Below are 72,089 nucleotides of genomic sequence, written 5' to 3' on the forward strand. Positions count from 1 at the left end.
CACCTAACCTGCACACTTTGGACTGTGGGAGGAAACTGGAGCACCTGGAGGAAACCCACGCAGACACGGGGAGAATGGGTAAACTCCACACTGACAGTTGCCTGAGGCAGGAATTGAACCCGGGTCTCTGGTGCTGTGAGGTACCAGTGCTAACCACTGTGCCACTGTGTCACCCACGGATGTTAGCACCCAACCACTGTGAGCCCCAGTTAAGAGTCTAGAACAAATAAAGTGGCACCCGTCACTGACAATAACTTTCCTGATGTACTTTTAGATATTTTCTAACCAATCTGTTCAGAGATGTTCTTGCTCACCTCTGGAGCAGCGAGGACTTACACTTGGGTCTCCTGCCTTAGAGATAGGGATGTGCCATCAGAGTCTGCTTCTGATGTACTTTTACACTCAGGCATATTTGAGACCATTGAGTTCATCTTCGTGCGAGGTATAATTTTAGAAAAAATATTTCGTCCCTCAGGAGACAAAGAACTAGAGACTGAACTACATAAGGAGTTTTTCAAAAACTTGTTCGAGGAGGTAAAGTTTAATGAGTATCTTAAAAGGAGGAGAGAGTCTGAGAGAGAAGGGGGGGGGAGGGAGAGAGGGGGGTGGTAAGAGTTACGGAAGGATTTTCAAGGCCTAGTGTTCAGGCAGCTGGAAGCATGGCCGCTAATGGTGGAATGATTCAAGTCAGAGAGAGTAGAATTAGAGGAATATGGATATCTCACAGGGGGTATGCTGCTGGAGGAGGTTACAGAGGTCTGGGCTGGAGAAAGGGGTGTGGTAATGTGGCCATGGAGGGATTAGAAAACATGGATGAGAATTTTTAAATCCAACTGCACCAAGAACTAACCTTTCGCTCTCTTTTTGCCCTAATGCAGGGTTATTCCAACAGAATGTCTGACCTGGAGAACGCAATGGTCACAATTATTGAGACTTTTCACAAATACAGCGGGAGAGAAGGGGATAAGCTGAAGTTGAAGAAGGTGGAACTGAAGGAGCTCATTAACAATGAGCTCTCCAACTTCATTGGTGTAAGTACAGTTCATTTTGAGCCACTTCGGGGAGAAAAGGCTCTTGGGTGGGTTCCAGTCTCCGTGCTTCTGATTTTAGCAGGCACCCTTCCAATACTGGTGTCAGGTCTGAGACTGCAAAGTGGGTTTTGTTCTCACAACAAACAGTCTCCATGTGGAGACACCATTTCACACAATCACAGCGATTAATAAGGCAGAAGGAGGACATTCAGCCCATCATGTTCGCACCAGCTCCTGTCAGAACAATTTATTTCATTTTGTCAGCTATATTCATCATAGTGCTGCAACCACCCCGACCCCACCACACAAATTGGTTTGATTTGATTGTTGGCATGTTTAGGTGTCATAAAATTTACCGAATGGGCTGTTTCCTTGTTCTTGTTTGTGGTCCTGAGTCTTAGGTTCCTGAAACCAAGAGACCAACATTGCAGTGTGATCATGAGGCAACTCTCAAGTAGATCAGAGGAGCAGCTCGGGAATGACTGTCCCTCCCATTCCTCTGCTCCCGACCCACCAAACCTTGTGTGAATACCCGGTCTAAATTACCAACATCCCTGCAAGCAACATAGCTGAGTCAGTCATAGAATTTGGGTGGTACATTTATTGCCCATTCCTAGATCACTTTGAAAAGGTTGTGGGGAATCACTCTCTTGAATACAGCTCAGTGGACTGCTTGGCCATTTTAGAGGGCTGTTAAAAGTCAATCACATTGCTGTGGGTCTGGAGTCACATTTAGGCTGGATCAACCAGCAACTGCAGATTTTCTCACCTAAATGCCATTAATGGATCAGATGGGTTTTCACAACAGTCAAACAGTTACATGACCATCACTGGTGATCCTAGGCTTTTATTCCAATTCATTTAATCCATTACATTTAGATTTCAGAATTTCCCATGATGGGATTTGAACTCTGCTCTCTGGTTCACTTGCCCAGTAAGGTAACCTAATGAGAGGGAAGGCTAATTCCTAAATGGCAACCCTCCATGATCAGATGAATATAGCAAGGTGAAGTATTTAGCAAGGTTTTCATTATTCTAGAGCATCAATTATTCTGTTGTCAGCCTGTTTTTAACTGTTTCAGTGCCTCGATTGGCAAATAGAGATTGTTTAGAAAGATATAATTCCATAACGGCCGGTATCCCATCACCAAGTCACTCTTTATTTACATGCGGAGTGTCCAGTTTCCTCAGAGCCAGCTCTCAGAATGAACAGAACCTCTGACACTCCTGTTTATTGTCTGTCAGCCAGGGCCCCCGACTGGACCTGATTAACAGCCCCAATCAGGGAACTCACACTGTATGAAGTCCATTTGGCTGACCACATCACAATCACTCCACTAAAATCCTAGAATGTTCTTTCAAACCAATTTATAATCACAAAAATTAGTAGTATCATCGAAATCATTAATGTGACTAAGTTTCTGAGGGATTTATTGTTCCTTGTTCATTGCTCCTGGTTGAACTTTCAGACATTATAAAACCAGATGTTGATGTTGATGTCAAACCTACAACCTTTTGACTGATATCACAGATTGTTCATGTGTGCTGACTGATAATGGACACTTAAGGGACAAGACTGCAAGACAATATAAACAGAGAGTGTTGGAAGAAGTCTGCAGGTCTGGCAGCATCTGTGGAGAGAGAAGCAGAGTTAATGTTTCAGGTTGACGCCCTTTCTTCAGAACAGATAATCCAGTTGGACAATTCTTTATCCAAAATCCAAAACGCTCCAAAGTCTGAGGGATTTTTGTGACTTTTTTCTCATTAACAAGGTTGTTTGGCATGCAAACAATTGACCCAAGTCGACACCCACTCGATGCGTGTCACTCAGATGTGACGTTGGAGACGTGGCCCAGCAAGGCAGGCCTTGATTCTGTCTCAAGGCTCATTTTACTCAGTGAGTGTGTTCCTCTGGTAAGTTTTTTAAATTCACCATCAAACTGTCACAGCAATACAGGGAGAACTAGCCATTTGGATACAGAACTGGCTTAAAGGTAGAAGACAGAGGGTGGAGGGTTGTTTTTCAGACTGGAGGCCTGTGACCAGCTGAGTGCCACAAGGATCAGTGTTGGGTCCTCTACTTTTTGTCATTTATATAAATGATTTGCATGTGAGCATAAGAGGTACAGTTAGTAAGTTTGCAGATGACACCAAAATTGGAGGTGTAGTGGACAGCGAAGAGGGTTACCTCAGATTACAACAGGATCTGGACCAAATGGGCCAATGGGCTGAGAAGTGGCAGAGGGAGTTTAACTTAGATAAATGCGAGGTGCTGCATTTTGGGAAAGCAAATCTTAGCAGGACTTATATACTTTATGATAAGGTCCTAGGGAGTGTTGCTGAACAAAGTGACCTTGGAGTGCAGGTTCATAGCTCCTTGAAAGTGGAGTGACAGGTAGATAGGATAGTGAAGAAGGCGTTTAGTATGCTTTCTTTTATTGGTCAGAGTGTTGAGTACAGGAGTTGGAAAGTCATGTTGCGGCTGTAGAAGACATTGGTTAGGCCACTTTTGGAATTTTGCGTGCAATTCTGGTCTCCTTCCTATCGGAAAGATGTTGTGAAACTTGAAAGAATTCAGATAGGATTTACAAGGATGTTACCAGGGTTGGAGGATTTGAGCTATAGGGAGATACTGAACAGGCTGGGGCTGTTTTTCCTGGAGCGTCGGAAGCTGAGGGGTGACCTTTTAGAGGGTACAAAATTATGAGGGGCATGGATAGGGTAAGTAGGCATAGTCTTTTCCTTGGCATGGGGGAGTCCAGAACTAGAGGGCATAGGTTTAGGGTGAGAGGGGAAAGATATAAAAGAGACCTGAGGGGCAGCGTTTTCACACAGAGGGTGGTACGTGTATGGAGTGAGCTGCCAGCGGAAGTGGTGGAGGTTGGTACAATTGCAACATTTAAGAGGCATTTGGATGGGTATATGAGTAGGAAGGGTTTGGAGGGATATGGGCCAGGTGCTGGTAGGTGGGACTAGATTGGGTTGGGATATCTGGTCGGCGTGGATGGGTTGGACGGAAGGATCTGTTTCCATGCTGTACATCTCTATGACTCTATGACTTATTCTGAAATTCAAAGAATTCTGAAACCCAGCTGGTCCCGAGTATTTCGGATAAAGGATTGTGCACCTATATTGCTTTTATTAAAACTTCCTCTCTTCCTTCACACTGACAGACTTCTGTTGTAAGGGCAAAACAGTCCAACAGTCTGAGGTCTTGCGTCGGAAGCAAACCATTTGTGTGTTTGTAATGGTAATGAGTGCACCACCTACATTTACCCACAAATCAGTACAGACATAAGGGTAGTAGGATCCAATATTCACTTTTATTGAGATCCAACAGATAGTTTTAAAATAATCAGGAATAGTAAAGCTAGTTGAATTTCACAGGCCTAACTCGGAAGTAGACTCTCTTAGAAAGCTCAGTGGCTATCAACCAAATCAGCACAGGTTGAGACTTAAATCTTCCTTGTCTTAGCTACGCAATAAATAAACTTAGGGAGGAAATTGGGACAGCATGTTGTTTCCATTGACTGGTTTATAAATACATAAATAACACCAACAACAACTTTTGCTTATTTGGCAGCAATAACCTCATAAGGCATCCCAGTGTGTTTCACAACAGTGTCACCCAACTGGAAACCGAACCACATAAGGTGACATGAGGTCAAATGACCAATACCTTGGTCAAAGGGGTAGGCCTTAAAGAGGAAAGGTGAGGTAGAGAGTCAGAGAGGATCAAAGAAGGAAATCCCAACCATGGGCACCAGCAAGTGAAGGCAGGACCATTGAAACCCCAAAACCTAACATTTATCTGCAAAACCTTAGAAATCTTGGCATTTCCTATAAGTGTCATAGCTACTTTCTGTACCATTTACCCTATTCGTGTATTAATGATTTATTCTCAGATCTGTCATGGCCATTGTCTTGTGGATCATGTTACTTATATCAGAAAATGCTGGAGCCTTGCATACATTGAGGGCATTCCATCGATCAAGTATCCGTTAATCTGTCCATGCAATATTAAAAAGAACTGCAGTTACTGGAAATCAGAAACAAAATCAGAAATTGCTGGAGAAACTCAGCAGGATTTTATTAATGCACATTTTCATCCACTCTCCTCCCAGGTCCGACTCATGTAGATATATAGTTCATAAGCGAGAGAACTCTTAAACCTGGCCCAGTTAACTGCATTTTTTTTTGTGTGAAATTTAGCCCTGTGTGTTCGCCAGTGTGAATTCAGGGATTCAAACCCAACTTATGCAATATGCAACATCCACACTGCAGAAGTCATTGGCCAGGGATCAAAGATGCTGATTTGCTTGGATGTTGATTTGCTTTGTCCCGTTCAGAGCTTAGAAATAATAGAATGAAGAAAAGCACTTGTGAAAATGAGCTTCACAAATGCAGGTATTGTGTGAAAAGGCAGAGAAGCCTTTTCTAGAGCTCTGATTAGAATCCCTACAGCGTGGGAAGAGGCCCTTCAGCCCAACAAGTCCAACCCTCTGAAGCATAACCCACCCAGACTCATTTCCCCCCATTCTATATTTACTCCTGCCTAACCTACACATCCCTAAAAACTATGGGCAACTGAGCAGTCAATTCACCTTACCTGCACAACTTTGGACTGTGGGAGGAAATCAGAGTACCCTGGGAAGCCCACACAGACACAGGGAGAATGTGCAAACTCCACACAGACAGTCACCCAAAGCTGGGATTGAACCCAGATCCTTAGTACTGCTGAGGCTACAATGTTAACCACTGAGCCATCTAATCCACAAGAAGAGTATTCCATTCCATTCTGGTTGCTACACAATAGGAAAGATGTGAAGATCCTTGAGAGGGTGCAGGAAGCTTTAGCAGAATGGGGCCAGAGATGAATAAATTTTGTTAAAAGGTTACACTGGAGAAGCAGGGACTATTCTCCTGAGGCGAAGCTTGATTGAATCACTGATGAAGGGCTTATGCCCGAAACGTCGAATTTCCTATTCCTTGGATGCTGCCTAACCTGCTGTGCTTTAACCAGCAACACATTTTCAACTCACACAAAATTATGACAGGTTCAGACAAAATAGACAAAGAAAACTTATTTCCATTAGCTGGGGGATGCAGATTTAAGGTTTTGGGCAAGACCTGCCAAGGGATGTGAGGAAGAACTATTTGTTGTAGTGAGTGGTGGTTATGTGGAACTTACAGTTCACAATGGGAGTGGATCTGGACATGGTCAACGAAATCAAAAGGAAATTGAACAGGCAATTGAGGGAAATAAGCTTATCGGTTGCAGGAATAAAATGGGGGAAATATAAGATTAACTGTATTTTTAAATACTTTCACAGGATGTGAGCATCACTGGCTAGGCTAGCGTTTATTAACCATGTTCTTGAGAAGATGGTGTTGAGGAGCCTTCTCACAGCACTGCTCCCCATGTGGACTAGGTGCATCCATAATGCTGTTCAGGGATTTGAAACAACTGGGATGTAGTTCTGAATGAGGATGATGTGCAGCTTGAGCGTCAGAATGGGCTTCATTGGCCAAATGTCCTTCCTCTGTGCCATGACCTCTCTATCATGCGAACAATAGTCTTTAAACTATCCTCCAAATGTGAAAAGCTAACAGAGTAGGGATCAGAGATGGAGTATGGTCTCTATAGCTCGGCTTCTGGATGTGTTGCGTAATATGCTTTGGAAAGTATTACGGACCTTAATAGCTTAGGGTTTCAGATAGTGATCACAAATATCTCATGTTATCTGCAATGCTATGTCAACTCAGATGATTGTTTTACAAGCCCCTAGCATAGCCCAGCTCAGCCCAATGAAAATGCATTGATTACATTTTTTGGGGAGTTTTTCTCTTCAGTAATTTATTTCATTAACAGTTCTGATCCATTCCAGAATTACTAAATAACAGTGGAGCTGCTCAGAGGTTAAATAAAGAGCACATTGCACTCTGTTCCGCTGAGTGCCCTGTACGCGTGCCTTGATGTAATTGTCTTGAAGGTGGAAACCGGCAGAAAAAAACACTTCACTGAAACCTGGCGTAGGTTTAATTGTCAACCAAATTTATCAAACCAGAATTATTAAGCCATCGGGGTATTGTAGGGTTGTAAATCTTACACAGCATTTAAGACTATTTCACATAAGTGGGAAAGAACAAGTGATTGCACTGAATTTGACAGTAGTAAATATCCTAACGTTTCTTTTTTCTGAATGTCTGTGAAAGTTGTTGGGCTGGGCAATGCTTTCTAAGGCTTTAGACAGCCTCTATGGATTGGACAGGGCAGGATTAGAAATAAGTTTGAAAGAACAGTTATGATGAAGCAAACTTGAATAAGTGTCTGTTTAGAGGGAGGATTCTGCCTATGGAGGGAGTGCAACAAAGGATTACCAGAGTAATTCCTGGGATGGAGAAAGTGACAATTGCAGATACTGGAGATCAGAGTCAAAAGGTGTGGTTTTGGAAAAGCGCAGCCAGTCAGGCAACATCCGAGGAGCAAGAGTCAACGTTTCAAGCATGAACCCTTCATCATTCCTGAATAAGAGCTTATGCTCGAAGTGCCAACTCTCCTGCTCCTCAGATGCTGCTTGGGTGGCTGTGCTTTTCCAGCACCACACTTTTTAACTAATCCCTGGGATGGTGGGACTAGTGTGAAGAGAGACTGGATTGATGAGGACTATATTCACTGGAGTTTAGAGGAATGAGGGGGGCAGTCTCATGAAAAACATAAACAGTTCTAACAGAACCAAATAGGATAAATGCAAGAAGGATATTCCCATTGAACAGGGAATCCAGAATCAAGGGGCCCAGTCTAAGGATTACAGGGATAGCCAATCAGGACTGAAATGAGGAGACAATATTTCACCCAGAGAGTGGTGAGTCAGTGGAAATCTCTGCCACAGATCATGAGTAAGACCAAAGCGTGAAATATTTTGAAGATGCCATTAGATATAGTTATTAGCTCTAAAGAGATCAAAGACTATGTGGAGAAAGCAGGAAAAATGTAGTGCATTGGTCTGAAGAAACAAACAGCCTACTCCTGTCTCTATTTGCTATATTTCTAACCCTAGGAAATGTTAGTATTTGACTTAAAAACCTTGACTTTTCTTTCAATCAACTGGCGAAAGGACATTAAAGGTACATTTTGCAAGTGAATTATTTTTTAACAGCTTATGTCTCATTAAAACAATTAGAAGAAGTGGATGCCACATTGAAATAAGTTCTGCAAGGGAATCAAATGTTGCATTCTGATACTTAGGGTTTGAACTGCTTCACTTTAAATGACCATGCACATATATTTTAAAGAGAAAAGTGTTAGATTAAGGTAAACCTACACAGAACACTGTATCATAAATATCTGTTTTGCTGTTTGAAGTTTGAGTTCTGTTTTTATTTTGAAAAAACCTTTTAGGACATTAAAGACCAAGAGACCCTGGACAAGTTGATGGAAAGCCTCGATAGTGACGGTGATGCTGAGTGTGATTTTCAGGAGTTTGTTGCTTTCGTTGCTATGACCACCGCAGCTTGTCATGAGTTCTTTTTCCCAGAGGATGAGTAAATGGACTATATGACTGCACAATGTAAGATATTGCTTAATTGATCATTTTCTATTTGTAATGGCCTGTGAGGAGCCAGTGATGGGGCTATCAAATTTAACTTGTAAAGTTGCAAATAAGAGTCACTAATGATTATCATCTGCCAAAATTATTGACGCTCAACCTGATCTACAGCAATCCAGGGATCCATGGTTAAGCCACGTTTGAGCTCAGACCGAAAAGCAGTATTTTATCTATTAAAGTTTGCACTGCTGTAGTTAGAGATGGCTTTTCAAAGATAGATGTAGGGTAAGATATAATGGAACAACATTGAGAAATCTTCCTTTTGCTTCTAAAAGTGACTAGGCATGATAAGAGAACATAAAAAATAACAGCTGGAATATAGCATACTCTCAACAAGCTTGATCCACCTAAGAACATGATGGTGGCTGATTTCGACCATCAACTCCAATTTCCTGCCTATTCCACCAATTCCCTGGCAGACCAAAATCTGTGTATTTCAGCCTGAAATGGTGCATGCACAGCTGTCTGTTGTGGAGAATTCCAAGGACTCACATCTTTGAGTTAAGGAATTTCTCCTAACCTCAGTCTGAAAGGAGCAGCCTCTTCTCCTGAAATGATGCTCTGTATTGTAGATTCCCCAACAAGAAAACATCGCATCTTCATAATCTTGAATGTTTTAATGAGATCTCTTCTCATTCTTCTAAATAGACCTACTTTGCTCAGTTTTACATCATGGGATGACCTCCCAAGATAGGGACAAGTTAACGAACCTTTGCTGTACTGCCTTCAATACAAGTTTATTCTTCCTTAAATATGGGGACCAAAACTGCACTTTGTAATCTTGTGATCTCACCAAAGTCCCATATATGTGTTGAGACGGAAACCGAATGGTCTCGTCTCTACGTGTTCGTTGGAAGGAGAGATCAAACCGGCTAGAGTTTGGAGCAAAAACACCGTTTATTACAGAATCAAAACTGGTACACTATACAACGAATTCAAAAGCATGCAAATTCGTTGGAGAAGGCGTTCTGTCTCTCCCTTCAGATCTGGTGCAGTTATACTTCGCGCTTCTTCGAGTTCCCGGTCAGGTTCCCCTTGTTCAGCTCTTTCATTGGTCGGTTCACCTGTCTGTGAAGGGATTAGTGTCTCTATTGGCTGCCCCGAGATACCTGTCCCACTCCTGCTGTGCCGAACAATGGGTAGACATCCTGGGTTCGGCAGTTTCCGATCTTGTAAATTAAAAGTTTATTGTTGGAAGGGATTCCTCATTGCCATGCGTCTGGCTGTCTGGGCGTTCACAATAGTTCTCCATAGTTGAATATACAGATATTATCATTTAACATAGGACCCGAATGAGTTTGACGTCAGCGGAGGCATTAGCAAGTACTTTATCAATCAAGTGTGGTATCGGTGCGATTTACACTATCCGATAGTTACCGGTTTCCTTTATTAACAATGAGAGTGTAATAGGATGATCTGAAACTGGCGGACATGTTCTAATCCCCCAGGAATGTGGCCCCAGGCAGACAGTCCTGCAGTGGCTGGGTTTACTTTACATGGCTGTGTTTTAGCTGGTATCTGACAGTGTCTGCTTTAATAATGGTGCTCCCCTCTCTAGCCCCAATGTAGGTACCCCGATAGCAGATTCTCCCCAACATTCCCTCCCTTGGCCTCGAAAGAGGCCACACCCCCTTATGGTATAGGGGTACATCATGCCCTCCCTTAGTTGTACAGTGAAACGTCAGCTTGGAGATAGTAATCCTGCAAGGGTTGCAAAGAAAGACAATTAGGTCAGCCACGGAGAAGGGGTGTGATGGGGTTGAGGTGACAAGGGGTTGGGGTCGGGAGGGAGAGGTAGAGATGTGTCGGTGCGGGAGTTAGGTCTGCAGTCCACGGAACATCCAAAGGTAAATTCAGGTGGCTAGCAGCTGTCTCAGGCTCGGCAGTGATCAGAGCGCAGTGTACTGTGGCCTGGTTGTGGTGTAGAGTAGCGAAGTTCATCGGTACCTCAGAGGGCACAGACATGGACTGAGAGCGGTGTAGAGCAGGGCCATGAGCTGAGACTGAGCCTGGTTTAGGTGCGCCCTCATCCGTGTGGGGCCACCCGCCATTGGCTAACCAGTCGTCACCCTACCGGGTGCTGGCCTGCTGTCGGTCAGTGTCGATGCGAGGCGAATTCGTTCAGCGATGCCGGGTGATGTGACCATTGTAGGCGAGTCGTCGGGGCACACAGTAGTATCTGATGTAGGCTGCCAGTAGACAGTGCTAGCGTAGAGACTGCCAATGAGTGAAGGCGTTCGTAGACTGTCGACCTAAACATCCTCGGGGTATGAGGTTAGGATAGGGTAGGAGCGGGAGAGAGACGTAACGTTGCTGGCTGACCGGGTGAGAGGAGCATAGAGAATAAGCCCCAAAAACGCGTGTACGCTGCTCAAGGCAAGCGCAGCAGGCATCACTGCACCACAGCAGGGGTGTCCTGCTGGTAGTGAGAGACAGTGGCTGGTGAGGGAAGTCATTGGGACTTCTGGAATGGCAGGGCCTTGAGAAGTGTACACAGAAATAACCGCGAGCGATCGAAGTATCCCATCCCAGGTTAATGGAGGTTTTAACGTGTAGGAGATGCAGTGAGGCAAAGTGTAGCAGTAGGTTAGAGTGAAGGGGTCTCGGGAGATGGGGTAGTCAAATTCGTGACAGCCATAATAGTTCAGGATGTAGAGGGGAAATTGTAAACCGTAGTACGGGTCGCACAGGAAGATGCTGTGCGTTCCGGCCAAGAAGTTTGGGAAGTGGACGTATCAGGTGAATGGTGTAGCACTACGGCCTGGTAGATGGGTGTAGGGGAGGCACTGCCAGATGGAGTACGGTCAATCGTGCGCGAAACAAGCGCTTTCAGGCACGGAACTCCACAGCATGCACAAATAATGATAATGGCGAATGCGATGCACAATCCTAGAGCTGCTTGGGCTAGTACAGAACCCCATTTGCCAAAGGTGGAGCTAAACCAGTTGAGAACGGGGTTCGACACGCCGGACTGATGTTTTAGTTCCGTGGCCAGGGCTCGTAGTTTAACGAGGGTGGTGGTAAGTTTGCCATCCGGGCCGGTGTTATTAGCAATGGCTGTGCAGCAAGTGGCACCAAAAAGGGCACAAACACCTCCCTTTTCGGCTAATAGCATGTCCAGAGCCATCCTGTTTTGCAAAGTCATGAGGGAAGACTGTGCGAGTTGCTCGTGGATGGCATCAACAGCATCTCGGGTCAGATTAGTGAGTCGTTGTATATTGTAGTGGAGGAGGTTGATCCGGTTAACATTTTTGTTCACCGTGATAGGGAAAATGGCGGAAAAAAGGGGGAAGCTCTCAAACCCAGCGGCAACCTCATCCACCAGTTTGTACTCATCAGGGATATTCCTTGCCTGCCCGATAGCATCAATCCACACTCCGTCAGAGTTGGTGAGGGCCAAGAGTGGGTCAGCTGCGCGTTTGCGTCGGGCTGAGGAAGTGAGGCTTGGTGGTGGGTCGTTAAAAGTGTACTCCCCGGGGGCCCGTGGGGATATGAAGAGGGGAACGTTAAGGGTGACAAGGACACAGGTGCCGTCCCAGTTGAGGGGCAACCAATTGTAGAGAACCTGTCCTCCACAGTACCACCACAAATCTGCGCGGCCCTCTGTTAATGTGGCTGCTTGTCGTCCAGTAAGCGGCCAGGTCCTGGCGCAGGCTGCACGGCTGACTGAGCCAACTGGGTAAGCCATGGTGATCGGTGGGGGGTTGACGAAGCAAGTGAAGTTGGATAGCGGGTGCATAATAAAGTTGGGAGGGGTGACATTTGCCGGCGACATAGGGAAATACTGTTCCCATGATCTGCAGCCGGGCGTAGGTATCGTGTTGGACATTATGTCTAGGGCACAGGCAATGTGACCATCCTCAAATGGGGTCCGACTCATTATGAGACCCGGCCTCCCCCCTGCGCACACCCAGCAGTGGTCGTGGCCTGCTTGTCGCGAGTACTGGATGACTCGGTTCAGCCAGGTGTTCGTTTCTACATACCCGGTGGCAAGAGCGATCTGCTGTCGGGGGTCGATCAGCTTATTGATATTGCGTGAATCAAACTCTGCAACCGTACGTGTTGCAGGACGCAGGGGGTGGTCGTTTTGGGGTAGAGGTGGTGCGGGGCGAGTATACGCGACAGTGGGCATGGACAAATTTATCCTGATAATCCCCTCCGGATCTGTGCCAGCGACTGCGACCCCAATTGCTAGGTAGAGAACCCTAGCGTGGTCGACGTGGGGGTTGTCAGGGTGGTGGTTTTGTGCCCAACAGGTGTCGGGTGACCAGCCTGCCATAATCATAGGGTTCGTGAGCCCGGGTGCGATACGGAGGAGCAAAGGGTTCCTCCGAGCTAGCGAAGTGGAGACATGACCTCTCCTTAGGGTGATTTTCTGAGTGAAATTCAGGTATTCGGGGCGCTTTGGGGAGCTGGTGTGAATCTGACCCCACCAAACATCATCCCATGAGGAACACATACGGCGGGTGCGGATGTTTTTAGGGTATCCGTAGCACTTATGCAGGATGCGGGGGTCGCATGAGCAGGGGCACATATAGACGCTGTAGGGCGCCCAGCCTGCTTCGTAGTTAGGTCCGCCACAATTGATAACATCACAGAGGTCAAATTGGAAGGTCATGTCTCGCACAGGGTCAGCGTTGATGACTACAGATGCGCCACAAGGATCCCTTGGACCTTGCACAGACAGTCTTACCACCATGCAGAAACACAGGCACCAGAGCGGCGGGCTATGCAGTGTCATTGTCGTGCTCTTTTTCGGGCTCGACTTCCAGAATCGGGGTCAGTGTAGGGCTAGGCTTGTATGACCTGGAGCAATGAGAGAAATGGTGCCAGTTATTGTCCCCCTCCCGTCTCACTTGGAGGGCGCCGGCAGCAACCTCCACAACTGGGTAGGGGCCGTGCCAGCGTTTCTCGTCCCAAGTGTTGTGGCCCCCCTGCCGGAGGTAGACTGCATCCCCCTTTTTAAAGGGTGTGGGGATGCGGGGGGTGGCCTGTCTTGCGACCTCAATCTGTTTGGATATGAGCCGGACCATTTCGCCCAGGACCTGCATGTACTGGGTCATATCCTGATTCATAGCATCCCAGCGCGATTCCCAGTTTGGCGATGAACGGGGCCCAGGCATTGACCGGCCTGTTAGGATTTCATGGGGGGATAAAAAGGTGTCACCACTCTTCTCCTGTCTCATGGAGAATAGGGCTAAGGGGAGGGCCTGCACCCAAGTCATTGCAGTTCCCGCCATGACCTTGGCAATTTTTTCTTTGATTGTTCGATTCGCCCTCTCTACTAAACCTTGACTCTCAGGGTGGTAGACACTACCATAGCGATGGAGTATCCCTAACGTGGACTCAACCCGGGAGAGGTGTTCATTTTTGAAGTGTGTGCCATTGTCTGTACAAATTTTGAGGGGTACGCCATAGCGAGGGATGAGCTCCCTTGTGAGCCAGTTAACGACCACCGTGGCATCCTCTGTTTTAGTAGGAGCCGCCTCAACCCACCGGGAGAACCTATCGACCACTACTAACATATATCTGTACTTATCGGGGGTCTTCCACTTAACCCCCATGTCAGTGAAGTCCATGCAAATCTCTTGCCATGGTCCCGTCGGGGTAGGGAATTTTAGCATGGGGTGGGGAAGAATTCTCCTGGCGTTGTGTTCATTGCACACGCGACATTTCGCTCTAAGATTCTCCATGTGCTCCCTTAGCCGGGGTGCCCACCAGTGCTGCTGAATGGCCTTCACCACCTGAGCGACACCTACATGTGTTGGCCCGTGTGTCTCGGCAAACAGAGTGGGCAGGAGTGCCCGTGGGGCCACTACCTCTCCGCCCGGGGAACGCCAGAGTGGTGTGTTGGAGCCGTCCAATAGAATATCCTGCCTGACTGCGCCCTTATTCTCCCATTCCTTGATCTCAGCAGTGGTCGCTCGACTCTGCAGCTCACAGAGGTGCCTCATGGCATCGAGTGTAACCGCATCCCCCTGGGAGTCAGTGGTCCCCTGATCAAGTGGTGGCCGGCCCTGGGTGGTTCTCCCCGACCTAAGGGTCACCATTTGTACTGCCAGCTTGGCCGCCCTATCGGCCGCGTTGTTCCCCAGCGCTTCCCTAGTATGCAAGGTGGAGTGACCCTGGACCTTTACTACCGCTACCTCTGTCGGGCAATGGACCGCGCGGAGCAATCTGCGCAGGCATTGGTCGTGTTTTACTGGCCTGCCAGCAGTTGTGGTGAAATTGCGTCTGATCCATGCCGTGCCTTCTACGTGGACTGCGGTCCATGCATAGTTGGAGTCGGTGTAAATGTTGGCACGGCATCCCTGACTGAGTTCTAACGCTCTGGTTAGGGCTGTAATTTCAGCTAATTGGGCGGATGCAGGCTGTGGGAGTTCCCCAGATTCTATAGTGTCGTAGAGACCATCTGAGTCTCTGACCACAGCGTAAGAGGCTCGTATGCCGTTTGATTCCCGGCGGCTACTGCCGTCGGTGTAGAGATCCCAATCTGCGTCAGGCAGAGGTTCCGTGTGTAGACCCTCGCGTAACCTGCGCTCCTCAGCTACTCTGGCTATGCAGTCGTGAGGTTCAAGGGAACCCCCGTTTACTCCTACCATCATGTTCCTAGCGGTTCCTCTACTAGGTTTAAAGTTAATGTGTGGCGCTAAGAGAGCATCCTCAATTTTGACCTGGCGGCCAGCTGAGAAGCTGAATGAGTTGGAGGATAGGAAGGCACCTATGCTGTGGTCTGTGTGGATAGTGAGGGGGTGGCAGAGTACTAGATGGGCGGTATTAGTGACTGCTTTTGTAACAGCTGCCACGAATCTAGCACAGCCTGGCTGTCCTTGCTCAATCGGCTCTAGCTTACAGCTGTAGTAGCCTAACACTCGCCTGCAGCCCCTGTCCTTCTGGTACAAGACAGCGTTGACTATCCCGTCTGTTTCAGCGACATCTAGATGGAAGTCTGTTTGGTAATCGGGGTGGGCCAGGGTGGCAGCTGCTGCTAAAGCCTGCTTCACTTCCCTGAACGATTTCTCCCGGTCTGCAGGCCAGTGCAGCTGACTTTTGAGTCTTTTAGCCCCAACTTCCGTAATCATGTCTCTGAGAGGGGAGGTGATGGTGACAAAGTCGGGGACATACGTGCGGGAGTATCCACATAATCCCAGGAAAGACATCATGTCCTGTACAGTGGCAGGGGTGCCGTAGGAGAGAATTGCCTCCCGGTGTGTTTCAGAAAGGGTGGTGCCTCCCTTCCCTACCAGGCGTCCCATAAAGGATACCGATTTGCGGGCGATCTGGCATTTTTCACGTTTAACCTTGAACCCAGCCGTGACGAGGGTGTCTAGTAAAGAGCGGACTGCGTCCAAATTTTGCGTATCTGTCTCGCTAGCTATGAGTAGGTCATCAACATATTGAATGACAGTGGTGTTGTCAGGGAGCGTCATTTGTTGGAGTATGGGGGTCAGGGCTGCACTGAAGAGGCCAGGGGAGTCTTTGTAACCCTGCGGGAGGCGGTTGTACGTATACCTTTCCCCATCAAAGGTGAAGGCAAACCATTCCTGGCAATCTGGGTGGAGTGGAAGGCAGAAGAAGGTGTTAGCTAAGTCTATAACCGAAAAGAACCGATATGCGGGTGTGAGTGCCTGCAGGGCAACATAGGGGTCCGGGACTTTCAGGTGGAGGGTTTCGGTGGCTTCATTTATTTTGCGGAGGTCATGGACCATACGCCAACCCTTGCCCAAGCCTTTAGATATAGGGAGAATTGGGGTGTTCCAGTCTCCTCCTTGGATTTGTCTGAGGACCCCTACTTCTAGCAGGCCCTTTATTGTCGGGCGAATACCGTCTTTCTGTTCAGTGGTGAGGGGATACTGTGCTATCCAGATACAATGCTGTATCGATGGTTTCAGTTGTAGATGAACCTCCCCTTCTAAGCGTCCAGTGTCCTGGGGATGGACCGTCCAGAGGACAGGGTCCGTATCTTGCAGCAGTTGTGCCGCTCTCCAGTGGTCGACATTGTCTAGAAGGAGGGATCGATCTACGAGCACCTTCTCGTAGATCCCTTCTTCTAAAACATCGATGGGTCGTCTCTGGAAACGCCCGTCTAGGGACACCTCGTCAGCGCCTAACCCTGTCTTGTGGTATTGGCATTGCATTGAGGCCAGGACCATGGGTCCTAGGTTGTGGGCTTTAGATGTGGGAGCTACCGCAAGCGTGATGTGCGGGGCAGCTTGTTCCCCTAGCTGATACCATTCATCCTGGTCGGAGCGTAAACGGACTGTTGCGGCAATGCCTTCCTTGCCTGCAACGAGGTATGTGATTTGGACTGTGTCCCTGTTCCACTCAGATGGGCATTGAAACGGTGGTCATATTCGAGGTCGTAATGGGCCACATAATTCAAAGTGACGTGGTAGGGGTCCCTGGGGGGATGATACGTATGTGAGGCTGGGACGGATTGGAGCCACTCTGTGAACTCCCCCAACAGACCTTTGTGGCGTGAGACATACAGGAGGCGAAGCCAGTATATATTGATGGAGGTAGCCCGTGAGTCTTCTGAGGTGGGGGTGAGCAAAAACTGTCCCACGTCCCCTAGGTGCAGGGAGCGCTCCCCGGGCCAGAGGAGTTGCAGCCCTTTGGGTGAGCAGTGGATACAGACGCCTAGCTTCGTAAGGGCATCCCGCGCCAGCAGGTTGACTGGGCACTTAGGGGCGAGGAGCAGGGGTATGGTGATTTTTTGGCCTCCGATAGTGATAGTGGCTGGCCTAGTGTAGGGTTGATGTGCAATTGTCCCCGAGAATCCCACAGTTTCCTGTACCCTGTCAGATAAGGTGAGTCCCCTCGGTAGCCTGTTAATGGTGGATGCAGATGCCCCAGTGTCAATGAGGAAGAGGAATTGTTCCCCGTATACTGAGGCGCAGATCATAGGGGGCCGGCTCGGGGGTGTTGGCTCGGGGCACAGGGGACTGTAAGATTCTCGTGGGCAGCGTCAATAATCCCCGTCGGACCACTGGGAGCGACCGTAGTCTTCGTGGTGCCGTGTCATTGCGCCCTGCGCTAAACCCTGCATTCTTCTGCCCCTGGTCTGAACCCAACCACTCATTCTAGCTGCGTCCCTGGGCCTGGTGTCAAATTGTTGCCTGTCTCCTTCCCCGTTGCGGGGTATTGAGTAGCGGGGCATAAAGTGGTTGTCATTGTGCGTGTGGCAGTCGCGGGCAAGATGTCCGGATTTGTTGCAGGACCAACAACGAATGTTGCGGCTGCAGTCATTGGAATGGTGGTCTGTTCCCTTACATTTCCAGCAGCGGGTAGGCTGTTGGCCCTTCCTGGGCAGCCGCAGAGCGTCGGCCGCTAATTGCGGTCGGCTGTCATGGGGGGGCAGGTCATGGTCCTCATTGTCAGCCCTATCTGGGATGAAACGTGGGGGGCCCTTGGGTGCACTAGGTTGCTGTGAGCTGTACATTTGGGCGGCCGGCGAGACGAGGTCTCGCGCCGCGCCCTTAGCCCCTACCTGCTCCAGGATTTTGCCAAACTGCTCCATGAGCTGGACTGTTGTCTTAGTGACCTGCCCTTCGGCTTTCATCTTTTCAGAGGTACGGTATCTTGTCAGGTAGTGGTGGACCTGTTTCCTCCATAAATCATCCTTCATTGAGTCCACCCCTACAAGGTCCTTTAGCTTGCTCTGTACTGGGGCGGGGAGTCCCTCAGTTACCCCCTTCCGAAAATGTGCCGTTGCCAAGGGGGAGCTGTCTGGTCTTTCCCCTGTCCCTGTCTCCCAGAGGTCCCAAGCACGTGTTAGGTACTCGTGTATATCTTCTTCATCCTTTAGCCTGAGAGTTCCCAATGCATCGAGGGAAAAAGTGGTGGGGAAGCTATCTCGGAGGGAGCGCCAGACTATGTTTCGGTATAGGTCGAAAGGGGCGGTCTCATCGGATCGGGAGCACCTAGCCAGCCTTTCTGCCTCTTCGGCCCGAACGCGCACCATGATTGTTCTAAAGTCAGCTAGGGCCAATTTTTCATGGCAGGTTTCCCTTTCAAAAGTAGCTATCCAGGCAGACGCGCCGTTAGCAATTGGTGGGAGTTTTCTGACTAGGGCATCCAGATCTGTTCGTGACCAGGGCACATATTTGTCGACACCCACACTAGTGGCGAGGAGAGGCGCCTGGAGAAGCGGGGTGGTGTCCGCGGTGTCGTGTAAGGGGCTGTAGTGGGCTCGCGGGATGGGTGTGTAGGAGTGAGGTCCCAAATACCCCAGGGCCTCATCCTCATCATCTGAGACGGCATGGTCAGGTGGGGCGGTGAGCTTACCCCCACCTTTCACAAGCTTGCCCTGGAGGTGTGTTCCGCGGATAATGAGAGTGTTATTGTCTGGTGCTAGGGGAAAGTCCCTCCCTTGGGGCTTGGGAATCGTATGGGTTACCGGGTCGGCCCTGATGGAGTGCTTTCTCATGACAGTAAGGCGGTCATGTCTCCCCTGGAGAGGTGGCTTTGGCGTTGGGAGGATCTCCCGCTCTAAGACAGGGGTGTGTTCGTCCCCCTGTACTTTGATCTGTTGGACTTCCCATTTGTGTGGTAAGGTCTCGGACTGGCCGAGATCGCACAGGTCATCGGTTGGTTGCAGGAGCCCCGTATCAGCTTCCATGCCGGCGGCAACCAATCGGGTCAGGAAGTTTAATTTTTTCCCATGGCTATTGAGGACATTTTCCAGCCGCTGTGTCCTACGATCAGCGGCCGGGTCCTCATAGGCAATGTTGCCGTCCACGAGCTTGACTACAGGGGCTTGTAGGGTCGGCCCTACGTAAGATGGTGTATTCGGGGCAAGTGGCGCATTGTGTGCTGTGGTCGGGACCGTGGGGGATACAGGGGAAGTAGATGGGCCTGATTGGGGGAGAGTGTAAGGGGGCGGGGGACTGGGTTTGAGCAGTTCAGTTGGGGCAGGGTGTAGGGTAGTGGGCGTGTGAAGGGTAGGGGGAAGGGGGTAAAGTGGGGCCTGGTTGGGAACCCACTCAGGCTCATGCTCCGGGAGGGGGTCGTGTTCGTTCTTAGGAGGCGTCTCAGTTGGCGGGGCAGGCAAATGGGCCAGAAACCTTACTAAGAGCTCCCGGAGGTAGACAGATTCGTCATCTGCTGTAGCAGGAGGCTTTGACAGAGTAAAAAGAGTTTTCTTAGTCTTATCTTTTCTCTCCTTCAAGGTGTGTATATTGGCCTGGAAGCGTTCAAAATTTGCTGGTGTGAAAAAGGGCTGGTGATCCTCAGGGAACCAGTCTTTGTTCCGCCACAGCTTGAGGGTATTGTCGAGGTAACGGAGTTTCCGCTGAGCCTCTTTGGCGGTGTTATTCTCTCTAATTTGTGTACGAATTTCGTCCAGCACCTTTCCCGTAAGGGGCTGAGGTGCCGGGGTGCTCGGGAGTGGGGTGTGTTCACTGGCGTGTGCATCAGGTGGAATGGAAACGGTGGCAGTGAGGTGGTGCAACTCTCGGGCAGGGGCGTCCGAGATGACTGGGGCTGTGGTGGAGGTACAGTGGCCCGCTTGCCACTGTGGGATGAATGTGATTAACAGTTTCGTTTTCCACCCCGGGGAATTTTCGGCGGTCGGTGGTGCCCAATCAGTAGGGGGTTTCCCTAGGGCTATTGTTTGCCGCACTGAATAGTGCGGCGAGAGTAGGAGGCCGTTTAAAATTTTGGTCATTAGCGCCGTATCTGTGAAGGTCTGTTTTAGTCTCGTCAATATCAGGTCCTTTTGGGCGGGCGCTTGGTTAAACACTTATTCCAGTGCTGTCTTGTGCACTGTTACACTGTCCAGTAATAATTGGGCATGCCAAGTTACGTCTGTGCCGACCGTGAGGTGCCACCAGGGCACTCCGGGGCGTAATGGTCGAAATTGGGTCATTTTTGGTGGTCCAAAGTTCAAGTCCCCCATGACGGATCTCACCTGGTGGGTACTGCTTTAAACCCAGTGCGTTTTTCAAAAGCCTGACTTCGCGTGGCAGATTTCTGCTCTTAACAACCGGTCTAAGGCAAACGCCTGTGCAGGTAAACCCTATCCAGGAGATGAGATCCGCCCTCTGTCCCCTTAGAATGCTAGCAGCGAGTGTGTCTATCGATAGTTGTCGGAGTTAAAGTGCTTAATAAAAAGAGAAAGGATCCAATCAGTCAAGTGCGGTCAGCGCTGTCTTAATTAATTTCACTAAGCGTCCAGGCTCCGTAAGCCACGCTTTTACCTTAACTCAGAAAGCTGCGTCCAGGATCCGAAATCCACGCATGAACTTTACTGAAAAAACCGCGTCCAGGATCCGAAATCCACGCGTAAAACTCAAACTGAAAAAGCTGCGTCCAGGATCCGAAATCCACGCATTAACTTAACTCAAAAAACCGCGTCCAGGATCCGAAATCCACGCGTAAAACTCAAACTCAAAAAGCTGCGTCCAGGATCCGAAATCCACGCATTAACTTAACTCAAAAAACCGCGTCCAGGATCCGAAATCCACGCGTAAAACTCAAACTCAAAAAGCTGCGTCCAGGATCCGAAATCCACGCATTAACTTAACTCAAAAAACCGCGTCCAGGATCCGAAATCCACGCGTAAAACTCAAACTCAAAAAGCTGCGTCCAGGATCCGAAATCCACGCATTAACTTAACTCAAAAAACCGCGTCCAGGATCCGAAATCCACGCGTAAAACTCAAACTCAAAAAGCTGCGACCAGGATCCGAAATCCACGCATTAACTTAACTCAAAAAATCGCGTCCAGGATCCGAAATCCACGCGTAAAACTCAAACTCAAAAAGCTGCGTCCAGGATCCGAAATCCACGCATTAACTTAACTCAAAAAACCGCGTCCAGGATCCGAAATCCACGCGTAAAACTCAAACTCAAAAAGCTGCGTCCAGGATCCGAAATCCACGCATTAACTTAACTCAAAAAACCGCGTCCAGGATCCGAAATCCACACGTAAAACTCAAACTCAAAAAGCTGCGTCCAGGATCTGAAATCCACGCATTAACTTAACTCAAAAAATCGCGTCCAGGATCCGAAATCCACGCGTAAAACTCAAACTCAAAAAGCTGCGTCCAGGATCCGAAATCCACGCATTAACTTAACTCAAAAAACCGCGTCCAGGATCCGAAATCCACGCGTAAAACTCAAACTCAAAAAGCTGCGTCCAGGATCTGAAATCCACGCATTAACTTAACTCAAAAAACCGCGTCCAGGATCCGAAATCCACGCGTAATACTCAAACTCAAAAAGCTGCGTCCAGGATCCAAAATCCACGCATTAACTTAACTCAAAAAACCGCGTCCAGGATCCGAAATCCACGCGTAAAACTCAAACTCAAAAAGCTGCGTCCAGGATCCGAAATCCACGCATTAACTTAACTCAAAAAACCGCGTCCAGGATCCGAAATCCACGCGTAAAACTCAAACTCAAAAAACCGCGTCCAGAATCCGAAATCCACGCGTAAAACTCAAACTCAAAAAGCTGCGTCCAGGATCCGAAATCCACGCATTAACTTAACTCAAAAAACCGCGTCCAGGATCCGAAATCCACGCAGTAACTCGACTCAAAAAACGCGCATTAACTTAAGGCTAGCCATGGATCAATTAGTCACTTCAGTACCGCGATAACAGGCAGGTATTAGTGAAGAAGTGAGAAAATAGCTTACCAGTATGGACTCTGCAACGTTGCTGCCAAACTGATTTAAAAGTACTGTTTGTGTTGGTGAGGATCAGGGAGCAGACAAAGACTGACTAACTGGAAAAATTTACCTACTGGAAGTCTTTGCTTTAACAGGCGCTTCCTCACCTTTTAAAAGTTCGGCCGAAAGTTTGTCTGCCCTCCGGTCCGCCAACGTGGCCAAGTTGCGGTCGTCTCTTTCCCTTCCCACGTTCAGGCTCACCATCTGTTGAGACGGAAACCGAATGGTCTCGTCTCTACGTGTTCGTTGGAAGGAGAGATCAAACCGGCTAGAGTTTGGAGCAAAAACACCGTTTATTACAGAATCAAAACTGGTACACTATACAACGAATTCAAAAGCATGCAAATTCGTTGGAGAAGGCGTTCTGTCTCTCCCTTCGGATCTGGTGCAGTTATACTTCGCGCTTCTTCGAGTTCCCGGTCAGGTTCCCCTTGTTCAGCTCTTTCATTGGTCGGTTCACCTGTCTGTGAAGGGATTAGTGTCTCTATTGGCTGCCCAGAGATACCTGTCCCACTCCTGCTGTGCCGAACAATGGGTAGACATCCTGGGTTCGGCAGTTTCCGATCTTGTAAATTAAAAGTTTATTGTTGGAAGGGATTCCTCATTGCCATGCGTCTGGCTGTCTGGGCGTTCACAATAGTTCTCCATAGTTGAATATACAGATATTATCATTTAACATAGGACCCGAATGAGTTTGACGTCAGCGGAGGCATTAGCAAGTACTTTATCAATCAAGTGTGGTATCGGTGCGATTTACACTATCCGATAGTTACCGGTTTCCTTTATTAACAATGAGAGTGTAATAGGATGATCTGAAACTGGCGGACATGTTCTAATCCCCCAGGAATGTGGCCCCAGGCAGACAGTCCTGCAGTGGCTGGGTTTACTTTACATGGCTGTGTTTTAGCTGGTATCTGACAGTGTCTGCTTTAATAATGGTGCTCCCCTCCCTAGCCCCAATGTAGGTACCCCGATAGCAGATTCTCCCCAACATATGTATAGCATGACTTCTTTATTCGTGTACTCCTAATGCTTTTACAATAAAGGCCAATATGCCATTGCTATCCTGATTGCTTGCTTTACCAAACTTTTTTGATCCTTATGTAACTGCACATGCATTTCTCTGAACATCAAGGTCCACAAGTTTTTACTCCTATTTTAAAAAGATTCTGCTTCTTTACTCTTAACACCAAATGGAATACCTCAGACTTCGTATTATACTCCATCTGCCACCATGCTGCCCTCTTACTTCATCTGCAGAGCAACCCGTCATAATCTTGCCAAATGGTGGAGCTTGATCAAGTGGTGGAATGCCTACTCTGGTCCCATTTCCTTTTTGTTCCTTGAAGTCTCTTTGTATCATCCATCTCAGCCAAACATTCCGCCTGGCTTTGTATCGTCACCAGACTAAGACGCATTACTCCCTGTTTCTTTGTCTACGTCACAAAGGTAGATTGTAAATAGTTGAGGATGCAACACTGATTGTTGCAGCACTCTGCCAATCACAATCCATCAGCTTGGCAATGCCCTATTTATCCCGACACTCTACCTGTAAGAACTGACATTTTATGCAAAGAAAAGTTAATTCTACATCACAGTTTTGCTACAAGGGAGGGTGGGCTTTTCGATGAGCAGCTTTTGATCTTGATTTGGGGTTTAACCTTATGCTGTACCAGGTCTGGAAGCATTGGGTGTCAGTTAGCTCAGTTGGCTGGACAAGTGATTTATGATACAGGGTACCACCACAGTATGAGTTCAATTCCCCACTCCAGTTGAGGCTGTTATGAAGGATTCTCTTTCTCAGCCTTTCACCTGAGGTATAGCTGCCCTCAGGTTAAGCCACCACCAGTCATCTCTCCCTCTCAATCATGAGAGAGTTGCCCTGTGGTCTGGTAAGACTATGATGACCTTAGCTTTATTTGCACCATATCTGGGAGTTCATGTCATGGGGTGGAAAGAAAGAACTTTAACTTATAATTTTGCAAAACCACCTTAAAATGTTGCATGTCATTTGAATGATTAATGAGTGCAAATCCATAAGTTATCTTGTTACATGTAAACAATGATGAACTGAAAAACTAATCAACCTACTCCTGTTAATGTGGACTAGAGATAAAACTTTAGTCAAGCCAACTTTTCTTCAAACAGTGTCAGAGATCCGCAATGTTCATCCGGCCATTCTACTTAAAGTATGGTACATTCAGCACTGAAACAGTCCTTTCACTCTGCACAGGATTGTCTGCCTAGATTAAGCTCTGAAGTCATTGATGGGGATTGGAATAGTGAGGGGAGAGTGCTACCACTGACCCAAACCAACATCATTGAATGCTGAACCAAGATTTAAATTCCCAACATTGGCATTCTTCATCCTTTTTAACAATATTAACCAAATGATTAATATTAATACAACTGTCAGTCTGCTTAGTGCCTCTACTTGCTTGCTAGGCTATATTTGTTAAAAGAAAGACCCGATTGGAGTGGCTTCAGTATTTTGTGAAAATCTGCAACTCCTTAGTAGTTGAAGCACTCTCTAAATGGTTGTGAGGTGACTGGAATTTATGATATCAAGTACACAGCCTTCTGCTTCTACAGAGACTCACAGATCCTATTGTTCCAATTCAGTCTTTACTGTTTGCCAGTCATCGCCTCTAATGCATTTTTATTTATTATGGTTAAGGAATTGGAAAGAATTGGAGAATGATTTGAAATGGTAGACAAAGGGACTAAGCTTGGTATGAGATCATTCTGCCAACTCTTTTCTGCATCACTGAGCAAGCCTGAGTCACATTGCCAAGTTGGTGCCAATTTAGGCCTGGTTGTGGGCACAATTATTCGATGGGTCTGCAGCAATAGCTTGATAATATGCAGTTTCTCACAACTGGCAAAGGCAGGAGACAACTTAATCCCACCATTTTGCTTTAGATTCATCATTGGAATGCAGAGGTGAAAGCCTAGAGTAACAACCAACAGCACAAAATTAACTTGCCACAGCACTGACTCTCCTTATTCATATTGTCTCTCAAGGGACTTGTACTAGAGTCACATATTTCTTAATCCAGACTTAAAGTGAATCCCTCCACTCTACCTGTATGAAATTGGCATATTATACAAAGAAAAGTTAATTCTGCATCACATCTTAGCTATAAGTGAGGTTAGGCTATTCAATGAGCAGCTTTTGATCTTGATTTGGTGTTAAACCGTGTGACGTATCAAGGCAGGGAAGTCCATCGGCATTGGCGCATGGTGTAGCCAGCATGTACTTCTCTATACTACAAAACATGTATTCACTAACAAATGAGACAGACAGCTAGCAGAAGAAGTGGGCTTGTCTCGCGAGCGATCTACAGTGACTTTAGTCAAGTTTCTGGTAATTTGTTTGATCAAACTCCAAGACAAAATGTCTCATTGTACCTGACAAAGCACAACCAACCGAATCAATACAAACTCCCTTCGAAGCCCTAAGCATCTCATCAGATCACTGCTATTCAGTACATCAGATTTTGATGTTAACTTGTGATGGAGTCACATTCTGTACACATATCTATTGACATCTATTTCACCATTTCTACTGATACGAGACTAGACTGATGCAGTACAGAGGAACAGGTGTTGGCTATGCCATGCAGTTATGTTCAGGAACTTCCCTACTTGATTCCTAGTCTGGATTACCATGAATAAGAAATGTCTGAAATAAGGACAAGTGCCTTGAATGAAAATGTGGATAGATAGAGTTGTCATCATAGCCAGTTAATTTTTCTTTGCTGTTCATCGTGCAACAGAACACTCAATACTTATTGATTTCACATGGTGAATAAAACACTGAACTAAACTGTCATGTCAAAAATATTTTACTTGTGATGGACCTTTATTTGGCAGAGCTACAGTGCACTATGGACAAAGGAAGATGACTTTGCACAATGGCATAGTAATACATCCTAGATTAATAACTCTACCCCTTTACAATCATGGTCGGGACTGAATTTCTCAGTTGGATTCTTTATGTAAATTCCTTGGGGTTGAATTTACATGGCTTTGACTGGAATTAATGGGACAGTAACAGCTTGGAATGGAGAAGATGGCATGGCTGACCAGTTAAAGGCGGTGGTGTGGTGGGGCACATTGTGAAAGGGGATGAGTAGCAGCTCTTATCTTGGGAATCGAGATCCTGATTAGCGGAGCAATCAAGTGCTTGACAGGACTAGAAGGAAAACCCAAAGAGGATCAGCCTGGAAGATGAAGACATGATAATGGGTAAAGGATACTCTTCAGGCAGAAAGCTTTTTCCAAGGTTGATGTAGTGGAATTCCTCATGGGTCAATACTGAAACCCTTACGGATCTTGGTGTGGAAGGGACAATTTTAAAGTTTGCAGATAATACAAAACCCTAATAGAATTGTAAACCGTGAGGAAGGCAGAGTCAAAAAAAATTCACAAGTTGGTGGAGAGCTAAGTGGTTGATGAAGTTTAATTCAGAGACATGTGAGGTGATACATTTTGGTACAAATATGTTGAGAGACAAAACAAAATAAAGGTTACAATACCAAAGTGTATGCAGAAGCAGATAGACCTGGCTGTTTATGTGCAAAAGTCATAAAAGGGGCAGGACAGGTAACGAGAGCTGTTTAGGCTTCATTAATAGAGGCGTGGAGTACAAGAGTAGCAAGGCTACGCAGGAGCTGTATTAGATACTGGTTAGATATCAGCTGAAGTACTGCGTTACAGTTCTGGGTGCCATACTTTAGGAAGGATGTGAAACCATTGGAAAGAATGCAGAAGTGACAAACAAGAATGGTTCCAGGAATGAAAAGCTTCAGCTACGAAAACAGACTAGAGAAGTTGGAACTGTTTTCACTTGGAGAAGAGAAGGCTGAGGGGTCATTTGATTGACGCTTTCAAAATTAAGAGCAATCTGGATATGGTGGATAGGGGACATCTAGTCCTCCTCATCAAAGAATAGTGGACCAAAAAGCACGGTTTTAAAGGGTATTGCAAAAGAAGCAAATGCAAAGTGAGGAGAAAGCTTTTCACAGAGTGAGTTGCCTGGGTATGGAGTGCAGTGCCTGTAAGAATGGTGATGGCAGGTTCAGTTGAAGCATTTGGGAGCACATTTGATGACTGTTGAAATAGAAACGTTGTGCAGGGTGGGGTTAAGAGGCAGGAAGGAGTTTGACGTGAATTTGGCACCAGAGAGCAGGGTGCAGATATAATGGACCAAATGCACTGCAGTATTTGTGACTCTGTGAGAACACAGAACTATCTGGGGAGTTAATAACTAACAAACCAAACTTGGTGGACCAACCTGCAACAATAAAAGAAGCAAACAAAGAGAAAGAGAGCAACAGGAAGAAGGCCGAGGAGATAAGGGCAGCAATAAAATGCATCTCAAAGATTATTGATAAAGCTATTTGAAATTGATTGGATTGTTGGAGTTTCTCCTCAAAATGATAATGTGGAGGAGGCTGGGGAGGTGATGGAGGTGAAAGACAAAGGGGAGACACAAAACTTGTTTCTAAAAGCCCAAGCCACATCAACAGCAGGAGCAAATTATGGCAGAGGCTAGAATCTGTACGAAAACAAAAACATGCTGGAGATTACAGCGGATCAGGCAGCATCCAGGGAGAGACAACAAGCTAATGTTTCAAATCTAGATGACTCTTCATCAGAGCTGACATAAAATGTGGAGGGGGCAGCATTTATGCTATCATTGGTAGGGGGTTACGGGGAGCGGCATAGGGGCACGGTGCTGGACAGAAAAGATGTTGATAGTTCAGATTAAGTCATTGGAATGTGAGAATGGCAGAACAATGATGTGTCTAACTGCCAGACTTGAAAGAACAGGCATCGCGTTGGAGTGGCAAAAAGGGAGAGAGGACATGGTGATAGAAAACCGTAACAAGCTAAAAGAAAAGGAAGGAAGGGGGTTCACAATCTGAAGGTGCTGAACTCAATATTTAAGTCCAGAAAGTTGTAAAGTGCCCTAGTCTAAAGATGAGATGTTGTTCCTCTAGTTTGCAGTGTGATTCACTGGAGCATTGCAGCAATGCCGAGGACAGGACAGGCAATAACAGTTTAGGAGTCGGAGCGAGAAGAACAAGCAATAAGACTTGAATATAAAGTGAGCAAGATTCTTGCGAGACTCAGAAAGGATACTTGCACACAATAAAACAGTGACTATGAGAAATGAGGATCCAGGTAGATCACTAAATCAAGTAAAATTATTTGGTAAAGAACTGTGAATAGCTGGAAGGGGAGTTACAAGGATAAAGGTGGTGGAATACTGTATAGCTATTGATTGCCTGAGGTTATGTAAACATCATGCTCAGAAAAGAACCAAGTCAAAGATGTAAAATGTATGAGAGAAGATCTGATTTGGTAAAATTCTTTTTCTGTGTACTTTAGAGTGCAGGGATCAGGGATATCTTACAAAATGTAGAAAACCTGATAAGAGTTCAGCTTGTCTCAGTTTATAGCACCCTTGTCTCTGAGTGAAAAGGCAGTAGATATAAAGCTCCCCTGATAGTTAGAGCAGTTCATCATGGCCCATCAATAACCATCAAATGTGGCGTTTCCAGAGAATCCTGCAACTATGGAAGTGAGTGGTCATGCCTGTTTTAAATTCCATTTTTGTAAATAAACGACGACCTCAAATAAGCCTTCTGTCACATAAGTGTATATGTTAGAAAATGCTTTTGTTTCAACTGCAGAGCAGTGAATCATTAGGTTCCCAGAGAAAGGTCCTTCAAAATGCATATCAGTAGATTTGTTTTTGGTTAAAATGTACTAAACATTATTTCAATTCATTCACCCTCTTTTCCTTCACAGGGCACTGGAAGCAAATCTCAGAGCAGGGTACTGCCTATTAGACACTGCAGAAGTAATAAGCAGTTCCAGGCAAGCACACCGTTTTGCAAACTAACCTTCACCTCTGTGTAGATGTGAAGAAGCCCATTACGCTGCATAATGCACAGGGTTTCAGCTCCAGGTACTGATGAACAGCACTAATTTGGAAAGCAATGTAACACAAGCGAGGCTGACGAAAATTGTGTAATGCCAAAAGTTGTTTAATCACGTAAAGAATTAACAATACCTCTTAGTGTAGGTGATAGACTGAATCAGTGAACAGTTAAACATGCTTGTAATGGATCTCTAAATAAAATGAGTCACTTTGGACAACGGCACAATTTTGTCTGGCTGTTTTAATTCCAACACTCTCCCAAAATACTGAACCTGCTGAGCACTAGTTCCATGAGCACTGGCTGATCTCTATTTCTTGTGTGAGCTTCAGTGCTGAGTGGTTGAAGGCCATTTCTCAGTGCCTTACATTGGTTACCTATAGCCACTGAATAGAGAGAGTGGAATCTCTGCCTGTCTTTTGCCCAGTCCGTTTCCCAAACCCAAGATGTTGAGGCCATTTCTACCATCTACCAATAATATGTTCATATATCCCCTTCAACATAACAAAACATCTCTTATCTCAGCTGAGAACACTGAGTATTGTTGACTGCTGATGGAGCTGAATTTGATGTGTGTGCATGCATGTGTGCATGTGAGAGAGTGTGTGTGTGGATACACAAGTGAGAGAATGAGTGTGTGTACACATGAGTAAATGTGAGAGTGAGTGTGTGTGGACATGACAACGTGTAAGAGATTGAGTATGAGTGTGCATCAGTGAGAGAAAGATTCTGAAACAGTACATGTGTGTAGTGCATATACCCTGAGACGAGGGAGTGAGCTGAACACACACACACATCCAAGGATTCATGTAAATTATACCCAGGCCAGCTCAGAATAAATGTGACCAGATGTAAACATAATGGTGGAGTTAATTAAAAGCAACTGCCTAACTCATCCTCAGCCCACTCCTCATCATATCGCTGATAATTTAGGTCTTAGCTGTTTCTATCTAGCTCCACTCCTAACACAAAATGCAATAAAAATAGTAACACTACTGTTTGCCAGATACTCAGCTCAGATATGCACACACACTCAAGTGCACACACTTACTCTCCCGTGTGCAATTATTCCCCATCTCGTGCACTCAGTCAACTCTCTCCCGGCTGGGTCTCTAGCAGGAGCAAGGAGCTGTTCACTGTTGCCTAATGACATTTGGTAAATGCATGGTGAGAGACTAGTTGGAGGTGCCACTGGGAGGGGAAGGCTGGGTGGGGAGCAGTTGCATCATTGGGTTGTCGATCACAGTGGAAAAGCCAGTGCCTGGTTGCACTGCGGAGAGACTGGGACCTCTTGTTGTGGGCAGGGTATGGCAGTGGCCACGTGCTGTGACCTGTGACCTGGTATGGAATGTCACTGCAAGGGGTGGTGCCAGTGAACCACAGAGCCTAACCCCAGAGTTCAAAGTGAAGGCACTTACCACCTGAATCCTCATCTTCATGACGCTTAGGAAACCAAGCCAATACCCGTTTAAAACCAGAATGGTCACATGGCCTGTATTATTTAAATCTCCGATCCACCTGCCTGAATGGGGTTTCCAAACCTTTTTTCCAGCCACCATTGGAGTTGGCATTGATCAGGATGGAGGTGTATGGAATCATAGAATCCCTACAGTGTGGAAGCAGGTCATTCTGCCCATCGAGTCCATACTGACCCACCGAAGATCATCCCACCCAGAACCACCCCCTCCCCTTGTAACCTCACATTTCTCCACATGGCCAATCCACCTACCTGAACAGCTTTGGACTGTGGGACAAAACCGGAGGAAACCCATACAGACACAGGGCGAATGTGCAAACTCCACACAAACACCCAAGGTGGAATCGAATCCAGGTCCCTGGCGCCATGAGGCAACTGCGTAAACTACTTAGTCACCATGCTGCATATCAGGGTGTCAGAAGATAGACATTTCTGACTTTAAACCCCATCCAACCCAAAATCATCCATTCCTTTAGAAATAAAATTCCTCCCCATGTCTTTGGTGTCCGCAATGTTGACAAGGGGGTTGGTTTTGCTCAGCCAATATTAGGATCACGGACATGCCATCTGACTGCACACATGTCAGTGTACATGTCCCAGGTCTGTAGATAATGGAGCCAAGGAACAAAATGAATTAGGGAGGAGGAGGATGCCAAGGATGGATATAGGGAGAACACCAGAGATAAGAGATCCGATGAGGGCAGGAGCAAAAACCAAAACATGAGATGTTCTGACCATTTGAAAACCAACAAGCAAACCAGGCAAGGCCAGTCTAAGACAGAGCATCATAGAACATAGAACATAGAATAATACAGCACAGAACAGGCCCTTCAGCCCACGATGTTGTGCCGAACATTTCTCCTAGCTTAAGCACCTATCCATGTACCTATCCAATTGCCGCTTAAAGGTCACCAATGATTCTGACTCTGCCACTCCCACAGTCAGCGCATTCCATGCCCCCACCACTCTCTGGGTAAAGAACCTACCCCTGACATCCCCCCACACCTTCCACCCTTCACCTTAAATTTATGTCCCCTTGTAACACTCTGTTGTATCCAGGGAAAAAGTCTCTGACTGTCTACTCTATCTATTTCCTAGATCATCTTATAAACCTCTATCAAGTCACCCCTCATCCTTCGCCGTTCCAATGAGAAAAGGCCTAGCACTCTCAACCTATCCTCATATGACCTATTCCCCATTCCAGGCAACATCCTGGTAAATCTCCTTTGCACCCTCTCCAAAGCTTCCACATCTTTCCTAAAATGAGGCAACCAGAACTGCATACACTACTCCAAATGTGGCCTTACCAAGGTCCTATACAGCTGCAACATCACCTCAGGACTCTTGAATTCAATCCCTCTGCTAATGAATGCTAATACACCATAGGCCTTCTTACAAGCTCTATCCACCTGAGTGGCAATCTTCAAAGATCCATGAACATAGATCCCAAGATCCCTCTGCTACCTTACTAAGAACCCTACCGTTAACCCTGTATTCCGCATTCTTATTTGTCCTTCCAAAATGGACAACATCATACTTGACAGGGTTGAACTCCACCTGTCACTCCTCAACCCAGCTCTGCATCATATCTAAGTCCCTTTGCAGCTGACAACAGCCCTCCTCACTATCCACAATCCACCAATCTTTGTAAAAAAATGGACTGGAGGAGGATTGTGCATGCATTTGAAAGATTCAGAGATGTTAAATATAAAGAGGGTTAATTTGCAACGGACAGTGTGTGATATCTGAAGTAAGACAATAGGAAGTGTGCCAGTATCTATTAGTTTTGCAGCATATTACACAGATTTTGCTTCAATTAGTGAAGATGAGCTATGGGACTAACTACCAAAGATAAAAGCCAGAAAGGCAACCATTTCCATAGATTAAAAACTTAACTCAGTAAAAGATTTGTGTTATCAAACCCAACACAATCTCTCTCTCTCCTCTCTCTTTCTCTCTCTCTCCCCATTTAGCTGAAATTAGACCAAGAAAAAAGCAACGTGAATTAGCATTCAGCTGCTGCTCCTGCTAACTCACTGGTATTTCAACAGTCTTTGTCACAGACAGTCTGTCAAGCACAACATGCTGGTGAATATCGGAGAGTGCTGGTTCATGAAATTCATTATGGAAGTGACAAATTAGAAAGGTTACAGATGTTCTAAAAATGACCTCAACTCCGCATCGGTGAGTTGGACAAACATAGTCTGTTGTCACCTCTTGTCAAAGCCATAGGGTTTCAAAGTTCCTGATGAAAGATACATCATTTTCATTGCACCACAAGAACACCTCGTTACGAGTAAATGGAAAATCACGGGAGAGAATCAACACAGAGAGCTAGGACAAAAGAAGCAGCTAAACGGCCAAATACACAGCCAGTTACATATCAACATACATCTAGGAGCAGGAGATCCCTCAACTTTATCTACCTATCACATTTCCAGCTACCTTTCCCCCAGCCCCACCCTCCTCCATTTATCTCTCAGTCGCCATGGTCCACAAGTCTCATTCCTGATGAAGGGCTTATGCCCAAAACGTCGATTCTCCTGCTCCTCAGATGCTGTCTGACCTGATGTGACCCTTCCAACACCATACTCTCGACTCTGATCTCTAGCATCTGCAATTCTGCAATCCTCACACTCAACTAGGAGCAGGAGTAAGGCAAACGGTTGCCCCATCGTTCAATATGACCATGTCTGGTCTTGAATTTCAACTCCACTTTCCTAATCCAGCCCTCGATTGCCCTACAGTATTTGAAGACTAGTCTCAACTGTACCGTTAATTGACCACTTAAGGATCCCAATTGTCAGTGCTGTGGGATAATCGAGCTTGCATCTTCCTGTCCAACACTTAATTGAGGTAGAGGCGGGAAGGTTTTGGTAATGTTGCCATACCAACTAATTACATTGCCTGCCTACCTGCAGGCCAGCCACCTCTCCGACCCCCTGAAGATTCTGGCCAATGCCTTTGGAATTTTATGCAGTTTTTTTTCCTTTTGAAACAATGAACAAACCAAACAGAATAGAGTTGGAAGTCAGCAGAAGTTCCTGCAGATGTGGACGACATTGTGTAAAGACTGGCTCTCATCTCATGGATCTGAGCTAACTTTAGATGATTGAGTCTTTCCATAAGCAATAAAGTTGCAGAACAAACAGCTTCAAGCAACGTCTTCGATATTGATGATGAAATATATTCCTTTCACAATGAAAGTGATAGAGAGCCTGATGCAATGCTGTTCAGCATTATGGGACCTCCCAATCCCTTAGTTAAAATACAGGTAACAGTAATATTATTCCTAAACAAAGAAACCACTCTCCAAATCAAAGAAAGATGATCTGACATATTTCATTGACAGTCCTTATTCAAGTCCGCTGCTAATACAAGAACTCACAGCAGTCCCTATGCAGGCACTGGGGTGAGTTTGGTATGTGCAGTATGGAGCCTGAAGGTATTGTTGGGAAACTACCACAATCTATCTTGAAACCATTAAACAAATCCAATTTCTCATGTACAGTAGTGTCTGTTGCAATCATTATGCATAATAATCAAAATACCACATCCATTAATTCAAAGACACCGATGTTGTCCTTGATACACAACTAATTTAATTCATGAGGGGAAAGTGAGGACTGCTCCTCGGATGATGCCTGACCTGCTGTGCTTTTCCAGCACCACACACTCGACTAATTTAATCCATTCACAGGATGTGGGCATTGCCCAGTCTGTCAGCATTTACTGCCCATGCCTAATTACCCTGAAGGATGTGGTGATGAACTGCTTTCTTGAACCTCTGAAGATTTTGGGATGCAGGATGCTTTGAAATGCTAATAGGAAGGGATTTGACCCATAGTGAAGGACATAGTGAAGGACTGCTGACATAGTTTCACATCAGGATAGTGTATTGCTTGCAGAGGAACTTACATATGGTGGTATTTCTATGCAGCTGAGACACTTATGCTTCTAGAATTCACACAGAATTCACATGGCAATATGAGACTGCTGCAAGCAAGGAGATGATTTTCAGTTAATAGTACACTCATTATATCTAAAACTTTCCTCAGGATATCATGAGTCTGTTTATTTGTCAATGGTACTTAAGTGAATTTGAAATGTGTGTTATTTCCTACAACCTCACTGGTCAACAGAAATCATATGATGATCTCAGACTTAGTTTTGTGGGCAGTGATAGACTTTTGGAAACAATGGGGCCACTTTAGGACAAAATTCGCCTCTTTTCAAGTTTTCGCTGCCAACTCTGGCTTCACTTGAGATGACAATGTTCGGTTAACTCACACCAATAGCCTGGAACAATCTGCCATTGATCAACAATTGACTCATCATCACATTCACTCATGGAAACACAAAATATAGGAGCTGGAGTAGGTCATGGAGCCCTTCCAGCCTGGTCCATTATTCATTATGATCATGGCTGATCATCCAACTTAATAGGAGACAGTGAGGTCAGCAGGTGCTGGAGATCAGAGTTGATGGAAAAGCACAGCAAGTCAGGCAGCATCCGAGGTGCAGGAAAATCCAGCTGGCCGTCTCACATCCAACTTAATACAATGTTCCCACTTTCCCCCATGTCCTTTCATTCCTTTAGCCCTAAGTGCTACATCCAACTCTTTCTTGACATCACAAGTCAAGTTCTGGCCTTGACTGCCTTTTGTGATAATGAATTCCACAAGCTCACCACTCTCTAGGTGAAGACATTTCTCCCCATCTCAGTCCTAAATGGCTTACGCTGTTTCCTTAGACTGTGACCCCTGGTTCTGGACTCCCCACCATTGGGAACTTCCTTCCTGCATCCACCCTGTTAGAATGTTGGAATTTTTAATGAGATTTTATCCCTCACCCCGAATTCCTCTGACCTCCAATGAATATAATCTCAACTGGGTCAACCCCTCCTCTTACATCACTGCTGCCATCAGTCGAGTAAATTTTCATAGCAGTCCCTCTCAAGGAAGGATGCCCTTGCTCAGATTAAAAGAGTACATAATACTCTAAGTGTGGTCTCCCCAAAGCCCTGTACAATTGCAGCAAGACATCGCTGCTCCTGTATTCAAAGCCTCTCACCATGAAAACTAAGATACCATTTCCCATCTTTACCACTTGCTGCATGGGCAGGGTTATCTTCAGTGACTGATGTACAAGGACACCCTCGCTTTACCCTCACTCAAGTAAATGCCACTTAGATAGTCAGCTGGCTGCCTTCCAGTTTTTGCTGCCAAAGTGGATAACCTTATATTTATCCACATTATACAGCTTCAGCTTACTCAGTCCAAATCACAGTGAAGCATCTCTGCATCCTCCCCCAGCTCACCCTCCTACATGGCACAAATTGCACATCTCCAAAGAAAAGGCTGCAAACAAAATGCACCTGGAGTTTGCAAACCCATGTTTCATGTATTTGTCCCTACTTAACATCCAGCAGTCATGGATCTTGATTTCATCCATCCAACCAGCATTCCCTGAGCCATTTTCCTGTTGCAATTCACATCCAGAGAATGGCCAGGGATGGCAGGGAAAGCATCGCGCGGTGGGCATTGTTAGGTCCATGATCACCAGGTTAACCCAACCCACTCTAACCCTTTCACCGAGCATCCATGTCCTCTTTTACCTCGCACTACCCCAGCAGCCCGTTTCCACCATCTAATGAATTGGAGAACTCCTATATTGAACTTTGCCTCCAAGTGTCCTTTCCATTCCCCAACCCCCACCCCCCTCTCCCCGCCCCCAGATCCTGGTGGTACATCTTTATGATGTCCAACATGCTCTTCTAAATTCCTCCTGTGGAGGCCATTGCAAATAATTCACCTCCCCAAAGCCCTTTCCACATCCTAATAGCCTACCATGCCCTTCAATGTGGTTCTGCATACCCCTTACACCTTGAGTATCATCCCACCATCACCCATTTTCCCACCTCCAGTGGTGCCTCTGCATCCCACACCGACCGTACAGACTTGACACCCATTCCCCACTCCTTTTGGCAGTGAATCTTTTGTTGACCCTGCAGGCACCTCTTGCACTCTCCTTACCCCTGACCACTGTGCTAACAGCTCCCTGACTGGCGACACGTGATTTCCCCTGGTTGCTGCTGCTAATGGCACAGAATGGACCACTTTGTACACCCTGGACAGTAGTCGGATATGTCCCCTGACCATTCCCAGTCCAGTAAATGACAGACTGTGGCCTAGTCCCTGACTGTGTGTGGGCCTTGTGCCCCTCATTGACCATACCAGGACCCCGACTGACAATGCCACCCCACCCAGATTCCGACATTCAGTTGAATGAAAGTTCAGTGTGTTTGCCCCACAGGGATTTGGTGCATGGTGTTAGATTGGTGTCCCGACATGTTGTTTGGCACTGAGCAACACTGGTCACAGTCAGTGGTGAGCTGAAGTTGTCAGGTAGCCATTCTCAACACCTAGTTTTCCTACTGCGTTTAGGAACATAATAAGGTGAACGTCAGTGAGGAGGGTTGTGCTGTTAATAAGGGGTTGACTAGCTGAAATCTTTCTGAATTGACAACTCACTACTGCCTGGTACAAAACCCACCTCACTATTTGGCAAAAGCATAAAAGATACAATGAGATGCTCCCAAACTCATGCCGAACGAAGAGACCTTAAGATGCAGTTCATAGTTCGTAGAAATTGGTGTCGCAGGTAGACAGGGTGATGAAGAAGACATTCGGCACACCTGTCTTTGTTGGTCAATGCATTGAGTACAGGAGTTGGGAAGTCACATTGAGACTGTACAGGACTTTGGTTCGGGCACGTTTGGAATACTGCATTCAGTTCTAGTCTCCCTGCTATAGGAAAGCTGTTGCTAACTTGAATCAGTTCAGAAAAGATTTACAAGGATCTTGCCAGGGTTGGCGGGTTTAAGCAATAGGGAGAGGCCAAATAGGCTGAGGCTGTTTTCCCTGGAGCGTCAGAGGCTGAGAGGATTTATGAAATCATGAGGGGCATGGATAGAGTTAATAGGCAAGGTCTTTTCCCCCATGTGGGGGGAGTCCAGAACTAGAGGGTACAGGTTTAGGGTAAGAGGGGAAGATTTAAAAGGGATTAAGGAGCAATATTTTCATGCAGAAGATGGTGAGTGTGTGGAACGAGCTGCCAGAGGAAGTGGTGATGGAGGCTGGTACAATGACAACATTGGGTGGGTATGTCAATAGGAAGGATTTAGAGGGATATCGGCTGAATGCTGGCTAATGGGACGAAGATTAATTCAGGATATCTGGTTGACATGGACCAGTTGGACCTAAGGGTCTTTTCTCTGTACTGTACATCTCTATGACTCTACAACTCTCTAGGCCTTATCAGATTTCGTATCCAATTCTGATGGAAACCTAACACTCACCCACATGTGATTCTGCACAAGGAAAGCCGACTTGGAAACAATAATTCATACAGGGTGACAAACAGAATGATGACTGCTTGGACTAAGGGTGTCATGAAGATGCAGCAGAATCTATTAACTGCCTTAGCCAACTTTAAACTCAAACCAAGCGCATTGGTTTTCATCTGTCAGCGTGTTGCCATTGGGATACAATAGGAATTGGCAATGTCCATAGCCTTTTCCTCATGGGACCCTAGTCACCCCAAAGAAATCAAATGCGACAAAAGAGATTCCTGAAACACAAACTCTGAGTTGTGTCTGTGTTTTAGTTTGTGTTTCTAACCTCTGGTGAGGGCTGACTCCACACTGAAGTGATGGATATTAGCATTGGGAGGGGAAGGTTTTTGTTTTCTGTTATTCATAACTGACATCATTGTCACGCACTCCCAGGTAGGTACACTACAGCCATGAAGCACAGGGAAGTTTCCTAGGCTCTGTCCCACCAACGTGTTTTAGTTCTATCCTCAAAATTCGTTCTTGTTGGCAACAGTATCATTTCACTGCATTTTCCCACATGTGCCTTCATGAGTGATGTTAGAAACTGAATGCTAGTTTGTGCCAAATTGTGAGAAGTGGGGTTTTCCTATAATATGAGTGAGGGATGTCACTTTAACTTGCTCTGCACTGTGTTTAATTCCAGATCCCAGAAGTAAAATGCAATGTGCTCATCATTGTGCCACCTGATCCCACCTTAATGAAGCAAGAATGCACTGTATTTTCCATGCTTTTGTAAACAAAACAAATGCAAATCAAGCAGTGGAGCGGGAAATGATCTCCACTTGCCTGGATGACTGCTGCTCCAGCGCCATTCAAGAAACTTGACACCATCCAGGACAAAGCAACCCACTGGACTGGCACATCCAACATTCACACCCTCTATCACAAATGCACCAAGGTAACAGTGTATACTCTCTGCAACTACAACACAGCAAAGCAACTCCTTCCAAATCCATTGCTTCTACCACTTGGAAGGACAGGGCCAAGTACATGGGAAAATTATCTCCTGCAAATTCCCCTCCAAGCCACACTCTATCCAGACTCGGAACTATACCTCTGTACCCTCCCTGTCAATGAATGAAAACCCTGAAATTCCCTCCCAAACAGTTTATCTGTGACACAGGGATTGCAAAAATTCAAGAAGCAGCTCACCATCACCTTTCCAAGATACATCAGGAATGGGCAATAAATGCCTGCCTAGCCAGTAACATCTATAATCCGATAACTAACTCAAATAAAAATTAAAGCCTTTAGACAGAGGTTTTATGCAACATTATTTCAGCTGGTATGCATCACCTAAAATGGTAACGCAAACTAAATTTGAAAATAAAATCAAATGTAGGGGGTAAACCCTAATTGTTGAGAATTCATGTTGTGGCATATAGGCATTGTTTCCTGTGTTTCCCTTTTGAAATAAAGCTATGCTGGTGACAAAGTCGGAGTTGATATGCACTGATACAAGGTGTTAAATCTTCACCTTTTTCTACCACATTGTGAGGTTTACCTGAACTTCTGACTTTAGTCAACCTTAAGCCCAACTTTTACTGAACACAACATCTCAGTTCTATATTTGTTGAAATCAAAGGGAATTGAGTGGCGAACCGCAGTAGAAGCTCAAGACCAACTATGAACATAGAGTTGGAGGAGAGTGGAGGCAGGTAATATGTGTGACATCTGTGTGTCTGTGAGGATGAAGAGATTTGCAGTGTGATATAGTGTTCTCTTGCTTCTAATTCTTGTGTTGTTGTACCTCTTGCATTGAGAAATGCAATCAAGGTCGCAATTAGGTTGCTGAAATGATGCTGAAATAACAATAATATTAAACGGGGGAGCAGCTCAACAAAAGCTTCCCAAACAAAAGCAGTGCAGATTTACACACTGAACAATCACCATTTGGATAAAGGTAGCAAAGAGTCTGCTATATAGAGAGAGGGAAGGAAAGAGAGAGGGTCCCAGAATTCATAACCAATTCGGATAATGGGATAACAATTGTTCAACATCAACTTTAAGAAGCAGCCCCAACACAACAAAGCTGTCATGATTGCTTACCTAAGTTAAAGTAACATAACTGGGGATAAAGTTAAAAATCACACAACACCAGGTTATAGTCCAACATGTTTATTTGGAAGCACTAGCTTTCAGAGCGCTGTTCCTTCATCAGGTGGTTGTGGAGTACGCAATGATAAGACACAGAATTTATAGCAGAATTTTGCTATAAATTCTGCGTCTTACAATTGTATTCTCCACAACCACCTGATGAAGGAGCAGCGCTCCGAAAGCTAATGCTTCCAAATAAACCTGTTGGACTATAACCTGGTGTTGTGTGATTTTTAACTTTGTACACCCTAGTCCAACACCGGCATCTCCAAATCATAGCTAGAGATACAAAGCCCAAAATAAGGACACTGTTCATCAGCTCCACAAGATTTTGCCTTGGCATATTTGATGGACCATATCCAGTTTTGGGTATATATTTGTCACAAAGAACATCAAAGGCTATAGTTGGCTCAGAGGAAGGCCACAACGATGCTACCTAGTCTTAGGACTCTCAATCCTAATGGTTAGGTCAACAGTTGCAGATGCTTTAAAAACGTGCAGGCAAGGGTTGTTTTAAATGATAAGCTGATCAGTTTCAATCCATTTAGATAAGTTACTTATGATAGATATCAAAGAGCTAGGTTACATATTTGGAATTCTTTTCAGATTCTTTTCACAGTTGTTTCCCTCTGGAACAGATTACTGAAGAATGCAGTGAGTATGGATTCTCTACAGTCTAACAAAAGCAGCTGAACAAATTGTTGAAACAGGCTATTTCCATTCATAGAGAAGAAACTACAATCAGAACCATTTATGTGACCCCATGGTACCCCTCAGAGCTTTGCTTGCTTTCCTTAAGGAGCCAGAGAGCAATTTCTTAATACTTTTCCGGAGTTTTCTTTTGCCTCACCCAGCCATTGTGACATGGGAATCTAGGCCCAGAAATGGGGGGTCAAGCAGCATTGGTGAGTTTAATGGATCAAATAATCTAATAATCTTTCCCATCCCTTGTTTTCACATGTTCAACTTCCTGGCTGGTTAAGGCACCAATTAAGTGCTTTTCAAGAGCCCAGTTTTGTTATCAGTGAGATTCATAACTCTTAAGAACAGAGGAAGCTAAGAGGAAATTTGATTGCGCTGTTTAAAATGATGAAAGGTTTAAACTGGGTCCTTAAAGAGAAACTGCTTTCACTGGCTCAAGGGTTAACAACTGGAAGGCACCAATTCAAAGTGATTGACAACCTGGGGCAACATGCCAAATCCAACCGTACACATCAAATAGTTCGGATTTGTTTGCACTGTCTGACAGAGTGATGGAAAAAAGATTCAATAATTGCCTTAAAAAAAAACTGGATAAATACTTGCAGGAGAAAAAACACACTGCAGGGATATGGGAAAATAGTGAGGGGAAGATGGGACAAACTGGATTGCTCTTCAAAAGGGCTAGCTTCAATGGGCTGAATGACTCCTACTGCATTTTGCCATTCCATTAGTTCATAATTCCAGCTTTTACTTCGTAGGGAACATCTAACACATTATTACCAATGTCACTAATGTTACTGCTGCAAATTGTTTAATGGCCAACTTGAATTTCTTTTTTCTTTGGAATTTAGATTTTCGTTATAGCTGTCCAAAGAAGACCCAGGACTAAATGTATTCAGGGAGATGTCAGTTAAGGTAAAGCATGCAGCACCCGTCCCAAAGTCTCTTCTACAAGAAAATGCTCAAGGTTGAAATTCTGTCTCGTGTTGAACAAACTGATCGCTTCTCAGGAACAACACAAGTACAGTATTGTCCTCAGTACGCCAGTGTTGTAGATGAGGGACAAACATCAGTGAAAGCTTCTGTTACTTGCAGTACTACATTTACAGCCACCTGGAGAGGTGATATAGTTGATGGTGGATGAGAGGAAAATTGCACGGGAGGGGTTGGGTGCGGACTTTGATATTCAATCTCTTGGTTGAAGGATAAAGAATGACCACTATACAAGGTGAATGAGTCACTGCTGTAAAGACGGTAGGATTGAATACTGTGATAGGAGCGGTGCTGCAGAGAAAGGTTTGTTGATTGTTTGTGTAACTGCCTTTCATTATGCTTTCAAACTTAAAAATACGTTGGCTGAGTTTAAAAAGAATCGCCAAAGCCGACTACAGAATCCTACTTCCCGTTTTGGACAGTAAAATTCAGCCCTCAATACAAGAGAAGTAACAACATATTTCCCTTGTCCAGTGAGAGAAGAAATGATACTGGGAACCTTGTGAGACTTAAGAAGTGAATGAAGAAGATAAGAAATGGAAAAGTTAAGGGAAGAAAAGCACTATAAATTGATGTCACATCGATGAACAAAGAGTCCGCCTTGGCTCAGTTATAGCATTGAAAGATTATGGATTTATGTGGCATCCCAAAGGCGCGGCCAGGTAACACAGGCTGGGGTTCAACCGCAGGGCTGAGGAGGTGCTGCACTGTCCTTCAGATCAACCAAGCTTTCTCAGCCAAGTACTCAGAGGAGAGGATGGGAGTTCTCTTCAGTACCCTGGCCTGTAGTTAACATTCAGTCTGTGTCACGATAAAGAGAATGCTCACCATTTATCTCATTGATCCTGTGTTGCACCATAATATATGCAGTTTGCATCCCACATTTCCTCCATCTCTGCAAAATTAACAGGAGATGATATAACAATATCACACCTGAATTCCTAAAAAACTCCCCTCGCACTCCACCCTCCCCCCAATGCTTATTCCTGGTTGACTCAGTTCAGCACAAGATTCATCAGCTCAAATTCCCTCCTAAAGATGTAGTGTTTGCCAGAAGCCATTGCCATGCCAAAACCTGGACATGATCGTATATTGGCAGCCAGCTGTCAGTATTTGTGATTTCTGATCATTGAGTATCCTACCTTACAGGGCACATCTTCAGACACAGAGACCATCGTTAAAGTCACTAAGGCAGGTTTCTGTAGGTGGGTGATGGGGAGGGCAGCTCATGTGATTAGACTTTGGCACTCACCAGCTACATCAAAAATGCCTTCCAAAAAAAACTCAAAATGCTATTGGACCTCACAACTGCCTCCAGTACAATGTGAAACACCAGATAGGATCAGGACCGTTGCTGTAGGTCACCAGATGGTTTTATAGATTGTTCAATCCTTTTTTACAATTGGACATTAATTCCATCACATTGCCAATTTGCTTTTGCACAATTCCTAATCCAAGACCACTTCCATTTCCAATGTATCATACAATGGAGTAAATAAGAATACTCTGACATACCATTACACCTTCAATTCCTGACGGGAGTGCCAACCTGGAGGATATTTTAAGGTCCTGGAGCGTGGCTTGATCCCATGCTCTGTAAGTTCAAGATCAATGTGTGCTAGCAATTGCATCAAGCTGTCACCCATAAGGCAGTAATGAAATTTAAGAAATGCAATGGAATGGGATAGGATGGAACAGGAAAGGAATTAGTGGGAGAGCAGGGGAAAGAACAGAAATGGAATGGATCAGGGTGGAACAGGACAGGATGGAATGGGATATGTTGGAGTGGATGGGTGTGGAATGGAGTTCCGGCTGAAGGTTGGAGTAGGACTGGATGGAGTTGAACAGTTGCAAGACAGGTTCTTGGAAATATTAAAGTTCACAACAACAACAATCACAATCCCACTTAACCATCACTTGTTATATCACTGGTTGACAAACCAGCTTTATTTTGCTCATGAGATGTTACTCTGGCAATTCCATGGGAATTCGTGCAGTTTGCAATGATGGGGTCTAATCAACAGAATTAACATTTTCAATCTGTTTAATATTTTATGACTGATTTCGATCCCAGAGTTCATCATACAGATAATTATCCCTTCTCTGGCCGTGTGATATATTCCATGACTGCCCATGTGTGGTAACAGGCTAGTAGGGGTTCAGGTAGTTCACTGCCACTAATTCTCCATTGTCTATAGTGTTTCGAGTACCCGCCTTACGATCAACGGTGTGATCCACTGATGAGCCTAAATAGAAGAGGCACTTGACTTAGTTACCAAGCTGGTTTATTGAATGATAGCAATATGTACAACTTGCATAATTATTCAGAAATAATTACTGAGGACTCTCAGGAGCTGTGGAGAATGCATCTGCTCCTTCTGAGTGCCAGTGTAGAACTCCTCTCTCCACCCAAAGACCGGGAGATATCATCAACTTGCCTAGAGTGAATGCAACTTGAAAATTAATTCATTCAGAAACATGACCTTATACAACAGTGCCCGATTCCCACAGTGGGATGGAAAAGGGAATTTTACAAGAAAATAATATTTAGTCAACTATTAAGTAGGAACAGAAAACATGGTGACCTCTGCACCACACAACTAACTGAAATCATTAGTTGAATTTATTGATATGAAAGTTTGGACTGGGCATCTGAGTTTGATTTGAGTTTCCACCTCTAGATCTGCTTGGAGTCCAGTCAAGGAGATGGGGCCATGTTGCTGACTGTAAAAGTCCTGTGGGATATGATTTTGAGCAGCTTTAACCCAATTCCTGGTTGTCAGGGCCACAGTAAAGCCCTAACATGGAAAGAAGGGTAAAAGAGAGCTGCACTAACAAGTCTGATCCCATGAGTTCGAATCCCACAATAGCAAGTAAGTGAATTAATTTTATCTAGCAAATGTCAACAGATAATACAAAGATGAGACATTTCATCTTGTACTCATCAGGATGCCTACAAGAATGCCAGATTTGAAAGGGACAAACAATTTACATTACATAACAGGCAGCGAGGATGGGTGTGGTGGGGGGAGCTTCTGCCTGGGTGACTGATTGCACCCTTTACTCACAAAGTTTCCATTGCTTTTAAATCCCTCTGAGGCTGGGCATTCTTGCATTGCTCTCCATGAGCACAAAACACTTCGACTGAATGTCTCTTTGTTTAGCAACATATCTAGTAATGTGCTTGCTGGCACGAGGAGGGGATAATGGTGAAAGGATCTAAACTGTCTTTTAAAAAGCCCAACTTAATCCTGATATTATCCTGTCACCCTGTCCTAGTTTCACCTCTCTGTAGCCCTCGTTGCATCATAATATTGTTAAAGTTCATCCTCCTCTCTCCTCTGGTTTAAGTGTGAGAGAATCAGTCATGCAGCATATCTTGACACACAGCACTGTGATCAGCCAAACTGCATACACAAAAAGCAGCTTTTCTATTTCTACATCTTTCTGAAAACCAGACTCCTTCATGCATCATATCTTGCCTTGTCCAAAGGAACAATGCTATAGATAAGATCTCATGGCATATCTACGCCTGAATCTTCTCAAACAGTAAACAGTTGTCATGATTTGGAGATGGACTGGGGTGTGCAAAGTTAAAAACCACACAACACCAGGTTATAGTCCAACAGGTTTAATTGGAAGCACTAGCTGATGAAGGAGTAGCACTCCGAAAGCTAGTGCTTCCAATTAAACCTGTTGGACTATAACCTGGTGTATGGTTTTTTTACTCAGTGAACAGTTGGAGTTGTTTACACCAGACCTGATTCCCTCAAAGAACCCCTTCCTGATCTAACTATTGTTAACTTCTTTAAGAACAAAGGTTATCAGCCATTATCTTTCTGTACAATGGTTCATGAATTATTTTATCTGCATTTATTGGTTTCACCCCTTACTTACACTTCAAATACCCATTACTATTTCTTATTGCTCTCCACACAAGCATTTTCCCCTGCCCTGTTTACTTTGGAAAGTCTGTTAATAGAGAATACAAAGGACGTTTGATGATTAACCCTTACTTCCATAAGATATCCAACACAGATCTCTCCAGGATGTCCAAGAAATGTTCACTGAACATAAACTTTATGTGAGCAAGTGTGCAGGCTGCGAATCTTTCAACAAAATATAACAAAGCGGAGACTGAGAGGTTGTCTTCGATTTATACAGCCCAGAAACAGACCGTTCAGTCCAACTGGTCCATGCTGATCAAGTTTCCCAACTAATTTAGTCCCAATTGGATGCGTCTGGCCCATATCCCTTTCCTATTCATGTCCCTGTCCAAATGTCTTTGAAATGTTCTAAGTGTTGTACCTGCATCTATCACTTCCTCTGGAAGTTCATTCCATACACGTATCACCCTTTGTATGAAAAAGTTACTCCTCAGGTCCCTTTTAAATCTTTCCCCTCTCTCCTTTAAGCTAGACCCTCTCGTTTTAAGCTCCCCCACCCTGGGAAAAGACTTCTGGTATTTACCTATGCCTCTTATGATTTAAAAAAAACCTCTAGAAGGTCACCCCCTCAACCTCCTATGCTCCAAGAAAATAAGTCCCAGTCGATCCATCCTCTCCTTACGACTCAAGCCCTCCAGTCCCGTTCATATCCTCGTAACTCTTTTCCGCACCTTTTCCGATTTAATAATATCCTTCCAGCAGCAGGTGAAGATTTGGGATAAGACTTTGGTGGCAGTGCTAGGGGAGGAATCAGAGCTAGAAACAAACAAAGTGATGCACTTGGTGAGGGAATAGTTGTTGAAAGTGGTTCCATCCCCTCCAGCGGGGGGAAAGAAATGAGCTTGGGCAGTGCAACACAGTGGGTGGCACGGTGGCACAGTGGTTAGCACTTCTGCCTCACAGCGCCAGAGACCCAGGTTCAATTCCTGCCTCAGGTGACTGACTGTGTGGAGTTTGCACATTCTCCCCGTGTTTGCGTGGGTTTCCTCCGGGTACTCCAGTTTCCTCCCATAGTCCAAAAATGTGCAGGTCAGGTGAATTGGCCATGCTAAATTGCCCGTAGTGTTAGGTGAAGGGGTAAATATAGGAGAATGGGTCTGGGTGGGTTGCACTTCGGCGGGTCAGTGTAGACTTGTTGGGCCGAAGGGCCTGTTTCCACACGGTAAGTAATCTAAACCTTCCCAAAAATGACTAAATTGAATGGCAAGAGAGAGCATCAGATAGGAAAAGTCAAATAAAAGGGAGATGTGAGATATAGTGGTGATTTTTAATCAACCTGTTCGGATATGTTATGACACAGAGGCAGGTGGGACATGAATCCAGGCTTCCTGGTACACTGCACCATGACATCTGTTTAAAATGTGTAAGATGTGTGCAGTTTAACTGAGTGATACAACAAATGCCATGGAAATTTGCAGGCAAGCAGTTTACCACAATAGATAGCAGGAGGTCAAAATAAAGCAATGCAAGGTTCCAAATGAATCAAGAATTTCAGCAACTTAATTTTATAGAATACCTTAGCACCTTACATTGTCACTTGCTGGATACAATGGGAGTGTTTGAAAGCTGACTTATAGGCCTGGACTGATCATTGCATCATTATTAATGGACTCTCTGGCAAACCATGGATTGAAAGAACACAGAAAGAAAGCTATTTGGCCTGTTTCTATGGGAAGGCTACTTCAATGTGTAACAGGTGACCAAGGGAAGGTGGTAGGAGGGTGGTTTGGAAGAAGCGTGACATCTCAAGCTCAGTTCAGGTACACCCTGCACCAAACACACTGCCACCCAATTTTGCCAAGCACTGACCTGTCCTACTAGTGTTCATGACAGGGACTGCTCAAGAAAGGTCCTCCCAATCTCTCTCAGGGAACTGTCCTCGTGGGTTGTTCCTCCTGTTTCAACTGAAACTCTGTGAGTCGCTATTATAATCCTTTGAGATTCTATATGCCAACCCCAAAAATTGCCAACCCACCATGAACCCCTGCCTTAACCCACCCCAATCTCCACATGATCTCACTGAATTCCTGCCAAGTCAAGCTTAAAATGGGGTACCAGCAACTCATGGCTGGCATCCAAATAAAACTTCATTTGCTTTAGGTTGGCTCTGTGCCTACCTGGTGCCCATTTTCAACTGGAGCCTTGCATCAGTTCTCTTCATGAGCTGTTCCTCACATACACTCGTACATTTCGAGAGGGCTAGTGTACAAGAGCAGGGATGCACTGCTGAGCCTGTATAAGGCTCTGGACAATCTGCATTTGAAATATTGAGAGTAGTTTTGGGCCCTGTATTGAAGGAAAGATATGCTGATGTTGGAGGATTTCTTAAAGAGTTTTACATAATGATTCCAGGAATGAAGGGCTTGAGATATGAAGAGCAGTCGAGGGCTCTGGGTCTGTACTCGGAGTTTAGAAGCTTGAGGAGGAACTTGATTGAAACTGATAGAATACTGAGAAGCGTGGACAGAGTGGACATACAGAAGATGTTTCCACTGCTAAGAGAGACTAGGACCTGAGGGCACCGCTTCAGAGTGAAGGGATGACCCTTTAGAACTGAGATGAGAAGGAAGTTCTTCAGCCAGTGGCTAATTTGTGGAACTCGTTGCCACAGAAGCTTATGGAGGCCAAGTCATTGAGTGTGAGATCAATAAGGTCTTGAGTAGTTAGGGGATCAAGTGTTATTAGCAAAGGCAAGAGATTGGAGTTGAGAAACATATCAGCCATGATGGAACAGACTCAATGGGCCGAATGGCCCACTACTGCTCCTATATCTTATGGTTAAATGATAAATCTGTTAACAACTAGGACTGCAGTAATCCACCATGTATAATCGCTGGCTCTTTTGTGGAAGTCATGTCCCCATGCTGACAGTTCACAGAATGAGATCAGGGACATCTAATAGAAAGCAAAACGTTCTTTTATCTCTGTGTATTTTTCCCCTTTACTCCAAAAGACACAGATCGATTTTTTTTTCTACTCAAGTCACAAGCTCTACGTGATGGTGATTGCCAGGAACTGAAATGAGTTAACATAACACTGTTCCTCTCCAACCTTTGTGCCCCTATTACACACACACACACACACACACCCTACACTCATTGACGGCCAAGAGAAGCTGGAATACCACAAACACAACATCTAGTGCCGCTCCCAGGGTTACCCTGTAAAACAATCTCACAATATGATCCTGCAATCGGAAATTATTCGTATTATTCCACACAGCTAGGTTTTCCAATGGAGGATCTCAGTGAAGAGCATGAGTGAGAATCCCAGCTAATTCCCCAACCCGGAAGCACTCAGACTAAAGTTTAGTTGCCCTTCCACCACCGTCACCAAGCAGATGGACTAAATCTGGCATCTTTCTAGAGGATCTGACTGAGCACTACCCCGAATTGTGAATGTATTCTCCAACCTGAGTCCTAAACTTCGGTAAAAATAATATTCTGAAGACGATTTGAAAACAAAAATCTGATTGTGACTTCCCTAAATTCCCAGTCAAAGACCAATCAGCTAGAGTCTCAACTCAGAAACATGTACAGGTTGTATGAGGGTCTCCTTGGCCCCTTGTTATTGGTATCCTTAGCTGCCTTAGATATAGATTGCATGCTCTTTAACCTTTAGCTTCCTTGGGAGTAATAAGAAATTGATACAACTAAATGCAGAATATAATGACTGAGAACCTCACACAAGTCTGGTGCAAACTGGGAAGCATTAGGACAGCAATGGGCTACAGCTTCCTGACTTAGAAAATAATCAGGGATTTGATCTATTTCTACCTTGCAATCTCAGTTGCGCATCTGCCATCCACATAGCAATGCAACATTCCTTTGACAATTATTCAAAAACCCTTAAATCAAATGTTCTAATTAATTGAGGAACTAAACCATAAGGGGTTACTCAAACAAGAAAATACCTCATTTTAAAGGAAATTTAAAACTAACATTAAAATAGCATTCAGTGGGGGGGGGGCAGGGAGATAATGCACTCCAGCCCCTGGAGGAAGTTGTGACTCTATGAAAGGATGGCCCAGTAAGAGAATTTCATCACTGGCTAGCTCCGAGAGGGGTGCAGTGTTGGGGGAGGTAGGAGAGGTTGAGAGCACTTCAGAATGGAGGCCTTCTCTGAAGGCTGTGGAAGCCTATGGCTGTAAGGAGCATCAGAATAGTTGTGGCTATTGTTGTTCAGTTGCTGACGGGTGGAGTGAATGCTCTTATCTGACCTGCAAGCAGGTAGGTGCTCAGCTACATCAACCTGCAGCATGGATAATGGCCCTCAGTTGACGGCTATCATTGAATCAGTTGGGTAGCATCCCCCCACGCCCGGACCATTAACTGACAGATATCTATCCAGAGGTGGGACAGTGTTAGGTGGGTCTCTCAGCTGGGCGTCTCACTGCCTCCAAAACTATCTGAGGAACTAGGTAGATACCACTACATTGTAACCCTTAGGTCATTCAAAGTGTTCTGTGAACTTACCTTAATCAGAGAGTGTCCCGTTCTCAGAAACGTTCCTGAATTATTGCTTTATTTTAATTAAGAAAAAACTAAATCTAATTTCTGACACGATAAGTTCTAAGTGCATTAAGCTTTGCATCTCCCTTTACCATCAATAGAACAACCAGCATTGTCTTTACCAATTTACAAAATGTAACTGAAAACATGTTTTACACTGCTGTTGTGCCAGATCAGGGTTCCTACGGAGCTGATGGTCATTTCTGTCTATGATGGGGCTGACCTCAATTTCTTGCCCCGAGCCTGCCTCTTCCGAAGACAGCACTGACAAAACAGTCGCCCAACATGTCATCCTTGTATAAGCATAGACAGTGAGAGTTGGGACTATGGAACAGCTGAATCCAAGCCTGACCCCAGACAACATCCATACAAATCCATTTGCACAATACACCACGAGCCAAGTTGATTTATCTGGGGACATCAAAGTCAACTGCAGCACATCCAGTTTGAACTCAGTCCAGAGAATGGATTGCACCTTCCTAGCTAAGTGCTACACCATGAGGTTCATCTACCCTGAGACCCACTGATATGTGCAACCTAACATTACCCTTGTCCGCTTAATGACGTACATTAATCTTGAGAATCAAAGTCTTCACTTTCTTCACTCCAGTGTTTCCCTGTTCGTTTCTTCCTATTCCTTTCAGCCATTACAATAGCAGCGACAACAGTGATGAAGACTGTCACCGTTATAACCAGCACCGTGACGGTCTCTGCTATGCACAATTGAGTGTCAACAGATGCCAACGGCAAGTCCCTCAGGGCGGGAGGTTCCAAGCAGATCACGTTGTCATAGTCATCCACCAGCAGGCGCTGGACATTATGCAGTTTACCAAAAACCCTCTGCAGCTCACAATCACAGGTCCAATTATTCTTGGCCAGCAAAATGTGGGTGCCCCAAGTCTGGATACCCAAGAAGGTCTTGAACTTAATTCGCTCCAAGCCATTTCGGGACAGGTTCAAGAGCGTCAGACTCGTCAACGATGTGAAAACGCCGGTGTCGACATCTTTGATCAGATTGCCCTGAAGATTTAACACCTCCAGGTTCTGCAGCATGAAGAAGACACCGTTGCTCAGGTTAGCCAGCCGGTTATTCTGAAGGTGGAGCTGCCGTAGTCTGGTCATACTTCGGAAGGCCCCACTGGAGAGTTGGGAAATCTGGTTATTATTCAGGTAGAGTTTCTGCACATTGTCCAGGTACTGGAACATGAGTGAATTCAACTTCTCCAAGTAGTTGTCTGACAGGATCAACTCATTGAGGAAGGACAGGCCAATGGAAAAGCCCTCACTCAGGTCCCTGATGTTGTTTCGTCGGAGATCCAGTCGCCAGAGGTTCTCCAGAGAGGCAAAAGCTCCATCGTGGATTCTCTGAACACGGCTGGAGCCAATGAGGAGGATATTGATTCTCCAGAGCGATTGGAAGACGCCGGCTGGGAGAATGGTCAGGTTATTCTTAGAGAGATCCAGCTGCTCTGTATCTGTCGGGAAGCTGGGGGGGACTTGTTGCAGTGAAGCAGCTGAGCAGTTGACATACTTGAGGCCCTCTCTGCACTCACAGCCTCGGGGACACAGGGACCAGGTCTCTGAGGTACAACGGGCAACACTGAACCGAGACACCAGCAGCAGCGCCGCTGGGAGAATCATCCTCGAATCTCTTCTTCAAACTAAATTGGGGAAGGCCCGAGTGTAATGCTCGGAAACGCCCAGTCTCTGGCTCCCTGCGATCCACTGGATCTGTTTCTATTCCTGCGTGCCAGCCTGGAGGATTTAAGCAGAACAAAATGAATTCAGTCGTCAAGTGATCAGCATCTATTTGCTTTCACTGGCACCTCCAACCACAGTCCAGTCAGTTGTCACCAGTTGTCATTACTCACTGTATTCAGTCCTAATATCGTACAGAGAGACTCCAATAAGCAAAACTCAACCGAGAGCCGCCATAGGAAACAAAAATACTGCTTCTCTCCCCAAGGATGCACTTTAACCTTGTGACACAAAATAATACATCAGTCTACAGTGACACATGCACTTTCAGGGGCTTAGACAGGTTTAGCTATCTAAGTTAAGCACAAGGATATTTGATAACTGAGCATCACTTAGCAGGTCTATTAATGTGACCAGCACTTTCCAAAGCGCATTCAGAGAATATATATGGAGCGGTTAATATTTAATCTGCAGATATTGATCGCGTTTTGACTGGAATTACAGCGCAGGAAAGCAACCGAACAGGAAGTCTGCGAAACCCTTTTGTGTTTGCAATACAGCTGCCCCATTACCTGTGCGGGATGCTCTCTCCTGGAGTCGGTCTGCTGCTGTATGGAATAGATCATGCATCGACAATATCAGGCTGTAAGAGTGGGAGACACTCCAGACTGGAACCGGGTGAGCAGGGGAACTGGAAGCCAAGAGAGGTTGCAGCCTCACTAGGGAGTTTGCAAGGGATGGTCTGTGTGTGTGTGTGTTTTTGGAGATGTGTGAAGTGGGCGGGTGTGAGATCAGGCGCTGCTGGTACACAGTGGGTTGGGTTTTCGATGTGTCGGCAGGAGTAGGGGACAGGTATCCTTTGCTGTAACGCGAGTCATCTCTGTAAATAATACAGCAGCGTGTGACAGACGCGCTCAAGAGGACGAGAGAATGAGACGAACAACTTACAGCAAGAGGAGCAGAGGGACACAATCGATTAACGTTCAGTCGTGCCAGTGTCCATTCAGGGGAAGCATTAAAAAGCTCCACAATGCGGCGTTTTCGATAGTCTGGAGACGAAAGCATCCAACTATATTTATCAGGCTGCAAAAAAAAAAGGAATAGGGAGAGACTTGCAGCACTTACTGTATGTAAATGAATGCAATATCCCTCTTTTAAGATTCCACTTGAAACAATTTTGCAGTGAGACCGGGCCTTGCACATAAAATCAGAGCGGCGTTAAATCCGAGCTACATCTGGAGTGCACCAGACTGATTAACATTGCTGTCAACACCGCTTTTGACTTGATTGTATGAACTGATAAAGAAAAAAAATGCGTGACTGCAAGATTAAAGACTAACGTCAAGTTGCATTTATTTAGCGCCTTTAATGCAATAAAACTTCCCAATGTGCTTTTATCAAGAAATGTTTGACACGAGGACAGATGATCAAACGGAGGTCAGTGTAGCTTCTTGGAAGAGGAGAGTGGAAAGGATTAGGAAGGGAAATCTAGAGTTTAGGGCCCAAACGGCAAAAAAAAAGGAATCAAAATTGGGGACTGCTTTAAAGAAGCCGGAATGCAAAAAAAAAAGCGGCAGATATGGCGCAGAGAGGAATGGAAGCAATTACAGAGGGAAGGAGGGGAAACATTCACAGTCATACAGCACGGAAACAGACCCTACCGCCCACCCAGTCCATGCAGACCATAGTCCCCAGCTCAACTAGTCCCACCTGCCTGCTCCTGGTCCATATCCCTCCAAACCTTTCCTGCTTATATTATTAGCTCAATGTCTTAAACATTGTAATTGTGCCCACATTCACCACTTCCTCAGGAAGTTCACTCCACATGTGAACCACCCTCTGTGTAAAACAATTGGCCCTCTTAAGTTTTTTTTAAAGTCTCTCTCCTCTCGCCCTAAAAATGTGCCCGCTCGTCTTGAAATCCCCCATCCTAGGGAAAAGCTAATTCCCATTAACTCTATCTATACCTCTCATTATTTTATATCCTTCAATCATATCACCTCTCAACCTCTTATGCTCCATTGAAAAAACTCCCAGCCCATCCAGTCTTTCTTTATAACTCAAACCTTCTATACCCAGCAACATCCTAGTAAATCTCTTCTGAATCCCCTCCAGATTAATAATATCCTTCCTATAACTGGGTGACCAGAACTGGACGCAGTATTCCAGAAGAGGCCTCACCTGTGTTCTGTATAACCTCAACATGACTTCACAACTCCTATTCTCAAAGGACTGAGCTATGAAGGCAAGCATTCTAAGTGCCTTTTTAACCAGTTTGTCTATAGGTGACACAAACTTCAAAGAATTAAGTACCCCAGGTCCCTCTGTTCTACAACACCACACAAGGCCCAACCATTAATTGTATAAGCTCTACCCTTGTTTGTTGTACCAAAATGCAATACCTCATATTTATCCAGATTGAACTCTATCTGCCATTTCTCATTGACCCATATGATCCAGATCTCTTTGTATTGTTAGAAAGCCTTCTGCACTGCCTACAGTACCACCAGTTTCCTGGTGGATTTGAAACAGGGATGAACACTTTTTTTTTAGATTACTTACAGTGTGGAAACAGGCCCTTCGGCCCAACAAGTCCACACCGACCCGCCGAAGCACAACCCACCCATACCCCGACATTTACCCCTTACCTAACACTACGGGCAATTTAGCTTGGCCAATTCACCTGACCCGCACATCTTTGTGACTGTGGGAGGAAACCCACGCAGACACAGGGAGAACGTGCAAAATCCACACAGTCAGTCGCCTGAGTCGGGAATTGAACCCGGGTCTCAGGCGCTGTGAGGCAGCAGTGCTAACCACTGTGCCACTGTGCCGTCCACTTGAAAAGGCAGGCAAAGTCAATGCCTTTCCTTTACTCAAACGGTTTAAACGGGACTTTCAAGATTGTGACAGGGTGGATTTATGATTGTAGAACACTGTTAAGATGCTGCAGTTTGTTACCAGTACATGCCAGTCAGTCAAAAAGACCACTATTTGTTCATTACAACGCCACAGCTAGCAACTTGGTCACAACCACTGACAGAATTGGTCAGCCAGCAGGAACTGAGGAAATTGTGACCGACACATGAGTGAGGAAGAAGCAGATCTGGAAGAGAGAGAATAAAGAATATGTCAATATCGAAAGTCAGTAAGAGAGGACGACTGACTTCAAGGCGCTAAGATGCATTGCTCTGACATCCCGACAGCTCTTTCAGATGAACAGAAAAGCAATATTTGAAAGACAGGCATGAGAGCTATCTCCCACAATCTGGTCAGTACTCAGCTGTGAATCAACATCACAAAAACTGATCCTCTGGCTAATAATTGGTGGGATCTTGCTCAACTCCAGTGAGCTGCTGCATCACCTTGCAGCAGTGACGGAACCTTGAATTGGTCGCAAAGCACTTTGGGATGTCCTGAGGTCATAAGAGGTGCTATATAAATGCAAACTGTAATTTTTTTCAGGCAAATAATCTGGTCGAGTGAATCATACATTCAGTATGGAACTTGCCCAGTTCTCACTCAGTTGATGCCATTGGCATGACAATCAGGCTGATTCTGCAATGAATGGCTAAGCTACTCCATTAATTTACCATCATGTACTGAAGATATAAATATACCTTCATGACTGAAATGTGTTGCTTGATGATATGATGTAACAGTCAGAAGCCAGTGGAGAAAGGATGTAATCAGACAGCTCAAAGTAAAAGGAGGAGGGCAGCAGAGATTCTTGAGCCCAAGATTATTTGATTTAGAAATGAGGCATGTCATCGTTTGGGCTTTATAAACATAATTTCTGTTCTAGCAGTTGTACCAGGCTGTACACGGGTTGCCCAGAGCCATGGGAATTAAATAGTGAGTTCCTTTGGTTACATTGTCCAGAGCTAATAAATACATAATTCAACCTGTAACATTGCAGGCTGTTTCTCTTCAGAATTCCTAGGATGAAGTAATCAAACACTGGACCAAGCTTTTAGAAAATAGATCAGGGGTATTTCAAATAGAAAATGCTTCACATGGGATTAACTTTCCTGCTAACCAGCTTTGTTTATGATTTGGAGGTGCCAGTGTTGGATTGGGATGGACTAGTTAAAAAAAATCACACAACACCAAGTTATAGTCCAAAAGGTTTAATTGGAAATGCTAACTTTTGGAGCGCTGCTCCTTCATCAGGTAGCTGTGGAGCAGGATCATAAGACACAGAGCTTATAGCAAAAGATTACCATGTCATGCAACTGAAACAATATATTGAACAAACCTAGATTGGTATTAAGTCTTTCATCTTTTAGAATGGGTTGCAGGTTTCGGTTCATTACTATGTAAATCCTAGAACTTCTTTTAAGTCACATTCTCAAGATAACCGAAGGTTTTATAAAAAAAAGGTGACATCTCAGCTCAGACAATGCATTAAAGGTGTGAGGTTAGAGTCTGTCTGTATCCCAATCTTGAGTCAGACTGGTTCCATTTCCAAAGTAGGAATTTTTGAAATGTTGTATGGATTGACTGTCTGCATTGACTGCCTGCAGATTGTATACTTTTTGAGAAAAATAGTATGAGTCTGCAATTGGGTTGGGATATCTGGTCGGAATGGACAGGTTGAACCGAAGGGTCTGTTTCCATACTGTATATCTCTATGGCTCTATGACTTTAAAATTACAGTTCTGCAATGCAAATTCACCCCATAGACTTATCTGTCTGTGCACGTGCACGTGTGTGTGTGAGAGAGAGAGAGAATGTGAAGCTGTGCATGTGAGTGTGTGAGTGAGTGCACATGCGAGAGTGAATGTTTGCATGTGTGCATGAGTGTGACGGCGTATAAGCCTGTGAGATGGTGTGCGTGTGGGTATGAGTGTGAGGGGAGTATGAGAGAGAGCATGTGTATGAGAGAGGGTCTGCATTAGTGTGTGAGTACGTAAGTGTGTGTTTATGTATACTTGTGTGTGTATGGGTGTGTGAGAGAGTGTATAGTGTAGTTGGGTCACCTGCAGTGTGACCTGAACCCAAGGTTCTGGATGAGGCCATGCTCATGGGTACCAAACTTGGCGATCAACCTCTGCATCCAACAGCTGCACCTCCACATTCTAAAAGATGAAAGACTTAACAGGAATCTAAGTTTGTTCAACATATCGTTTCAGTTGCATGACACTGTAATCTTTTGTTATAAATTCTGTGTCTTATGTTCCTGCTCCACAGCCACCTGATGAAGGTGCAGCGCTCCAAAAGTTAGTGCTTCCAAATAAACCTGTTGGACTATAACCTGGTGTTGTGAGTTTTAAGCTTTGTTTAGTTGAATCTGTGGGGAGACAATGGTGTGTGGGTATTGTCACTGGCTTAGTAACCAGAGATCCAGGTAACGTTCTAGGAATCTGGGCTCAAATTCAACAAAGGATAAGTAATGGAATTTGAATTCAAAACTCAAAATCTGGAATTAAAAATCTAATTATGTCGATCATTATTTAAAAAGCCACCAAGTTCACTAATGCCCTTCCTTGAGGGAAAGAAATAGTTTTTTCCTTACCTGATCCAACCTATGGGTGACTCCAGACCCACAGCAGCCCTTATGGAGTTGATGTCCCATGTACACATTGAAGACATCACCATTAGCACTGTGACCATGCTAAATGCGTTGGACTTCAGTCAGATCTAGCAACTCCAGACCAGTGCTATAGGCCTGACAATGGTGGCCCTCTGTAATGGCCACTCAGTTGTGTCAAACTAAAGAATTCTCCAAAAGAGAATGTAAGCAGCTGGATCATTCCCCATTCAATGTTCATGACAATGCAAACTGAGCCTTGTTCATTCTGTAAAGCCTTCCTTATTAACATCTGAGTGCTGGTGCCAAAATTGATAGAGCTGTCTCATAGACTAATCAAGCAACACCCTTAAATAGTCATACTCTCAGAATCATACCTTACAGACAATGTTCCAGACACTGCCAACACCAGAGGTGGTAGCACAGTGCTATATAGTTGTGAGGGAGTTTCCTTGGGAATCCTTAACATTGACTCCAGACTACACACATCTTACGGCATCAGCATAGAAAATGAGAAAGGAAATATGCTGCCAATTAGCACATGCTGCTATCACCATGATGAATCAGCACGCCTTCAAGTTGAACACAATTGGAGGAAGCATTGAAGAAGTCAAAGTTGCAAAATGCACTTTGGGAGGGGAACTTCAATGGTCATCACCAAGTGTGTGTTGGCAGCACCATTATTGATTGAGCTGGTCAACTCTGCAGCAGGCAGTAAGGGAACTAATAGAGGACTGGACCTCATCCTCACTGAACTGTCAACCACAGATACATCTGCCCATGACTGCATTAGTGGGAGTGACCACAGCACAGTCATTGTGGGGAATATGTCCCATTTTGACATTGAGAAAATCTTCCATTATATTGCATGCACTACCATAACAAATGGGATAGATTTTGTAACGTGCTATTGGTCATCATCAGCAGCAGCACAATTGCATCCAAACATAATCTACAGCTGCATGTTGAAGCTGCACCCATCCAGGCAAGTGGGACGTATTTCATCACACTCCTGACGTTTTGCCTTGCTGATGATGGACAGGCTTTGGGGAGTCAGAGACGAGCCGCTCGCCAAGTATTCCTCGCCTCCGACTTGCTGTTGTAGCCACTATATCTGCATGGTGAGTACAATTGAGTAATCCCCATGATGTTGATAAAGTGTGGATTCAATGAGGTTAACAGCATTGAATGTCAAGGGTGGTGTTGTGATTGCCTCTTATTGGAGATGGTCATTGCCTGACATTTGTGTGGTATATACCTTACAGGCCACTTGTCAGCCAAAGTCCAGATCTTGTTGCACTTGAACGTGGACTGCTTCAGTATCTGTGGAGTCATGAATGGTGCTGAACACTCTGCAATCATCGGCGAACATCCCTATTTCATGATTGAAGGAAGGTGATTAGTGACTCCAATTTTGCTGGGGCTTCTTTGGTGCCACACTGAGTTGAATGCAGCCTTGATGTCAAGGGCTGTCACTCTCACCCTACCTCTGGAATTCCGCTGTTTTGTCCATGTTTGAACCAAGATTGTAATGAGGTCAGGACCTGAGTGTCCCTGGTGGAACCCAAACTGAGCATCACTGAGCAGGTTATTGCTGAGCAGATGCTGCCTTGATAGTACTGTTACTGACATCTTCCATCATTTTACAGATGATCGAGAGTAGGCTGATGGAGCAATAACTGGCCAGGTTGGATTTGTCCTGCTTTTTGTGTACAGGCCACATGTCTGCAATTTTCCACACTATCTGGTAGAGGTAGCTGTAGTGGAAGAGCTTGGCTAGGAGAGCAGCAAGTTCTGGAGCACAAGTCTTCAGTACTATTACCAGAATGTTGTCAGAGCCCATAGCCTTTGTAGTATCCAGTGCCTTCAAATGTTTCTTCATATCACGTGGAGTGAATCAAATTTGCTGAAAACTGGTATCTGTAATGCTGGGGACTACTGGAGGAGGCCGAGGTGGATCTTCCACTTGGCAGTTCTGAATGAAGAATGCTTCAGCCTTATCTTTTGCACTGATGTGCTGGGCTTTTCCATCATTGAGGATGGGGATATTAATGGATCCTTCTCCTCCAGTTGTTAAATGGTCAACTACCATTCGTGACTGGATGTGGCAGGACTGTAGAACTTAGATCTGATCCATTATTAGTGGGGTCACTTAGCCCTGTCTATCACATGCTGCTTATGTTGTTTCAAATGCAACTGGGCTATTTGGTAGCTTCACCAGGTTGACACCACATCGTAAGGAATGCCTAGCGCTACTCCTGTCATACCCTCTTGCATTCCCCATTGAATCAGCATTGATCTCCTGGCTTGATGGTAATGGCTGAGTGGGGGATATGATGGGCCATTAGGTTGCAGATCATGTTGGAGTACAACTCTGCTGCTGTTGATGGCCCATAGTACTTTATGGATGCCCAGTCTTGAGTTGCTAAATCTGTTTGAATTCTGTCCCATTTAGCACGGTGATAGTGCTGCACAATATAATGTATGGTATTATCAATATGAAGGTGGGACTTCATCTCCAGAACTGTCCATACTGTCATGGACAGATGCATCTGCAGCCGGCAGATTGGTAAAAATGAGGTGAAATATGTATTTCCATCACCACCTGCTGCAGACCCAGTCTAGCTGCTATGGGTTTTAGGACCTAACCAGCTTGATCAGTAGTGCTGCTGCCAAGCCACTCTTGGCCGTGGACATCGAAATCCCTCACCCAGATGCCCTTCCCATCCCCAGAGCTTCCTTGAACTATAGCTCAATACAGACACTGAGGGTGGATGGTACGTGGTAATCAATAGGAAGCTTCCTTGCCCAGGCTGTTGCTTGACTGGTCTGTGAGACTGCTGTTCCAAGTTTGACATGAGCCCCCAGATGTTAGTGAGGAGGAACTTGCAGGGTCAACAGGGCTGTTTCTGCCATTGCTGAAAATGTGTTGCTGGAAAAGCGCAGCAGGTCAGGCAGCATCCAAGGAGCAGGAGATTCGACGTTTCGGGCATAAGCCCTTCTTCAGGAATCTGCCATTGTTTCTGCCATTGTCTTTTCCGGTGCCTGTGGAAATGCTGGGCACTCTGTGTGATTTCAATTTGTTTGGTGTGATTTTGTAGTGATTGGTGGGTTGCTAGGTCATTTCAGAGGGCAGTTGAGACCCAGCCACATTGCTGTGGGTCTGGATTCACATGGAAGATGTCCTTCCCTGAAGGATGTTAATGAGAATTTGATGCTACCTACAAGGATTAGTTGAGGCAAATAAGAAAGGCATAATCAAGGGAAGCTAGAATAGATTGGAAGGCTATGCTGATAATTTATTCGTGGAGATTTGTGTGGTGCAGAAACATCAGCATGGGCCAGTGGGTCCGTTTCTGTGTCTCAGATTGCACACAGAATTCCATCTGAAAAGGAAAAGGCTGAAAAATAGCTTTGTGGAACATGTTTCCTGCCAGTATTGTAAGTCCACCGACCCATGATATTGAAACTTTGGAACAGTCCTTCATAGTTGATGATAACCAAAGGCCCAGTCTGTAATCTCCTTGATTAGAACAATAGGGAAGGAATCCATTTCATTCTTGGCCATTGATGTGAAAGCCGAACTCATCGAGTCATTCAGCACCGGCCAAGTACACAGCAGGCTGCCCTAACAACTGACAGCTTTGAGTTGGCACTCCCCAAAGAAAAAGGCGCAATCTCCATTTCCCAAATGGAAATGCTTGCTGATGGAGTCCGTGACTGATGCCACGTTGAAGACAAAAGTCCAGCAGGATGCTGGTGAGTATATCTTTTGCAGCATAATGGGAAACAACGCGGCATATTGCCAGCACCACCAATAAAACCACTCTACCCCCTTCAAATGTTGGATTTCGCAGTTTGTTTCTCACTTTTACAAAAGCTGCACACAGAAAGCAGCCATTGCTACGGCAACCAGTGTTTGTTGCTCAGTAAATGTGGGGTCAAAGTTCAGTGACTCACTAAACAAAGTTGCAGCCTTATTGTCTGACGGGCTGTAGTAATAAACTCAAAAGAACACATTGGGTCCGATCCTAGTGGAAAAATAGCAGAGCATTGATGACACAAACCATTATCTGAATGCATATCAGCTGCAAGTTCAGGGACTTGTGGGATATCTGAGCTGTGATTCTCCAAACATTGGTTAATCATCATTTGCCTCATACAACATCACAATCTCCCTTAGCTACCCTATTCTTTTTAAGAACTTGTTAGATTTGTTTAACGCCCAGTCACAATAACAGCTCATACTTACATATCACTATTACTACAACAAAGCATTCCAAGGCACTTCACAGGACAATTGTAAAACAAACAATAGCAGCTGAGTGACGTAAGGAGATCTTAGGTAGGATGATCAAAAACCTGGGCCAAGAGTTGGAATCTGGCCTGACACCAATTGTTACAGTTAACCTGAGAATGTAACTTTAAAAAAAACATTTTGTGATTTACATAGGAAAGAAACGAAACTATCATGGTCATTCTAACGGATGAGAGACTTAACAAATAATCAAGATATTTTTCAATGTATAATTTCAGTTACATCACATTGTAAACTTTTGCTCTAAATTCTGTGTCTTACAATTGTGCCTTCCACAACCACCTGATGAAGGAGTGGTGCTCCGAAAGCTAGTGCTTCCAATTAAACCTGTTGGACTATAACCTGGTGTTGTGTGATTTTTAACCTGGTCCAAGAGGTGTGTTTATGAAACTATTTTAAAGGACAAGAGAGAGATGGAGAGGTGTAGAGGCTGAAACTTGAGAGTTTGGGGTTCAGGCAGCTGAAGACACATACTTGTGATGGGGCAATTTTGATTATTGCGAGAGGCAATTACAAAAAAAGTGCAGATATCTTAGAAGGTTATGGAATTGGAGAAGATAACAGGGCATGGACAAATTTGAAAGCAAGGGTGAAAACTTTAAGGATATGATGTTGTTTCACCAGAGCAAAGAGCATGGGCACAATAGGACAATGAGGCTTGCTGCAGCATAAGACATGGGAAGCAGAGTTTAAGATGTCCTCACATTTACAGAGAGTGAAGTTGAGAGACCAGCCAGGAATTTGTTGTAACTGTGCAGTGTAGAGGTAATGAAGGCATGGATGAAAATTTCAGCAGTAAACAAGCCGATAAGACGTGAAGTTGAGCAATATCAAGAGATGGAAATAGATGGTCTTAATGATGGTGTGAAGTATGAAATGGGAAGCTCATCTCACAATCAAATGTGGCACCACAATTGAAAACAGCCTGATTTCACCTCAGACGGTTGGGATGGAGTCAGCAGTTCACAAACAGAGTTCGGGACTTGTACCGATAGCAATGATTGCAGTCTTTCCAAGACTTAACTGGGGAGGAAACGTCTGCTCATCGAGTACTGGATTCCAGTGCATGCGTCAAACTAGCCACAGAAAGCTGTTTAATGATTAAGAGCGCACATAATCCTTTCACCAGAATGATAATTGTTAACAATTGCAAATAAAGCTGTCTGGCTCAGAGAGGAAATCATTAAAACATATAATCTTATTCCTCCATGTAGTGAATTGCTGCTGTATCTTTTAAAAATGTAACATGTTAAACTTCCTTAATTTCTCTTTCGATACCTGATTTAATTCTAATTCATCATATTTACTTTTCCATCATTTGTCTATTTCTTTCTCAATCCTAAAATCTAACTGGTTACATTGTAACTTAATGGTCCCGCCATTCCCTAAGGTGCCAAATATTGTGTTGTCCTTGCTGAGCTACTATCAGTTCAACATAAGCTGCAGAGATATTTGAGATAAATAGTGTAGGGCAATGTTTATTTAAATCCACTTGCCAAGAGTGTGCTTCTCCTGTTAATTCCAGCCCATATATTTAGAAGATTCACCCCTTAAGTGCTGTGACAACTTTATATTATTGGTGAATGTGTACACAACAAGCCATTTTGCAGCAAGTTTTGGGAATATCTGTGAGAAACCATGATGCATCTGTGTCAATAGTAGGCACCTCATTTTCTGTTGTCTACCTTCCCTGCATCTGAGGCAGCACTTAGAATCACTTGTGTGTTCCTACATATTGGCATGGATCTGCTTCTAAGACAATGACCAATGAGCTGGCTAGTCTTGTACACATGTCCACCACTGGGCATTTTCTCGAGAGGTGACTTGTCTGTGTGGACATAATACAGTGAAAATCCAGCAGTTATTAAGTTTCTCCTTGTTGTGCTTGCTGTAGCTATGGTCCAGATAGGTTAAACTGGCTGTGATTACAGATTTCATCCCAAATCTTCTCCAAACACAGTGAAATATGCATATGAGATTGGCTACATATCAGAAGTCTCCATTTTAGTTTCAGATGATTATGGCTGATTGCAGTTTGGACTTTTGGTTCAGTTTCATTGTGTGGGTAAAGGAGGAATCATTCTTTTAGTGACCTGGTATTATACCAGTCTCCATTGGAACTAAAAGAAACCCCAAGAGTATCCCTTTAAAATTCAGTAAGAACTGAATTGACAAACTATTCCCTCTATTATTTGATCCTTCAACACTCATCCTGTGTGTATTCACTCATGGGTCTGCACCAGTGACTGATTAAATTGCGAATGGGAACAAGGCTTATAAGAAAACTTTGATGCTTTGTCGGATTTACTCGAGTTTCAAAATTTGTCATCTACTTTTGTCCACCTGACGGAACCTTCATAAAACACCGGCCTGGCTTCAATTGGGCATCACTCACTCAAAATGGAGTGTGGGCATTAGGCAGAATACAGGAAAGATTAATGAGAATAGTTCCAGGGATGAGGAATTTCAGTTCTGTGGAGAGTCTGAGACTGTTGTTCTTGGAGAAGGGAAAGTTCAGAGGAGGTTTGGTGGCAGTATTCAAAATCATTAAGGGTCTAGGAGAGGTTTCAGAGAAAACCTGTTCTCATTGGTGAAAAGGTTGAGTTCCAGAGGTCATAGATTAAAGGTGAATGTCAAGAGAATCAATGGCAACATGAGGAAAAGCTCCTTTAGGAATGAATGGTTCAGATCTGAGAGGATAGTGGAGGTAGTTTTGCTTCTGGTGTTCAAAAGGGAATTAAACAAATATCTGAAGAGAAAGAATTTTGCGGGTGAGTGGGAAGAGGTCTGACAGTGGGAAAAGCTGAGTTGCACTTGCAGAGACTAAGTATGGACATGATGGTCCATATGGCCTCCTTTGATTTTGTAACTGTTTTGAGAATCTATGATTGCATATGCATGATTGCATAATGCGTGGCACAATGCACAGACCACACAACATTACCCATGTGCACCTTTCCAATCTCAGTAGCCCTGATAGTGTCTAAACTCTTTCTTTTCAATAATCTCAGTCAAGTTCACAGTCACAATCCTGTAGTTGCACACTGGCCGAAAGGGTGGCTCTCCCTTCAATGACAATTTGTTACATATGTATTTTTCTACTTTCCTTCATGATCACATCTCTCCCAATCTTCACCCGTGTGGTGTACTGAAATTGTGCAGCTTCCACTGGACCTCCTGTCAGGTGCTCCAAGATGTTGACCTCTCATTTGTGTTTTCAGGGAGAAAAGCTAGTACGCTTATTGAATTCTTTGCATTCACTCTGTGTTAAACAATTGTTTGGGTTTTCTTGCTTAAAATGGTGATGGATGTGTTTATACTGCTGTCAACGTTGATTGTACCTTTCAACACATATATTGAATGGTTACATTGATACATTTTGATGTGTTGGCATGACCCAGTAGCTGCTGATGTACAGATTGAAGGATTATTACTGGCTCCTCATCTTGTTTTTATTTCTGTAGCCACCAACGAATACCTCTCTGGCAAGCTGTGTTGCAAAAACCGAATACCTTCATAGGAGGTTTAACCTTACAGTGGAAGACAAACACATCTCTAGTCTTACACAAAGGAACACATAACCCATGGAGAGTAAATATCTTTCTACACTTCTCTCAAAGTCAATGGTTACAATGAATTTCTTATGAAGGACACCAAACACCATAGTAGCCAATTATCAGCTCGATTGCTCCTCATGTAGGGAAAGCTGTCAAAATCAGTCTGATAGAACCCAAACAGGCTGGATGTCATCGTAAATTTCAACTCCATACACTGAGGGTTTGACAGCAGCACATATATCACTTACTTCCACAGTATGATTAATACCTTAATCATTTGCCTCTTTGGCTTGAGAAATCATTCAGTCTGAGGCTATTTTCAACTCACATTTGAATGAATGCCAAATCAGATAGGAATTTTAACAAAGTTACACCTTACTCCAGTGGTGTTTGAAGGTGCGAAATGAAATGGGTTTAAGGGATCTCAATCCCTCCTCAAATGGAAGAACACCTAGCAAACAAAAAAGTTGCCTCACAGTTGGCATTAACACATCACTTTGCCCAGGAGACTGTCAAGGTTGCCAGCAATGCCAAACAGGGAGGTCAGATTGGCTTAATGTTGATATGTTTCTCTGCAGGTGCGGGTCAGAGCACAGGGAGCACCAGAGGTCCATGACGCTTGAGTGCATGCGCTAAGAACACTGGGAAAGTATCAAATTCTTCAAAATGTACAAACGATTTTGTTTTAACCAAACCCACTATTTTCCCCACAACCCCTTTACCCTACCTACCATGGAGAAAGTGAGGTCTGCAGATGCTGGAGATCAGAGCTGAAAATGTGTTGCTGGAAAAGTGCAGCAGGTCAAGCAGCATCACGGAGAACAGCTACCCACTTCTTTCTCCCAGAATTCCCACTTTCAAGTGTAGGCGGTCAAGATTCTGGTTGGCTAATGTAAGCATGCCAAGAATGGCAGACATGAAAAGACTCATTGTCTCTCCAATTTGACCCCAGTGGTAAAAGGCTGTCACAGTGAAGGTGCACTCCTGACTTCACCCAAAGTCATTACCTCAGCACACTCTCCAGCAAAGAATTATTGAACAGCGGTCCAGAGAATGAGAACCCTCTCTGATTCAAGAACACTGGGGCACACATATACACTGCCAGTATTTCCCCACTTCAGCCAACTGAGACTTAACCCATTGAGCTATTTAAAGGTGTAGAAGGTGGGGAGGGTGGGTTACGAGTCGGGGTGGGGGGGGTAGGTGAGGTGGTTTAACAATTAATGGTAACTTTCCTTGAAATTGACTTCAATTCAGATTAAAATCTTCAGTCAACTGTGTGGGTTCGGATTCAGGTCGATTCTGTGAGGAATTGTTTACATGAACACTTTAAGCTAAAATTTCTCAAGCATTAAAAACTCAGGCAGCTCCTGCTACTGAGTGAAAGCCACTGTGTCAGGATGACTGATTAAAGGCTGTGGGACTAAATCAGTAAGAGGCCTCTGTGCCCGTCACTCACATGTTATCTGACTGCCTATTGACCACCAATTGTCATCTTGCTCAAATCCCAATGGAACAGGGGAAATGACATCACAGGACAATCTTCAACTGAAGACTGAGGAAAGCTTTCTCAACCGAACAACAGGGGATTGGCTGTGGAAGGCCAGCAGTCGATAATGGTCCTGAGCTGGATCCGCCCAATTTCCCACCTTCCTGTCCACTATGGAGGAACCCACTCAGAGAGGGGAGCATCCAGCTTGGGCACTGGGCAAAGTGTATGAATCTGTCTCCTATTCTGGAAAACTTTGAAGATGAAGGGTTGTTTTTCAGATTGGAGGCCTGTGAGCAGTGGAGTGCCACAAAGATTCGTGCTGGGTTCACTTTTATTCATTTATATAAATGATTTGGATGTGAACATAGGTGGTGTGGTTAGTAAGTTTGCAGATGACACCAAAATTGGAGGTGTGGTGGACAGCAAAAACAGTTACCTCAGATTACAACGGGATCTTGATCAGATGGGCCAGTGGGCTGTGGAGTGGCAGATGGAGTTTAATTTAGATAAATATGAGGTGCTGCATTTTCGGAGGGGTGGGGGCGGTCATGGTGGCTCAGTTGTTGGCACTGTTGCCTCACAGTGCCAGGGACCCGGGTTCAATTCCTGCCTCAGGCGACTGTGTGGAGCTTGTACATTCTCCCCGTGTCGCCAAAGATGTGCAAGCTCTTTTTACCTTTTTAGGTAAATTGACCGTGCTAAATTGCCCATAGTGTTCAGGGATGTGTAGGTTAGGTGCATTAGTTTGTGGTAAATGTAGAGTAATAGGGGAATGGGTCTGGGTGGGTTACTCTTTGGAGGGTTAAGGTAGACTTGTTGGATTGGGAGCTGAAAAATATGTTGCTGGAAAAGCGCAGTAGGTCAGGCAGCATCCAAAGAGCAGGAGAATCGACGTTTTGGGCATAAGCCTTTCTTCAGGAATGAGGAAGGTGTGCCAAGCAGGCTAAGATAAAAGGTAGGGAGGATGGACGTTGGAAATGAGATAGGTGGAAGGAGGTTAAGGTGAGGGTGATAGGCCGGAGTGGGGTGGGAGCGGAGAGGTCAGGAAGAAGATTGCAGATCAAGAAGGCGGTGCTGAGTCCGAGGGTTGGGACTGAGATAAGGTGGGGGGAGGGGAAATGAGGAAGCTAGAGAAATCTGCATTCATCCCTTGTGATTGGAGGATTCCTAGGCGGAAGATGAGGCGCTCTTCCTCCATGCGCGTGTTGCCATGGGCTGGCGATGGAGGAGGGCAAGGACCTGCATGTCCTTGGTGGAGTGGGAGGGGGAGTTAAAGTGTTCTGCCACGGGGCGGTTGGGTTGGTTGGTGCGGGTGTCCCAGAGGTGTTCTCTGAAACATTCCGCAAGTAGGTGGCCTGTTTCCCCAATGTATAGGAGGCCACATCAGGTGCAGTGGATGCAGTAAATGATGTGTGTGGAGGTGCAGGTGAATTTGTGATGGATATGGAAGGATCCCTTGGGGCCTTGGAGAGAAGTGAGGGGGGAGGTGTGGGCACAAGTTTTGCATTTCTTGCAGTTGCAGGGGAAGGTGCCAGGAGTGGAGGTTGGGTTGGTGAGGGGTGTGGACCTGACGAGGGAGTCGCGGAGGGAGTGGTCTTTCTGGAACGCTGATAGGGGATGGGAGTTCATCCACTTTACTAACACCTTACACCCCGACCTCAAATTTACCTGGACCGTCTCAGATTCCTCCCTCCCCTTCCTAGACCTCTCCATTTCTATCTCGGGTGACCGACTCAACACGGACATTTACTATAAACTGACCGACTCCCACAGCTATCTAGATTACACCTCCTCCCACCCTGCCCCCTGTAAAAACACCATCCCATATTCCCAATTCCTTCGTCTCCACCGCATCTGCTCCCCGGAGGACCAATTCTAATACCGAACAACCCAGATGGCCTCCTTCTTCAAAGACTGCAATTTCCCCTCAGATGTGGTTGATGATGCTTTCCACCACATCTCCTCCACTTCCTGCTCCTCCGCCCTTGAACCCCGCCCCTCCAATCACCACCAGGACAGAACCCCACTGGTCCTTACCTACCACCCCACCAACCTCCAGATACATTGTATCATCCTTCGTCATTTTCGCCACCTCCAAACAGACCCCACCACCAAGGATATATTTCCCTCCCCTCCCCTATCAGCTTTCCAGAAAGACCACTCCCTCCGCAACTCCCTCGTCAGGTCCACACCGAGGTTCATAAAATCATGACAAGCATGGATAGGATAAATAGACAAAGTCTTTTTCCTGGGGTGTGAGAGTCCAGAATAGAGGGCATTGGTTTAGGGCGAGAGGGGAAAGATTTAAAAGAGACCTAAGGGGTAACCTTTTCATGCAGAGGGTGGTGAATGAACTGCCAAAGGAAGTGAAGGAGGCTGGTACAATTGCAGCATTTAAAAGGCATCTGAATGGGTATATGAATAGGAAGGGTTTAGAGAGATATGGGCCAAGTGCTGGCAAATGGGACTGGATTAGGTTAGGATATCTGGTTGGCATGGGCGAGTTGGACTGAAGTGTCAGTTTCTGTGCTGTACATCTCTATGACTCTGACCAGCCTTAGAATCCTTCGGCCTCATGCTCTAGGTTGTGTCACTACTACCAGAATCGTAAAGGTTAGCTCTTCTCACAGGTAGAAGGTTGCAAATCACTCCAATATTTGGTGAATCATTTCTTTATAGTTGGCAAAAATATACATTCTTCATAAAAATTCATTGTGTACGTACACAGGCACTAAAACCATTCCGTACTTTGCATATCAAGACAAACAAATGTTGGAATCTTCTAGGAGAAAGTGCGGACTGCAGATGCTGGAGATCAGAGCTGAAAATGTGTTGCTGGAAAAGCACAGCAGGTCAGGCAGCATCCAAGGAGCAGGAGAATCGATGTTTCGGGCATGAGCCCTTCTTCAAAAATGAGGAAAGTGTGTCCAGCAGGCTAAGATAAAAGGTAGGGAGGAGGGACTTGGAAATGCGATAGGTGGAACACCCTCACCTTAACCTCCTTCCACCTATCGCATTTCCAACACCCCTCCCCCAAGTCCTTCCTCCCTACTTTTTATCTTAGCCTGCTGGACACACTTTCCTCATTCCTGAAGAAGGGCTCATGCCCAAAACATCGATTCTCCTGCTCCTTGGATGCTGCCTGACCTGCTGCGCTTTTCCAGCAACACATTTTCAGCAAATGTTGGAATCTGACATTCTCTGCAGTTGCAAAAACCAAAGGTATTTCCTTCTTTTGCATCACAGCATTTGCATTGAATGGACCCCATTGTACTTTGGCAGAAAGGCCTTAGACGGTGGTCTTTCCCTGCTGCGCCTTGCAGACAGCTGCCCCAAGCTTTAGGGCATCTCTCAGCATATAGTCCTGGACCTTGGAATGTGCCAGTCTGCCACCCTCAGTCAAGGTCAACTCTTTTCACTGGGAGCCCAATAAGTTTCGGGCAGACCAAAGAACATCTTTCACCGAGTTGATGGTCCTCCAGGCGCATGTCAATGTTTGTCTCAGTGTGCATCCCAGGGAACAGACTGTAGAGCACAGGGTCCTGCATCAGGGACAAACTTACAATCACAGGTCAACTCATACTGCCCAAATTTGAGTTATTTAGTATCAGCCAAGCAAAGAAGATTCGGGTTAGGACTAGAGGTTAGATTTTCAACTCAAGATTATTATTACACAATTTTTTTTAAGATTAAGCCTGACATCGGGTCTAAAACAAGAGTAGCTTCCAGTTGGGAAAGGAGTAAGCTGCTTCACTAAGGTTATGTTCCCGTCAGCTGATTACATGTTCATGTGTGGATAAAAGGAACCAAGTTTATGGGAAGAATTTGTCTGCCTGTTGCTGTGTTTAAAAGGGCACCTGGTACAGCATTTCACTCCAGAGATATTACTCACCCTCTGCTCATCACTCCCCCCACCCACCCCCTGAAGATATCAGAAACACAGAGAAAAGTATCGCCTGTTTCAGTAATGCCTTCCTAGAGGTTCTCCTGAAAGCTGTTCTGTGGAGAAGGCTAACACTTTTCCATAGCAATGGCAAGAAGAGGCCGTCCCGACTGATAAATGCAGCCTGAACAGATGTGCTGCAGACATTAGTGACCTTGGAGAGCTCAAGGGAATTAGGCTCTAGTGCTGTAGCACGAGGAATAGTCCCTTGCAGTCCTTCAGGGTATAGACCACTGTCTACCCAATGCTTCTTGTCTCTGTTAGCGGGAGGTCACATTGCCTCTGCACAGGACTGTCAAAATGTTGGGTGCCAGGCGTTGCCATGAGATACCTCATGTATAGTCAATCGTTCCAATTGCAGCTACAAATGTAACAATACAAGCACTGCAGTGCGGCTGGCTCTCACATCTCTGCCAGCTACAGAGATAAAACATGAAATGACCTACAGGACACAGAAGCTCACGTACCTCACTGAGCTTTTACCACAGCTCGGAGAACCTGCATGTTTGATTGCTTTCCGCCAAATGTTTGCCCGGGGACAAGGCCACCACCTCAGAACATGTTCAGGATGAGCACCTCACAGGTATCTAAGCAACACACATCATATAATCCTTTATTGATTATGTCGATTCTAGCTCTTTGAGTCAGAATCCTTTAACCCTAACTTCCCCTAACTTCCATATTCTTGCAATGTACATGCACAATCACAGCGCTGGTGACTGACATCTCTATCAATACAATGTAGGCAAAGTGCTCTGCACCCGTTCTAATGTCTCTCAATGATTCCTTCCGATTATAGGAGATGAACATACACAGCCAGCATGAAGGTGCGCAGACTGGCGGGGCAGAGAATGCCTGGCATCAGGGTTCTCAGGCCCTTCGAGGAGCAGACTGCAGAGCCAGCAGGAGGGTAGGGGGAAGATACCCCTGTTTTGAAGGGGAGATTGCATATCCATGGTCACTGAGTGAGAAGACCTCCAGCCCTCTACTCCTGGTTGCACATCAAGCACTGACGTCTTAAGAAAGCTTTGGGTATGGGTGATAGTTCAGGACACAAACAAATCTTTATGTTTTCCTGTGCAACCTCCCAAGCCAGCACCAATAGACCCCAGGCCCATCCCTACCAGCTCCTCATAGCACATGTCTGAGGAGGAATA

General features: G+C 45.2%; 2 protein-coding genes across 2 annotated transcripts; one reads left to right on the forward strand and one right to left on the reverse strand.

Moving 5' to 3' along the window:
• Nucleotides 1-872: 872 nt before the first annotated feature.
• Nucleotides 873-29,399, forward strand: s100b (S100 calcium binding protein, beta (neural)). Its single transcript, XM_060828060.1, has 3 exons — nucleotides 873-1,031; nucleotides 8,434-8,602; nucleotides 29,138-29,399. Exons 1-2 carry the CDS (start codon nucleotides 873-875, stop codon nucleotides 8,578-8,580), a joined length of 306 nt encoding a protein of 101 aa, XP_060684043.1. The 3' UTR covers nucleotides 8,581-8,602; nucleotides 29,138-29,399.
• A 21,435-nt stretch (nucleotides 29,400-50,834) lies between these two features.
• LOC132817648 (leucine-rich repeat-containing protein 3B-like) lies at nucleotides 50,835-52,032 on the reverse strand. The gene has a single exon (XM_060828147.1). It carries the CDS (start codon nucleotides 52,030-52,032, stop codon nucleotides 50,962-50,964), a length of 1,071 nt encoding a protein of 356 aa, XP_060684130.1. The 3' UTR covers nucleotides 50,835-50,961.
• Nucleotides 52,033-72,089: the final 20,057 nt, after the last annotated feature.

This window comes from Hemiscyllium ocellatum, chromosome 7, assembly GCF_020745735.1.
Source record: "Hemiscyllium ocellatum isolate sHemOce1 chromosome 7, sHemOce1.pat.X.cur, whole genome shotgun sequence".
Classification (NCBI taxonomy): Eukaryota; Metazoa; Chordata; class Chondrichthyes; order Orectolobiformes; family Hemiscylliidae; genus Hemiscyllium; species Hemiscyllium ocellatum.

Excerpts from the sequence above, each read along its gene's own strand:
- s100b (XM_060828060.1), top strand. The coding sequence starts at position 873 with ATGCAGGGTTATTCCAACAGAATGTCTGACCTGGAGAACGCAATGGTC. Across the intron at positions 1,032-8,433 it reads AGCTCTCCAACTTCATTGGT|GACATTAAAGACCAAGAGAC; the intron begins GTAAGTACAGTT and ends AAAACCTTTTAG.
- LOC132817648 (XM_060828147.1), bottom strand. The coding sequence starts at position 52,032 with ATGATTCTCCCAGCGGCGCTGCTGCTGGTGTCTCGGTTCAGTGTTGCC.